Here is a 69,559-nt window from a genome sequence, read left to right as displayed (position 1 = left end):
CCTGGGGGTACTGGCAGAGTAGCTGAACATGAGCCAGCAGTGTGCCCAGGTGGCCACAGTCTCAAGTTGTGCTGGAGGAGGTCTAGGCTGGATGTTCTTGCCAGAGAGAGTGATTGGCATTGGAATGGGCTGCCCAGGGAGGTGCTGGAGTCGCTGTCCCTGGAGATGTTGAAGCCAAGCCTGGCTGGGGCACTTAGTGCCATGGTCTGGTTGCTTGGCCAGGGCTGGGTGGTAGGTTGGGCTACATGAGCTTGGAGCTCTCTTCCAGCCTGGTTAATTACAGTATCCCAGTATCATCAGGATTGGAAGAGACCTCGCAGATCATCAAGTCCAACCCTTTAGCACAGAGCTCAAGGCCAGACCATGGCACCAAGTGCCACGTCCAGTCCTGCCTTGAACAGCTCCAGGGACGGCGACTCCACCACCTCCCCGGGCAGCCCATTCCAGTGGCCAATGACTCTCTCAGGGAAGAACTTTCTCCTCACCTCCAGCCTAAATCTCCCCTGGCACAGCCTGAGGCTGTGTCCTCTTGTTCTGGTGCTGGCCACCTGAGAGAAGAGAGCAACCTCCCCCTGGCCACAACCTCCCCTCAGGTAGTTGTAGACAATTCTATGACTCCAAGCCATCCTGGTAGGATCTGATGTGAGATGCCTTTTGTGTTTTGCACAGGGACAGACTGATGCTGCACACTGCTCTCTGGCTGGGAAGGAGAGCAGCCTACATCTCCCTGACCTTACAGAAGGCCAAGATCACCACGACTTGGCACTTCTCTGAGCAGAGGCTGCAATCCATGCTTGTCACCTAAGAGGCTGTCAGCATAAAAAAACCTCACTGTCATTAAGAGACACTGAAATCACTCTCATTTTCCACCTGCAGCCCCAGCTGAAGGTACCTGCTCTCCAAAGACTTCTACTTCTTTGCTGATGTCACCTTTCTTCTCCACATTGCAAAGAGACTCTGAAGCAGTACAAGTTGATTTGTACTTAAGTCCCCTGGAACTGAAAGCTGCAATGTCTTCTTGCAGCACAGAAGGCAAACCACACCCTGGGCTGCATCCAGAGTTGTGTTGTCAGCAGATCCAGAGAGGAGATTCTGCCACTTTGCTCTGGTGAGACCTCACCTGCAGTGCTGCATCCAGCTCTGGAGCCCTTAGTACAGGAAGGACATGGAGCTGATGGAGCCTCAAAGCCTCATCCAGCCTGGTATTGATCACCTCCAGGGAGGGGACATTCATGATTTCCCTGGGCAACCTATGCAGTGTCTCACCAGCTTTACTCTCAAGAATTTCTTCCTGATATCCAGTTGAAATCTGCCCTTCTCAAGCTTCACTCCATTCCCCCTCATCCTGTCACTCCCAGCACTTGTCAAAAGTCCCTCCCCAGCTACCCTGCAGCCCCTTCAGGTAGTGGAAGGTTGCTCTAAGGTCTCCCTGGAGCCTTCTCTTCTCCATCCTGAACAATCCAAACTCTCCCAGAATGACTGCACAGAAAAGGGTCTCCAGCCCACTGATCATCTCCGTGGCCTCCTCTGGACCTCCTCTGTTCTTCTTGTGCTGAGGATCCCCTCTCCATCTCTGCCCACACTGCTTTGGATGCAGCCCAGGCTGCCCTTGGCCTTCTGTGCTGCCAGTGCCCATTGCTGGCTCCTGTGCAGTTACTCTTCCACTGAGACTAGAAAATTACCTGGCAAGGCAGAGGGGTCCAGGTGAAGCACTTGGGCAGGTTGGCTGTGTCACTCACTGGCCCTGCTAGCCACAGGCACCACACTCAGAGCCTGAGCTGCTGATGCTAAGCAAGCTCTTGGGCCACTCTCAGCACAGAGACCTCTGCTTGGTGCTCATGTGCTGGTTTTCCAGGGCACTCCATTTCACTGCCCTGTTAGCAAACAGGGAGGCAGTGCAGTTGTATCTCGTGCTCGGTTTATAGCACTGTTCCCAAGGTGTGGGCTGCCCCCGAGCTCCCAGAGTGCATTCAGCCTGCAGCCCTCCAGAGCTCTGCAGGGAGAAGGGCTTGGAGAGAACCTCTTCTTGCCCAGGTTCTTCTGGAGTGAGCAAAAGCTTCTCTTCCCCCCCTGAGAGCAGGCTGCCTGTTTGAAGCCACCTTCTTCCTGCTGCTACAGATGGCCCAACTGCACTGCCCTTTCCTTCTCAGGCTAGATTATACAGAGCCCACCTGTTCCCCTGGGGGGGCCCAGGCACTTCCAGTGCAGTCAGGGAATCATGGAAGGGGGTTGCTTGGAGAAGATCTCTGATATCATAGAGTGCAAGCTTCAACCTAAGAGCGGTGCAGAAAGACTTTGCTGCAGCATGCAAGCCAGGACGAGCTTTAAGCTGCACTCTCAGGAGGTTGGTGCCTGCAGTGCATTCACACCCAAACACTGCCTCACTGCATTCACACCCAAATGCTGCCTCACTGCATTCATATCCAAACACTGCCTCACTGCATTCACACCCAAACACTGCCTCACTGCATTCACATCCAAACACTGCCTCACTGCATTCACACCATAACACTGCCGCGCTGCATTCACACCATAACACTGCCGCGCTGCATTCACACCCAAATGCTGCCTTGCTGCATTCACACCCAAATGCTGCCTCACTGCATTCACATCCAGTCACTGCCTCACTGCATTCACACCATAACACTGCCGCGCTGCATTCACACCCAAATGCTGCCTCACTGCATTCACACCCAAATGCTGCCTTGCTGCATTCACACCCAAACACTGCCTCACTGCATTCACACCCAAACACTGCCTCGATGCATTCACATACAAACACTGCCGCGCTGCATTCACACCCAAACACTGCCTCACTGCATTCACACCCAAACACTGCCTCACTGCATTCACACCCAAACACTGCCTCGATGCATTCACATACAAACACTGCCTCGCTGCATTCACACCCAAACGCTGCCTCACTGCATTCACACCCAAACACTGCCTCACTGTATTCACATCCAAACACTGCCTCACTGCATTCATATCCAAACACTGCCTCACTGCATTCACACCCAAACACTGCCTCACTGCATTCACACCCAAACACTGCTGCGCTGCATTCACACCCAAACACTGCCTCGCTGCATTCACACCCAAATGCTGCCTTGCTGCATTCACACCCAAACACTGCCTCACTGCATTCACACCCAAACACTGCCTCGCTGCATTCACACCCAAACACTGCCTCACTGCATTCACATCCAAACACTGCCTCACTGCATTCACACCCAAACACTGCCTCACTGCATTCATACCCAAACACTGCCTCACTGCATTCACACCCGAATGCTGCCTCACTGCATTCACATCCAAACACTGCCTCACTGCATTCACACCATAACACTGCCTCACTGCATTCACACTTCCAAACACTGCCTCGCTGCATTCACATCCAGACACTGCCTCAGTGCATTCAAACCCAAATGATGCCTTGCTGCATTCACGCTCAAATGCTGCCTCAGTGCATTCACATCCAGATGCTGCTTTCTCATTTGGATAAAGAATGCAACCCCCTGTTCTGCACTCAAGGCAATTCCATCCCCACCTGCAATACTGTGCCTAGCTCTGGAACCTTCCATCCCCACCTGCAATACTGTGCCCAGCTCTGGAACCTTCCATCCCCACCTGCAATACTGTGCCCAGCTCTGGAACCCCCAGCACAAGAAGAATATGGAACTGCTGGTCCAGAGGAGGCCACAAAGTTGATCAGAGGGCTTCAGAACCACCTCTGTGGAGACAGGCTGAGAGAGTTGGGATGTTTGGCCTAGAGAAGAGAAGGCTCCAGGGAGCCCTCAGAGCAACCTTCCACTACCTGAAGGGGCTGCAGGAGAGCTCGGGTGGGACTTTTGTCAAGGGCTGTGAGTGACAGGACGAGGCACAATGGGTGTGAGCTGGGACAGGGGAGATGGAAGAAGAGATGAGAAAGAAATTCTTTAGAGTGAGGTTTGGGACACACTGGCACAGGTTGCCCAGAGAGGCTGTGGATGCTTCTGCCTGGAGGTGTTCAAGGCCAGGCTGGATGAGGCATTGGGCAGCCTGTGCTGGTGGGAGGGGGTTGGAACTGGATGGTCACAGGCTCTCAGAATGTTAGGGGCTGGAAGGGGACATCCAGAGATCATGGGGTCCAACCCCCTGCCAGAGCAGGACCATCCCATCTAGCTCAGGTCACACAGGAACACATCCAGGCAGGGCTGGAAAGGCTCCACAGAAGGAGACTCCACAGCCTCTCTGGGCAGCCTGTGCCAGGGCTCTGGGACCCTTACAGGAAAGAAGTTCTTGCTTCTGTTGAGGTAGACTCTCCTGTGCTGCAGCTTCCATCCATTGCTGCTTGTCCTGTCTCGGGGAGCAGTGAGCAGAGCCTGTGCCCCGCTCCTGACCCGCAGCCCTTTGGAGTCCCCCCCAGCCGAGCCGTTCCCCGCGCCCCTGGCCGCACCCCGGCAGCAGCGCTACCAGGCGCCGCCGCTAGGTGGCAGCAAGCAACAACACAACCGCCCCGGGACACCTGCGTGGGGCAGGCCAAGAGGCCGCCGCTGGCCGAGCCCGGGCGGGCAGGCAGCGGCTGGGCAGGGCCCGACTGCTGTGTGTGCACGCAGCCTCCGGCACGGAGCAGCGCCCTGGTGGGGGCACGCTTGTGGGCAGCGTCTTTGCAGCGGAGAGAGCTGAGCTGGCCGGGAAGGGATCCGAGAGCTCACCCGGTGCATGTGCCTGTGAGTCACAGGGGGCCTCTGCTGGGGTCTTGCCGGGCGGGGGCTGGCTGCAGGAGCAGGCTCTGAGCGGAGCCTCAACCTGTGCACCTCAGCACCACTGAGTATGAACTTCTGCACCCGGAGAAGAGCAGGACCTAATGTCCGTGAGCGCAGGCGGTGCGGTACAGGGGGTGCATGGAAAGGGTTACCTGGAGCGGGCGTGGGGGGGACTGCGAGTCCTGCGCAGCGCAGCCCGTGGGGGAAGGGGAATCTGCCTGGGACTGAGGATCCGAGCGAGCTGTGCCTGCCAGCCTGGGACACACCGCGGGGAGCCGGACCGTGGGCTCCTGGGGTCGAATGAAGTGCTGCAGGACTCCTCTGTCTCTGCCGGGAAGGAGCTTCTAGATCACACTCCTGAGTTCTTCAGCATGAGGGTGGGGAGAGCCTGCAGTGGGTGAGAGCCCAGGCAGGTGGTGGAAGCCTCATCCCTGGGGGCGTTTGAGGCCAGACTGGATCAGGCTCTGGACAGCCTGATCTAGTGTGAGGTGTCCCTGCCCACGGCAGGGGCCTTGGAACTGGATGATCATAGACTCATAGAATGGTTTGGGTTGGAAGGGACCTCCAAGATCATCCAGCTCCAGCCCCTCCTTGTGGTCCCTCCCAACTCTGACTGATGCCATGACTCTAATTTCCCTTCCATTGGGATGCTCCGTTGGCACTAGCAGCCCCCTCCCATCCTGCAGGCTCTGCTGGCAGCTGTTCCGTGTTCCGTGTTCCTCTCAGCTTGCTGCTGACAACCAGCTCGACCTCCCGAGGAGGGGTTTGCTGGAGGGCAAACCAGAGCAGGGGAAATCAGCGCACAGCAGATACAGGCTGGACATCAGGAGGAAGTTCTTAACAAGGAGGGTGGCAAAACAGTGGCACAGGTTGCCCAGAGATGTGTTTGAGGCCCTGTCCTAGGGCACTCCCAAACTCTTTCCCCCACCTCTGTCTGTGGAGGTTGAGTGAGGGATGACAAAGGTGTGACCCGGGGAAGGCCAAAGGGCTTTGGCTGCCGCCGGTAGCAGGAGCTGGTGGGAAAGCCTGCGCCGGGCTCTGGGCTTGTGCTGGGCTCTGGGCTTGTGCTGGGCTCTGGGCTTGTGCTGGGCTGGGCTCGTTGTGCCCGCTGCAGACAGTCGTAGAATGACAGAATGGTTTAGGTTGGAAGTGACCTCAAAGCTCATCCACTTCCAGCCCCCCACCATAGGCAGGGACACCTCACCTGCCTCTTTCCCAGCACCCTGCTAGAGCCTAGAAGCCTCTGAATGGCTGTCAAGACACAGAGCAGCTCCAGCACTGCCGCAAGGGCACCAGGGAGTGCCTCTGAATTGGACTCCGTGCCGTGAGCAGCACAGACTTTCCTTGGGGCTCCAGGCTGCCTCTCTGTAAGTGGGGCAGAGCCACTCTGTGGCTAAAGCTGTGATTCTCCTGAATGAATGAACTGCCCACAAGCATCCTGGTGAAGATTTTCCCGATGGAATCAGAGCCCAGATTCGAGTGGTTTGTATCGGGTGTGTGGGCAGGGGGTGGGGAAATAAATTCCCTATGGATTTTACATTCCCTGTCTCATTAATTGCCACCACTAGTTCGCCTTGCCAGCACCTTAGTCTAGTCGTTGCCAGAGAGTTCCTCTGGGCCATGAATCACCCTGGGAACCCACCCCCCCACACCCCCACAGTGTAAATATTATTGCCTGCTTGCTTAGGAGAGGCAGGGCAGAGCCATGTAAGGAGTAAACTCGCTGCTGGCTGTGTGTATGTGTGTGATTCACAGCCACTGCTAGCACAGAGAATGACAGCTCTGCACCTAGCATTTATCCAGGTTCTTTCATGTCCTGGTCTGTAATACCCTGTAAAGGTCAAGTGCCCTAGGAACTGATTTCCTGTGTGGTTACCTCCCCTTCCCTGGTGCAGCTTTCCTTCCCAGGCTGAAATGAAATATTGGGGTTGCCTTTCCTCCCGTAGGAGGCTTTTCTCGCTGGGCTTCTTCAGTCAGAACTTTTTACAAGGGCCTGTAGTGTTAGGACAAGAGAAAATGGCTTTAACATGAAAGAGGGCAGATTTGGGTTAGATATAAGGATGCTTTTTTTATCTATCAGGGTGATGAGACACTGGAACAGGTTGCCCAGGGAAGCTGTGGGTGCCCCCTCCCTGGAAGTGTTCAACCCTAGGCTGAATGGAGCTTTGAGCCACCTGGGCAGCCTGCTCCAGGCCTCCAGTACCCTCACACCAAAGAACTTTCTCCTCATGTTGCAGTGGAACTTCCTGGGCTCCAATTTGCATCCACTGCTCCTCACCCTAGTACAGGACACCAATGACAAACAATAACTGAGTGAAAGCAAATAAATTCTTGCCAGAGTCCCTCAGTGCCGCAGGATTCAGTGCAGTTTAACTGACAATAGCAATGGCAAACACTGTGTCAGAGAGACAATCGTGTCAGTGAAACACTGGTGTGAGATTATGGCTCCCAGGCACCTCTGTGGGCTCTCACTCTCTGGCTCCTAGGTACTATCAGGAACTCTGGGTTTTCAGCTTCACCACAGTAGGCTGTATCAGTGCCAGCAGCAAACATCAGCTAAGGGAAAAAGGTCTTCACAGTTCCAGAGGTGCATGGGTGTGGTGCTGAGGGAGGTGGTTTGATGGCAGTGGTGGGGCCGTGAGCTCTGGGGGAGTGCTGGACTGGATGAGCTGAGAGGTCTCTTCCAACCTCCTCAGTTGTATGGTTCTGGGATTCCACAAGCTTTTAAAAAAGGCTTAAGTTTAGCCTTCTTAGGCTAAGTTTTTAGGCCAAGTTTTTGGGTTAAGTTGGCTGGGTACTGCTGACACCACGAAAAGTAGCCCACACATTGTCAAAGTCACACTTGAGAAACAAAACCTAGCCAAAAATGTGCACTGGAACTCCCCACTCAGCAGAAGCAGAAGTGCTGCGAGAGACTCCTTTTGCACCTTCTGCAGCAGCAGCTTTACTTGCTCATACACAGCAGCTGAGGCAATCACTTTGCCAAGCACCACAGGACCAGCACAGACTGCATTTAATAATCAAAAGTAGTGAGACAGCAAAGAGGAGCCTCGTTAAAGCAACACATTCCTCTTTAAAGCAGAGAGCCAGGCAAGGCAAGGGGGGCTTGTGAGGGGCCTTGGCACTACTGCCCGCACAGGAGGACAGATTAAAGGTTGCAGACTTTCATTTGTTGTTCACCGAGCAGGAAACTTCATCTTCTGTACTTGGGCTGTGACTTTCTCCAGTGATTTGCTGCTTGTTTGCATTTCATTTATGCCTCATTTACGTGGGCAATCAGATGTGTGAACTGCCTTTGTGTGGGATTTCAATCAGTTTTCTCTCCTGGGGGGGGTTCGTGTCACTGTGTGATCATACAAAACCAGTCAGCAGACCACCAAGAAAAAGGCATTTGCTGCACAAAGTCCCTTCCTGGTTTTGTTAATGATGATGGAAACTCCTCCTAAAAATCCCACGGATTGCAAGATAAACTACAGGCTGCAGCCACTCTGCTGCTGTATCTCAAACCCATCATTATCCTCAGCAGCTATCAGCAGCACCAGGCTGTCACTGTCAGAAACTGAAGGTGGTGCCCCTTGTTCCTTGGCATTTGTTCAAACAAGAGAAGGAAAACAGGCACAGGCTTCTTTATAATGCCCACAGGAAGAGCCAGCACTCTGCAGCCAGAATTGCTATAGGAAACACAGAGGGGACATTTTTTGCCAGCCAAGTGACAGCCATGTAAAGGTTAATGCTAGCAGCAGCTCTCAGCAAATGCTACAGGGGATTATGGTGAACTTGCACTCATTAATTACACCTCACATCATTCTCTACAGAGCAGCCAATTAACACATTAAAAATTAAGAGCTCAACATCCTGACCCTGCTCATACCCTGAACTGTATCACAGTGGCACTGGTTCCAAGGTACCAGAAGCTTCAATATGAAAGGAATGGAAGGTGGCAGGTATGAGAATCATAGAGTTATAGCATGACAGGGGTTGGAAGGGACCTCCAGAGATCATTAAGTCCAACCCCCCTGCCAGAGCAGCACCCAGGGCAGGGCACACAGGAACACATCCAGATGGGGCTTGAAAGTCTCCAGAGGAGACTCTGCAGCCTTTCTGGACAGCCTGCTGCAGTCCTCCATCACCCTCACACCAACTGAGTTTCTCCTCATGTTGGAGAGGATACAACTGGGTCCTAGTTTGTGTCCACTGCTCCTTGTCCTACCCCAGGACAGCACTGCACAGAGCCTGGCCCCTGCTTCTTGCCCCCCAGCCCTCAGCTATTTGTAACCATTGCTCAGATCCCCTCTCAGCCTTCTCCTCTCCAGGCTACCCAGCCCCAGGGCTCTCAGCCTCTCCTCCTCACGCAGATGTGCCAGGCCCTGCAGCATCCTCCCCTGGGGAGCCTAGAATTGGACATAATCCTCCAGACGTGTTCTCAGCAGGGAGAACATGATCTGTCCAAGGGAGCAGAGCTGAAGAACCTGACTTGCATCCTTGCAAAGCTAGGTGAAACCATAGCAATTTAAAGAAGAGATTTCTCAGGGGCAGAGCAGGATACTGTAACAGCTCCAGGAGCTTAGTGCAGGTGTGTGTGCTGCAGCCTACGCTGCGAGTGCTTGTGAGGAGGAAGGCAACAGAGACATGATGACATTTTTTACTATGCAAAACTCAGCTTGGTGCTTCCTGCCTCAGAAAAGGCAGGCAGTGCTGAATGGCTGGGTACAGACACACAGACATAAAGCGATTCGGAGGAGGGGGAGAGGATGCATTCGTGGTGAGAGCCTTGGTCAGTTAGCATCAGCCAGCAGAGACCTTGTCGTCGTTGCAGAAGCTCCTGCAAAGAGCAGCTCATCACTCAGCTGTATCCAAGTGGACAAATGCAGTCTGTTTGCCAGGAACATGGGAAGGGCAGAAAGGGGCAGGATGGAAATCCTCACATCTTCAGTGCTGCTCACAATTCCAGTGGCTTCCAGTTCTGAAGTGGAGAGAAAACAGAGGAAAGTGTAATGGTGCTTAGATTAAGGGATTTCTTCTGTGGGTGCTCAGATGTTGTCTTTTCATTTTAGGAAGATTATCTGTGAGAAAGAATAAATTGATTAAAACAAGATTGATATGAAGAGTGTGAACAGGAACATGAATGTCCTCTGCCATGCTGTGAAGTTTAAAAGACTCAGTTAAGTAGTTTGGAGCTAAAAGGAGGTTGGAGTGAGGAGGGGTTGGGCTCTTCTCCCTAGTATCAGGTGACAGAAGGAGAAGCAATGCCCTGAAATTGTGCCAGGGGAGGGTTAGGTTGGAGATGAGGGAAAATTTGTTTGCTGCAAGAGAGGTGAGGGATGGGAACAGGCTGCCCAGGGAGGTGGTGGAGTCCCATCCCTGGAGGTGTGACCATGGCACTTGGGCACATGTCTTAATGGCCACAGTGGTGTTGGACATCATTTAGAGGTGTCTTCAACCTAACAGTTCTGTGATACCATAAAATGGAGAATGGGAAGAAATTCTTTACAGTGAGGGTGGGGAGACACTGGCACAGGCTGCCCAGGGAGGCTGTGGATGCCCCTCCCTGGAGGTGTTCAAGGCCAGGTTGGATGAGGCCTTGAACAGCCTGGGCTGGTGGGAGGTGTCCCTGCCCATGGCAGGGGGCTGGAACTGGATGAGCTTTAAGCTCCTTTCCAACCCACCCGAGGATGCTCTGAGTCTCTGATCTGAATGCTACCTCTCTCCCCATCGTGCACCACTGCACGCTTCTATCTCTGGAGAAAAGGCTCCATCTGCCCAGCCTGGAGGGATGGAGAAACAAGAACAAAACCCTCCAGAGCCACAACTTTATCTCAATCTGGCTTCAGAAAAAAAACAGCCTCATTTCTACTCCATTTTTCCCATCTCCTATTTCCCCTCACTCTTCTTACTTTAACACCTCCACTGGTGCCTAAAGAGTGCCTTTTCCCTGCCACAATTTGCATGTAGGTCCTAATGAATTCAAGGAGATTTTCATTGACATTATTAATTCCATAACTCAAGCAAATTGCCCTAAGCTGGAAATCTTGGTAACTTCAAAGCTTCTGTGTCCATGCAGGCAGACAGGTTTGATACCAAAGGATGTCACAGAATCATAGAATGGGCTGGGCTGGAAGGGACCTCCAAAGCTTACCCAGTGCAACCCCCTGCAGTCAGCAGGGACATCCTCCCCTAGCTCAGGTTGCCAGAGCCCTATCCACCCTCACCTGCAATATCTCACCTTCAGTATCTCCAGGGAAGGGACCTCAGCCACCTCCCTGGGCAATCTTCCAGTGTTCCACCACCCTCACAGTGCAGAACTTGCACCTCTCATCCAATCTAAATCTGCTCTTTTCTAACTTCAGAGTGCTGCTGTTTGTGTCCCCAGAGCTTCCTCTTCTCCAGGTGAACTGGATGCAGCACTGCAGGTGAGGTCTCACCAGAGCAAAGTGGCAGAATCACCTCTCCAGGCTGCAGTATCACACTGCCTGCTCCTGTCCAGCTCCTCACCCACCAGCACCCCTAAGTCCTTTCCTCAGGGCTGCTTTCCTTCACCTCCTCCCCCATCCTGTACTGAGTGAGGATTGTTCTGGCTCATGTGCAGAACCCTGCACTTGCTCTTGTTGAACCTCATGAGCTTCACCTGGGCACACCTCTGCAGCCTGCCCAGGTCCCTCTGGATGCCATCCTGTCCCTCTGCTGTATCAACAGCACCTCTCAGCTTGGTGTCCCTGCACACTTGCTGATGAAGGAGAGATTTTCCTTCCTGTCAGAATTCCTCCTCTTCTGCCTATTTAGAGTCTGCCATAGATGCAGTGAGCCACAAATAAATGTTGAGGTTGTGTTGCCAGAAGGAGACCAAAGAGAGAAGAAAATCCTGAATCCCATCACAGTCTGGGACCCTCTTGCAAAACAGAGGAAGGAGTTCAAAACTGGGATCCCATACCACCATTCCTTACAGGGTGTCCACAGAAAAAGATATCAAAGCCAAGGCACTTGCTCTGCTCACTTTGCAATGGTTTGGTGCAAACAGTGCAGATCTGTCTGTACAGACTGCTTGCAGTGCTTAGGATGACAGCAGGGAGCATTTGGGTCTCCACACTGTATTCCAACTCAAACTGCTTTCCTGCCTTGGATGTCAATGGTGTGAGTGGGAGGTCTGTGGAGCAGCACTCCGAGGCTGTTTAGGCCTGGCAGATACTCACTGTGCACTCAGAGACTCCTCACAGTGAAATGTTCTTGTTGCAGGGGATGGTATTTCCTTCTGCACCAGCTCAGAAACACAACACACCGAGAAACTGATCGCTACAGCTGCTTTGCCACTCCCTGTCTTCCAAAAGCATCTGCCAAGTGCTCCTCCCAGAGTTGACAGATGTCTTTGTTGCCCCTTTTTGTCTCCCGTTGGACACATCTCTTTATTGTGAACTCTGAGTGAGGGAACCAGCAGGAAAGAAAGTGGGGATCTGCTCCTGCTGATCAGCACATGGCTCTGCACCCCTAGCTGGAGGGAGGCTTCGCTGCCTCACGTTCACTCTGGCATGCTGCTTTTGCTGGGGCTATCCACCCTGGATCTCACTGTTGGAGGCAGGTATCTTGCCAGGAGGTGACACTGGCTGTGACATGGGCACACAGGGAGCCTCACTGCACAGCTGCCATTCTGCTCTCTAACCATTCAGCCACAACAGCAGAAGATGACTGCATGGGACTGACAAGCTGCTGTCCAAAACACTGTGGGGTTTCTTCCACTGCGTGCCACCAGTGGCTCTCTTGACTGTATGGGTACAAGATGGAGAAGTGAAGACTCTGGGGGACCTTAGAGCTACCTTCCAATAGCTGAAGGGATCCTACAGAAAGGCCGAAGAGGGAATTTTAAAGGGTTCTAGCAAGAGGCCAAGGGGGAAGGGTTTGGAGCTGAGGGAGAGCAGGGTTAGACTGGAGCTGAGGAAGAAGTTCTTCAGTAGCAGGGTGCTGAGACTCTGGGTCCCAGGTTGAGAACTGTAGGGTTAAAGCAATCTTCTGGGGTCTAGAATTGTTACTCAGCTCATAATTCTGCTCTCTCTCCATAAACTCAGGGCAAGGCCAGCTTGTGCTACTCTCCCCCTCCAGCCCTGTGTCTGGCAGGAGGCAGCAGACCTGGTTGGGGCCTCCAGAGCCTTGTGCTTAGGCCTAGGGGTGGTGGAGGCACTGGGGGAGGATTGGAGCACAGCGGATTATAGGTTCAGTTTTGGGCTGGGGGAGCACTCAAGGGGGGTGGCCATGGCTGTTGTGTCTGCTTCTGTAACTTCTGTGTCACTCCAAATACAATTCTGTGTTTTTTCTCCAGGGAGAGATCTTCATTTCTGTCTGCTCTCTTGAAAAGCCACAACACTCTGGGATAGTTTGTCCAGGGAGGCTGTGGCTGCTTCACAGAATCACAGAATCAACCAGGCTGGAAGAGAGCTCCAAGCTCAGCCAGGCCAACCTAGCACCCAGCCCTGCCCAACCAACCAGACCATGGCACTAAGTGCCCCAGCCAGGCTTGGCTTCAACACCTCCAGCCACAGCCACTCCACCACCTCCCTGGGCAGCCCATTCCAGTGCCAATCACTCTCTCTGACAACAACTTCCTCCTAACATCCAGCCTAGACCTGCCCTGGCACAGCTTGAGGCTGTGTCCCCTTCTTCTGTCCCTGGCTGCCTGGCAGCAGAGCCCAACCCCACCTGGCTACAGCCTCCCTGCAGGCAGCTGCAGACAGCAATGAGCTCTGCCCTGAGCCTCCTCTGCTGCAGGCTGCACACCCCCAGCTCACTCAGCCTCTCCTCACAGGGCTGTGCTCCAAGCACCTCCCCAGCCTTGCTGCCCTTCTCCAAACACCTTCCAGCACCTCAACATCTCTCTTGAATGGAGGAGTCCAGAGCTGGACACAGCACTCAAGGTGTGGCCTGAGCAGTGCTGAGCACAGGGGCAGAAGAACCTCCCTTGTCCTGCTGGCCACACTGCTCCTGAGCCAGCCCAGGATGCCATTGGCTCTGCTGCCCACCTGGGCACTGCTGCCTCCTCTTCAGCTCCTCTCTCCCAGCACCCCCAGGTTCCCCTCTGCCTGGCTGCTCTCAGCCTGTAGTGCTGCTTGGGGCTGTTGTGGCCAAGAATCTTGTCTCAGATAAAAGAAAACAAATGAAAATAAGATGCAAGGAACCCAGGAAAAATAAACTGAACAAGTGCATTACAACCAGCTGCAGGCTGTGAATCAGCCTGCAATCACTGAATGGTTGTGAGAGTTGGGAGGGACCTTTGGAGACCATTGAGTCCAACCCCCCTCTTGCCAAGTCAGGATGACCCAGGGCAGGTCACTCAGGAACGTGTCCACGTGGGTATCGAATATCTGCAGGGATGGAGACTCCACCACATCTGGGCAGCCTGCTCCAGGGCTCCAGCACCCTGAAATCAAAGAAGTTCTTCACGTTTAGATGCAGCTCCACGTGCTGAAGTTTGTGCCCTTCACCCCTTGTGCTGCTACTGGGCACCACTGAGCAAAGCCTGGGCCTGTCCTCCTGCCTCTCACCCTTTAAGTCCTGGTCGGCACTGATGGGCTCTGCCCGGGCTGCTCTTCTGCAGCCCCACTTCCCTCAGCCTTTCCTCACAGGAGAGATGTTCCAGGCCCCTGTGCTAGTTTGAAGCAGGGTAGAATGTTTTGGTGATAAAAACTAGACCATAGGCTGTGAAAGGAAAACAGTAGTGATGTCTACTCCCTCAGGGTCTTGCTGAAGAGGAAAGGAAAACATTAGCTAACACTCTGGCCATTTTGTGTCTCTCTGCCTTGAGCTTCTGACTGAGCTGCAGCTCCCTAACCTCACCCTCCACTCACCTTCACTTCTTAACCTCTTGGCTGAACCTCCATTCTTCCTTAGGACTGGGGTAAGGTTGAGAGGGGCAGGGGGAAGGTGTAGGGGTGGTTGAGAGCCCCTCCTGGGGACTCAGGTTTCTGGGAGGGGAGTTGTATTTCTGTATTACTTTTACCTTGTCTATTTCTGTCTATAACTGTATATACTGTAAATCTCTGCCTGTATATTGTGCTGCTGTAAATAAAAGCTTCATTTATATTCCCAGAGCCACCTGAGACTAGTCTGGGTGATTTCTAAAGTGTGGGGGTCGGGGAACACCCAAACCACAGCCCCTCAGCATCTTTAGCCCTGCAGATTTATGATAGTTCCTTCCCATTTACATCCTCTGCTTCCAAATCTCCTCGGATGCCATTTTCACAAATCAGTGCCCTGCTTAATTACTGCAATCACTTTGGGTGGCTTAGGGAACTGGCAACCTTGCAGCTGTTGCCTGTCTAAGTACTCAGAGGTACCCCATTACACCACTTCTGAACCACATTTTCTGTCTGTGGCTAGAGCTAATAATAACTCAAGAAGATCACAAGAAAATTCTCTTCTTAAAATAAACTCAATTTCCATGATAATCTTCTGGGCCTCTCTTCCATGCATAATTACTCTCTTCTTTCCCCCTTCACTTTCTGTGCATCAGTGAGTCTCACACTGTGGATGTGTCTATCTGGACTTCAGCAAGGCCTTTGACACTGTCCCCCACAGCAGACTGCTAGCTGAGCTGTCAGCCCATGGCTTGGATGGCAACACTCTGTGCTGGGTTAGGAACTGGCTGGAGGGCTGAGCCCAGAGAGTGGTGGTGAATGGTGCCACATCCAGCTGGCAGCTGTCACTAGTGGTGTCCCTCAGGGATCAGTGCTGGGCCCCATCCTCTTTAACATCTTCATAGATGATCTGGATGAGGGCATGGAGTCAGTCATCAGCAAGTGTGCAGATGACACCAAGCTGGGGGCAGATGTGGCTGGGTTGGAGGGCAGAAGGGCTCTGCAGCAGGACCTTGACCACCTGGACAGATGGGCAGAGTCCAAGGGGATGGCTTCAATAGCTCCAAGTGCAGGGTGCTGCACTTTGGCCACAGCAACCCCATGCAGAGATACAGGCTGGGGTCAGAGTGGCTGAGAGCAGCCAAACAGAGAGGGATCTGGGGGTGCTGATTGATACCTGCCTGAACATGAGCCAGCAGTGTGCCCAGGTGGCCAAGAGAGCCAGTGGCATCCTGGCCTGCATCAGGAATGGTGTGGCCAGCAGGAGCAGGGAGGTCATTCTGCCCCTGTACTCTGCACTGCTCAGACCACACCTTGAGTACTGTGTTCAGTTCTGGGCCCCCCAGTTTAGGAGGGACATTGAGATGCTTGAGCATGTCCAGAGAAGGGCAACGAGGCTGGGGAGAGGCCTTGAGCACAGCCCTACGAGGAGAGGCTGAGGGAGCTGGGATTGGTTAGCCTGGAGAAGAGGAGGCTCAGGGGAGACCTTATTGCTGTCTACAACTACCTGAGGGGAGGTTGTGGCCAGGAGGAGGTTGCTCTCTTCTCTCAGGTGGCCAGCACCAGAACGAGAGGACACAGCCTCAGGCTGTGCCAGGGGAGATTTAGGCTGGAGGTGAGGAGAAAGTTCTTCCCTGAGAGAGTCATTGGACACTGGAATGGGCTGCCCGGGGAGGTGGTGGAGTCGCCGTCCCTGGAGCTGTTCAAGGCAGGACTGGACGTGGCACTTGGTGCCATGGTCTGGCCTTGAGCTCTGTGCTAAAGGGTTGGACTGGATGATCTGTGAGGTCTCTTCCAACCCTGATGATACTGTGATACTGGGATACTGTGATCTCTACACTGCATTCAGCCAAGTGGCAGGCCAAGCTATGTTTGCTGGTTTTCCAAACAGCTCTTCTTAGGAAGATGTTTCCCATGCTGCTTGCAGCTCTTCTTAGGTTGACAGGCAAGAGCCACGAGTGGAAGCAACTAACATGGGGGAGAGGGAAGCTGAGAGCATTTGGATTTTAAAAGGCCACAGGAGCCACCCCCACTTCCACCTGTCGCCTGGGTGACAGTTGAGGTCTTCTTTGCCACCCACCTGGTCTACATCACGTAGGCATAGCTTACAAGGAGCCTGGCTGCTCTGGGAGGTTGCCTGATGACAAAGGAGACACTGATCCCCTAGGAAAGAGCAGAAGTATGGCATTGTCTGGCCAAGAAGGCTGCTGGTGTTCCATGACTTCTCTCTGCAGGGCAGTGCCATGCTCCACAGCCTGCTCAGCAATCACAGAATCATCGAGTGGTTTAGGTTGGAAGGGACCTCAAAGCTCAGCCAGTTCCAAGCCCCTGCCATAGGCAGGGACACCTCCCGCTAGAACAGGTTGCTCAAGGCCTCATCCAGCCTGGTCCTGAACACAGAACAACCTGGTCTTGAATCACAGAACCACACAACTGCTGAGGTTGGAAGAGACCTCTGAGCCCATCCAGTGCAGCCACTCCCCCAGAGCTCACAGCTCCACCACTGCTGCTAACCACTGCCACCAAACCACCTCCCTCAGCACCACATCCATGCAGCTCTGAAACCCCTCCAGGGATGGGGACTGCAGCAGCTCCCTGGGCAGCCTGTGCCAGTGCCTGAGAACCCTTGCTAGGGAGAAACTGTTCCTGACACCCAACCTGACCCTCCCCTGGCACAGCCTGAGGCTGTTTCCTCTTGTGCTGTCACTTGTTGCATGTGAGAAGAGCCCAACCCCACCTGGCTCCAGCCTCCTTTGAGGCAGATGTAGCGGGCAGTGAGGTCTGCCTTCTGCCTCCTCTTCTGAAGGCTGGACACCCCCAGCTCCCTCAGCCACTCCTCACAAGACTTGTGTTCAAGGCCCTGCAGCAGCCTGCTTGCTCTTCCCTGGACACACTTCAGGCTTTCCCCCTTGCCTGTTCTCCCTTGCCCCTGAGATAGAATCACAGGGTGGTTTAGGTTGGAAGGGACTTCAAAGCTCAGCCAGTTCTAACCCCTGCCATGGGCAGGGACACCTCCCACTAGAAGAGGTCACTCAAGGCTTCGTCCAGCCTGGTCCTGAACACCTTTGGATTTGTAGTTCAACTGTCACGAAGGGGAAGGCTGAGTGAAGAGGCATTAGTGGGTGCAAGGCCTCAAGCTGGATTTGTAAGGCCAGGGTGAGAATTCATGTCTGCAGTAGGAGAGCAGAGTGGGACAGAGCTCTGCGACCACCCAGGCACAGAACCACACAAGCACGGAGTGAAGCAGGCTGGGAAAGACCTCTGAGATCATCGAGTCCAACCTATCCCCCAACCCTTCTAATGAACTAACCCTGGCACTAAGTGCCTCATGCAGCCTCCTCTTAAACACTTGCAGGGATAGGGGCTGCACCACCCCCACCCCCCCGGGCAGTCCCACTGGGATTTCATCTCACCCTGTGGGAAATGGGTTAACAAGAAAGGACCAATCTGCCCTGGCTGCAGAACTCTGCTCACAAAGTCCTCAGGTAGCGCAGCTGTGGCTCAGCAGCAGCAGCTGGATCTAGGGACAGGCAATTGTCCCTCTGGCAGAAAGCCTCACCAAGAGCAGCCACAGAATGTGCCCTTCTGTCTCAGCCTGTGGAGCTGCTGCCCTGTTCACGGCAGGAATGGGGAGGGGAGAAGGGGCACCAAGAATCACAGTCACAGAGTGTCAGGGGCTGGAAGGGACCTCCAAAGCTCAGCCAGGCCAACCCCTGCCAGAGCAGCAGCAGCCAGAGCAGGTCACACAGGAACACATCCAGGCAGGTGTTGAAAATCCCCAGAGAGGGAGACTCCTCTCTGCACTGTCCTCTCTGCAGCCCTCCAGCTCCCTCCTGCCAGCTGCAGCCAGCTGCTGAGCTCCAACTGCCCAGACACATTCCTTGGAGTTCTTCGGGCACATACAGCTTCTTGGCCAGCTGCAGCCATCCTGCCTGCACTGCACACGACAGACCATGCTGCCCCCCTCTGCTGGCAGCTTAAACCCCGCGGGAAGTCAGGGCAAAGCTCGGTTTTGGGGAGGCATCTCCATGAAAGGGAATCCCACTGTAAGGTATCCTGCCTGTGCTCAAGGAAGCTGTGGAGATGGCACTCTGGGCCATGGTTAAGGCGCCGTGGTGGTGTGGGGTTGATGGTTGGACTGGATGACCTTAGAGGGCTCTTCCAACTCAAACCATTCTGAGGCTGTGCTCTTTCTTCTAATAGTCTTGATGTGAATTCCAATCACAGCCCCTCCCCACAGAAAGCAGCATTACAGCAGCCTGCCTCTGCTGCTGCTCATCTTTGAACAGCAGAGCCCCAGGGTGGTTTGCAAACAAGTAGCTGATTACTTCATCTGCAGAGTGAGGCCAATCCTGACAAAAAGCTGCTGCTGTGAGACTCAGCAAATCAGCTCCCCTGGAGCCCCTTTAGCTCCTGGCAGGCTGCTCTAAGGTCTCTCTGGAGCCTTCTCTTCTCCAGGCTGCACAGCCACAACTCTCTCAGCCTGTCCCCACAGGGAGGTTCTCCAGCCCTCTGATCATCTTTGTGGCCTCCTCTGTACCCTCTCCAGCAGCTACAGGTCCTCTTTGTGCTGGGTTCCCCAGAGCTGGAGGCAGTGCTGCAGGTGAGTGCTGAGCAGAGCAGAGGGGCAGAATCCCCTCCCTGTGCTGCTGCTCTCCCTGCTCTGGCTGCAGCCAGCACACAGCTGGCTCTGAGCTGCCACTGACCAGTGCTGGCTCCTGGGCACTTTGGCACCAACTGACATCTCCAAGGCCTTCTCCTCAAGGTTGCTCTCAGCCATTGTCCTTCCAGCCTGTTTGTGCTTGGGACTGCCCTGACCCAGCTGCAGGACCTTGCACTCGGCCCTGTTGAACTTCATGCTTGGACCCAGCTCTGCAGCTTGTCCAGGTCCCTCTGGATGGATCCCTTCCCTCCATTGCCAACTGGTGCACACAGCTTGGTGCCATCCACAGACCAGCTGAGGCTGCCTCCATTCCACTCTCCATACTGCTGCTGATGTTGGATAGTTAGTGGAAAGGAAAAGCTGTCTCTGACTGACACTTTATGTAACCACTATAGGCCATAGGAGAACTCCAAAGATTTGCCATCCACTCCCAGCAGAAATCTGTCACCAGGAGCTTGATGTGGTGAGAAATGAGGTTTTCAGGAAGTCAAAGTTTATGGGTTAAGGGAAAAGCTCAGTTGCTTGTCACCTGGGATGCTAAGTGCAGGGAGCAGCACATTTCCAGTGACAGCTTGTTAAGGCAGATCAGATGACCTGCTGAATGCCAGGGAGGTGATTCCAAATGCCAAAACAAAGCACAACTATTAAAACAAATCAGAGTGGAGAGGGCACAAATGAGATACCTGTGAGGGGTTATTTTTGTCTGCAGGTTTTTGGAGAGCAAGATCAAAACGGCAGCATGCAGCAGGCATGGAGCTCTGATCACACTGCCTTCTGCTTTTAACCCCTCTGGGAGCATGCTCACTAATGGTTGGCAAGGAACAAGTCTAATGAGGAGCAGCTGAAGGAGCTGGGGGGGTTTAGTCTGGAGGAGGCTGAAGGGAGACCTCACTGTGCTCTACAACTTCCCGAGAGGAGGCTGCAGTGAGGTGTGGCTTGGGCTCTGCTCCCTAGCATTAGGTGATAGAAGGAGAGGAAAGGGCCTGAGGTTGTGCCAGCAGAGGGGCAGGGTGGAGATGAAAAATATGTTTGCTGCAAGGTGGTCAGGGATTGGAACAAGGGGATGGTGGAGTCTCCCCTGGAGGCTTTGGAAACCCACCTGGATGTGTTCCTGTGTGCCCTGCCCTGGGTGACCCTGCTGTGGCAGGGGCTTGGACCGGATGATCTCTGGAGGTCCCTTCCAACCCCTACCGCTCTGAGGTTCCATGACAATATTACCTGTGCTGTTCTCCATGCTCTTACTCCAGCCTTACCTGGACCATACTTCTCCTCATCCAGTCCTTCTAGATGAAGAAGTTGATGAGACTGCAGAGCTGGGTCAAAACTTGGTGAAGCTGTGCAGGAGCAATGCACAGGGACAGTGCTCCATGGGGACTGGCAGCCTCTGGAGCTGTGCTGCAGCAGGGCCCCCCTGGCCAAGCACAGCTGTGCCTGTAGGGCTGAGGCCAAGGAGACCTGTACACAATGCACTCTGTGACTGCAGCCATTTGAGACATCCACCCAAGCAAAGATGTGCAAATGCTGTGCTTGCCTGCACACAGCTCTGCACTCATCAGCTCAGAACACCAACCAGCAGAGCAGTCCCTGGCGTGCAGGACTGAGAAGATATGAAACCATAGAATCCTGGAGTGGCTGGAGGTGGAAGGGACCTCCAAGATCATCATCCCACAGCCAGCCTGGGAGCACACTGCCCAGAGGGGCTGTGGAGCCTCCTCCTCTGGAGACATTCCAGACCCACCTGGATGCATTCCTGTGCGACCTGCCCTAGACAACCCTGCTTTGGCAGGGGGCTTGGACTCAATGATCTCCAGAGGTTCCTCCCAACCCCTACCACTCTGTTCTATGGTTCTCTGCCTTCCCTCTTCACACTGCTCTGCACAGCACTGATGCTGGCCTCTGAGCTGCACATGGGTGGTGCTAGAACTCCCTTTCCTCTGCCTGTGCTTCTCTCCCTCTTTCATTGTCAAATTGGCCTTTATTTCATCGTAGATAAGCACCAGAAGCCAAAGGTAATCCCCAGCCTGGACTCTCTTTAATGTCTTGAAGTGATTCACTCAGAGTAGAACACTGCCGACGTTTGCCTCCAGCAGCTTCTCCCAGCGTGTGGTGCCCATGATCTGCCTCCTCAGATCAGTCTCCCACTGGGAATGGGAGGACTCTTGAGTGTTTGCCAGGCAGGTCCTGTACTCAGCCTGAGAAAAGCAGGAGGCAGAAGACACCTGTAATGCTTGCAGAGATCACCAAAATACCTCTTTGCCAATGGGACTGGGCTCATTTAGTAGCAATTCATGGACCCCCAGAGTCAGAGGTTGGCAAAGCCTTCTAACTAACAGCAGCCAGCCCAGCCAGCAACCCAGCCCCACCATGGCCACAAACCATCTCCCCAAGTGCCATGGCCACACCTTTCTGGAACCCCTCCAGGGATGGGGACTCCACCACCTCCCTGGGCAGCCTCTGCCTGTCCCTGACCACTCTTGCAGCAAACAAATTTTCCCTAATCCCCAACCTAACCCTCCCCTGGCACCATTTCAGGCCATTTCCTCTCCTATCACCTGATAGGGAGCAGAGCCCAACCCCCACCTCACTGCAGCCTCCTCTCAGGGAGCTGTAGAGAGCAATGAGCTCTGCCCTCAGCCTCCTCTTCTCCAGTCTAACCACCCCCAGCTTCCTCAGCTGCTTCTCCCCAGCCCTGTTCTCCAGACCCTTCCCCACCTTTGTTGCCCTTCTCTAGACCTGCTCCAGCTCCTCAATGTCCTTCTTGGAGTGAAGACCCCAAAAGTGAACCCAGTGCTCAAGGTGTGGACTCACCAGTGCTAAGCACATGGCAGTCTTGTCCCTGCTCCTGCTGCCCACACCGCTGCTGGCCCAGATGCTGGGGACCTAACTCATCCTCCAAGCTGATGTGCATGGGATGTGTCCTGTGTTTCCAAGTGCTGCTTCTGGGATCACCTCATGGCGAAGCTCCTGGGAGATGCCTGATGATTGAACAGGAGCAGAGGTCTGCTCTTTTAGAAGGAACAAGCTGCTGGGAGGGGGAAGGTGCAGAGGGTCTGCAGCACCTGAGAAGCCATTAAAGCTCTTTGCCTCAGCTCCACTGCACTCTTCAGCAAGACTGAAAACAGGTTTGTGTATAAAAGAAGGAGGTGCTGGGTTTGTGTTTTGCATTTGCAGGCTTTTAGCCTGGATTCCCAAGCTGTTTCCTGAAGGATTTTGTATTCCATTAGTGGTAAGAGAAACTTTTTCAATCAGAAGAATGAGCCTCATCTGTTTCCTGACCCTGTCAGCTTCCTCTGGTGCTTGCCTCTCCCCTTCGTTGTGCAGACTGTGCTCATTCTTCCCTGACTGCCCTTCACTGCTTTCTCCCTGCCTCTTTGGGGTCCTGTTCCGTTTCCCCCTTCTTTCCTTTCTTTAGGGTCCCATTCTTTCACCCTTCCATCTCCTCTCTCTTTTCTTTCCTTTCAGTATAGAATTCTTTTCCTCTGCCTCTTTCATTAACTCTCCCTTTTTTTGTTGTTTCAGAAAGCTTAGCTTCAAGTTTTATGTGCTTTGTAGAAAACTCAGCTGCCAGTTGTAGTGGAAGTCTTTCTGTGGGCACTTTACATGCCAGCAGAGTTTTCCTTTCCTCTATTTCCTAAGCTGCAAAATTACTCAATGAAATGAAGCCTGTGAGACTTCAGATCCCTGAAGTAATGACTAAGGGAAGAAAAAAACCTGGCATTTTCATGAGGATTAGTTTAGACTATTGCAAAATACCTCAGTGAAGGAGGAATCCTCTACAGGAACTCTCCAGGTGCAGGTCCCGTTGCACTGAGCTCCCCAGCTGAGTCTGCTGCCTGGGATCAATTATTAGGCTGTGGCACAGTGGGAGAGCTGAATTACTACAGCCACAATGATACAACTTCAGGTGTAGTTTGGAGAAGGAAGCTCTGAACTGTGCTGAGTGCAATTATAAAATCTCCAGGAATAATGACTGCCAAAAGTAGGTTAGATGATCAATTGGCCAAGCTATTTAGGTCTGGCTGGGCTTGCTCTGAGGAAGAGAGATTGGAGAGCAGCATTGCAGAGGCACAGAAAACACCCAGTTAGAATAGGATAGAATAGGAAGAATAGAATCAGCCAGGTTGGAAGAGAGCTCCAAGCTCATCCAGCCCAACCTAGCACCCAGCCCTGGCCAACCAACCAGACCATGGCACTAAGTGCCCCAGCCAGGCTTGGCTTCCACACCTCCAGCCACAGCCACTCCACCACCTCCCTGGGCAGCCCATTCCAATGCCAATCCTTCTCTCAGGCAAGAACTGCCTCCTAACATCCAGTCTAGACCTGCCCTGGCACAGCCTGAGACTGTGTCCCCTTGTTCTGTCCCTGGTTGCCTGGGAGAAGAAACCAACCTTACCTGGCTACAGCCTCCCTTCAGCTAGTTGTAGGCAGCAATGAGGCCCCCCTAATGTGGCTGTTGTCATCTGGTTTTAAGGGAAAAGCCTTTAATTTCTACAGAAATAGCAAAGCAGGGCAAGCAATGGATTAAAATATTAGTCACCTGGGGGGATATGAGCTCATAGGGAGGGACGGAAGAAGCAGCAGGGACTTACAGAAATGAAGACAGCTTGAGCCCATTGGGATCTTCCTGTGTCTCACATCTATCTGCAGCAGACCAGAGGAAGCAAGCAGAAGAGCAGAGAGAGGTTTGCATGGTTACCAAGTCATTATTCTCCAGCAGCTTCCTGTCTTTTAAACAAGTACACATTTATGACTCCCTCCTGAGTCACCTAAACAACTACTTTTTAATGATCATTTGCAATCAGCACCATGAGAGCTTCATTTTTAGTGTCCTTTTTGGTTAACGTGGTTGGAGAAGCACTTTGAAGGCCTATCAAAGATCAGGAGGTTTTGGCACCAGAATCTCTCCTCCCAAGTTATGAAGAGTTTCTCTTTGCAGACAGTTCACACAGAACTGCTTGGGTTGGAAAAGCCCTCTAAGAGCATCCAGTCCAACCACCAGTCCAACACCACCACGGCCACTAAACCATGTCCCAGGGGCCACGGCCACAGATTTCCTAGAATCACAGAAGGGATGGAAGGGACCTCAAAGCTCATCCACTTCCAACCCCCTGCCATAGGCAGGGACACCTCCCACTAGCACAAGTCACTCAAGGACTCATCAGCCTGGCCTTGAACACCTCCAGGGAGGCTGTGGAGCACAGAAGCACCGAATGGGATCGCTGATGGAAGAGGGAGGGAAATAAAACAAGCCCTGCAGAGAAAATACCTGACCACCTCCTGTGGTGACTCCAGTCTCTGAGGGGGGCTTCAGGAAAGCTGAGCAGGGACTTCTCAGGCTGTCAGGTCCTGGGGGCATTGGATCCAAGCTAGAGGAGGGGACACTGAGATTAGACATTAGGAGGGAAAAGTTCCTAACTGTGAGGGTGGCGAGAGACTGGCACAGCTGGCCCAGAGGGGTGGTGGAAGCCTCCTACCTGGATGCGGCTCTGCTCAACCTGATCCAGTGGTTGATCTTCTTCCTGCAGTCTTCACTTCTGTTCCTCCTGCTCTTCTCCTCCTCTCTCCAGCTCCTCACACGGTCCAGGGTCCAATCTGCCTTCCTACATCCCCACCCCATCCCCACCATTCCCACCCCGCTCCCACCCCACCCCCACCCCCACCTCATCCCCACCATTCCCACCCTCCCACCCCCCCCCCCCACCGTTGCCACTCCATTCCCACCCCCCACCGTTCCCACCCCATTCCCACCCCCACCCCCAGCCCCTCCCCGCCCTCCCGCAGGGGCTCAGCCCCCGAAGGGCACGAAGCGGCTGCGCAGTTGGTAGCCCTGCCGCGGGGCACTGCTGCCGCTGCCAGCCCCTGCCGGCTGCTGCCCTTGAGGCTCCCGAGCCGCTCGGCTGCGCAGGTTGTAGCTGTGGCTCTGGGGCCGGCTGCGGGCCTGCTCCATAGCCAGCAGCCTGCGCTGGCGAGCGCTCAGGCCGCACAGGTACTCCTGGAAGGCACAGTCCTGTGCCCCCCAGTACAGCAGCCTCTCCATGTGCCCTCTGCAGACAGGGCAGGAGGCAGTGCTCCTCCTGTTGGCCCAGCGCCGGATGCAGGCAAAGCAGAACGAGTGCCTGCAGCCATCCACGTAGGCCGTTGGGTTGCCGAGAGGGCCGAGGCAGATGGCGCACAGGGGCTCTTCTGGCTCTGCTGCCTGCCCCATGCCGCCCTGGCTGCCACCAGAGCCGCTCTGCTCCCCGTCTCCAGCAGACATTGCTGCTGCCTCCAGAGCTCAGGCTCTCTGCTGCTCTCGCAGTGGGACCCTGAGGCTCTGTCTGAGCCCACCGCAGCCTGCCCGCACCTATATATGCAGCCAGGGGCTGCCTTTGTGACCTCACAAGGGCCACCCGCACCCATGGCAGCAGCTCCAGCCATGGCACCTGCCCTGCCCTGCCACGCACAGGCAGGTTGCCTGCAGCAGTGCACAGCTCTGCCATGGCGTCTCTGTGCTGGCCACAAGTGCAGCGGAGAAGGCAGCGCAGTGCTGAGGCTGTGCAAAGCACAGAGTGGGCTGGGCTGGAAGGCACCTGCAGAGCTCACCCACTCCAGCCCCTGCACTCAGCAGGGACAGCCGCAGCTGGGTCAGGCTGCCCAGAGCCTGTCCAGCCTCACCAGGAGTATCTCCAGGGAAGGGGCTCAGCCACCTCCCTGGGCAACCTGCTGCAGTGTTCCACCTGCCCCATGGGGCAGAACTTGTTCCCAACATCCAGTCTAAATCTGCTCTGCTCTAGTTTGAAGCCCTTGCCCTCGTCCTGTCACTGCAGATCTTTGGACTCAATCTCTCTCCACCCTTCCTGTAGGTCCCCTTCAGGTACTGGAAGGTTGCTCTCAGGTCTCCCTGGAGCCTCCTCTTCTCCAGGCTGAACACCCCCAGCTCCCTCAGCCTGTCCTCGTAGCAGAGATGCTGCCATCCCCTGGTCATTTTCATGGCCTCCATCAGGTCCATGCCTTTCCTGTACCGAGGGCTCCAGAAAGAAGCCCTGCAGTGAGCCCTCTGTGTCCCTGAGATCCTTGTCAACTCGAGTGGGACACAGCGAGGAGCTGGAGATCTGCCCCTGCAGGCTGCATTGGTTCCCCTGCTCTCAGCACTGCCCAGGGCCTTCTCAGAGGCAGCCTGGTCTGACCATCCCTCCCTTGAAGCGGTGCCCCTCGGGCACAGCCGCTCTGTGCACCCTGCAGTGGCAGCCACATCCCTTTGCCTCTCAGCCACCAGCCTCATTTGCAGCGCAGCAGAGGTGCCAGCAGCTTCTGCCTGGAAACCACTCAGCTGCATCTGGGGAGAACCCAAAGACAATTCCCCCCCGAGCTCTGTGGCAGGGAGGTTGGAGCTGGATGATCTCGAAGCTCCCTTCCAACCCAACCCTCTGTGGTTCCAGGAGTGGTTGCCAGGGCAGGCAGTGCAGAAAGTGTCTCTGGTCTGTGTCTCTGGATTTCAGCAGCCACTGGGGCCCAGAAGAGGCTCAGCTGTGCCCCCAGGACAGGTCCCACCGCTGCTGGCAGGTTCTGCCGGCTCAGTTTGTGCTCTTTGGAACAGAGGAGTTTGGTCTTGGGTGCACTGCAGCAGTGCTGCTTGGCCGCAGCCGTTCCTGTGCTGCTCCTCAGGGCACAGGAGCAGAGGTGGCTGTCAGGCAGCTCAGTCCCACAGCCTCCTCTGCCTGCCCTGCTCCTCCTGCCCCGCTCTGCCCAGGCTGCAGTGCCCGCCCAGCTCTTCAGGGGATGCTGCCTCTGATTGGCTGTGGCGGCTGTCACTGTGCCTCTGATTGGTTCTGGGGGCTGTCAGTCTGCTCCGGCTTGGGGCCCGCCCTTCTGTAGCGCCCAGGGCAGCTGTCAGGCAGCTCAGTCCCACAGCCTCTGCCTGCCCCAGAAGGGCGCTGGAAAGTCAGGCTGAGGGCGCAGCTGCCCTCCTGGTCACTTCTCCAGCTCTCAGACAATGAAACCTTCCACCACCCCTGTTACAGCTGCCAGAGGAACTCTCTGCTCTCAGAGAAATGCAGCCTGGGCTTGGTTTTCTCCTGCTGCTTCTGCCTTCTAATTGTGTCCTGCTGGCTGCAGAGCCAATTCACCACCTCCTTGCTGCTGGAGGCTCTCCCACAGTCTGCCCTGGGCTGAGCCTGTGCCAGGCTGTGTGACCCTTCCCCACACAAAAGCTGCTCCATGCCTTCAGGTACTCCTGGCACGTTCCTGGCCTGTGTTCTAATGTCCCTGCAGCCTGGAGAAAGGGACCCAGGGAGCCTTCAGCTGCTGGGGCAGGTGCTGGGGCAGCAGCGGCGCAGGCAGCAGAGCGAGGAGCTCCCTCCCCTCTTTGCTTCTCTCTGAGCAGTGCTGAACCTGCCATACACTTTTGGCACACTCAGTTTTCTGTGCCACAGGTTTTGGGCAGGATAGAAAAATGCCATTTGTGACTTCTCAGTGGTACCCAGCGAGAGGGCAAGGTGCAATGAGCAGAAACTTGAGCATAACAAGTTCCATCTGAACATGAGAAGAGACTTCTCTGCTGTGAGGGTGCAGAGCACTGCAACAGGATGCCAGGGGAGGTAGTGGAGTCTCCATCTCTGGAGACTTTCAAGGCCTGCCTGGAAGTGTGACTTTCTCTTGGCAGGGGAGGTGAACTCAAGGATGTTCTGAGGTCCCTTCCAACCCCTGCTGTTCTGTAGTCCCCTTTACTCTGCTTTCTTGAGACCCCACCTGGAGTCCTGTGTGTAGTTCTGGAGCCCCCAGCACAAGCAGGACATGGAAGTGTTGGAGCCAGTCCAGAGCAGGCCACCAAGATGCTGAGAGGGCTGCAGCAGCTCTGCTCTGAGCACAGGCTGAGAGAGTTGGGGCTGTGCAGCCTGGAGAAGAGAGGAGACCTTGGAGTGGCCTTGCAGGACCTGCAGGGGGCTGCAGGAGGGCTGGGGAGGGACTATTGACAAGGTCTGGGAATGCCAGGAGGAGGAGGAATGGGTTTGAAGTGGCAGAGGGGAGATGGAAACTGGGTGTTAGGAAGAAGTTCTTTGCAGTGAGGGTGGTGAGACACTGGCACAGGTTGCCCAGGCAGGTTGTGGAGCCCATTCTGTGCTTCTGTGCTCCACAACCTCCCTGGAGGTGTTCAGGACCAGGCTGGATGAGGCCTTGAGCAACCTGTTCTAGTGGGAGGTGTCCCTGCCTGTGGCAATGGGTTGGAACTGGCTGAGCTTTGAGGTCCCTTCCAATCTAAACCGTTCTAGGATTCCATGATTCTGTGCATGGTGCTAACAAGCTCAGAGCCCATCACACTGAATGCTGTCAGAACTGAGTCTTCTCCTTCTGCTGCCTTATTTTCCACCTGCCACTGTTGAATTTTATCTGCTGGTCTGTTGGTTGTTTTTTCCCTGTCACTCAGGTCCTTCTGCCGCTCTTCAGTCTATGTCTTCAAGTGCCTTCAGTAGCATCAGCAGATCTGCCCAGCCAGCCATGCTCCTCCTTCCACAGCCTTTGCAGTGCAACTGAGATGGATAAACTCAGCATTAATAATCTTTTCCACCTGAATCCCTGTACTTCTGTCTGGCCTCCTTTGCTGTCTCAAATGGTTATCCATGCTGGGACCTTCCTGCTTATCCCCTCAGATGATATTCACTGAGAGCCTTTGAAGGGTACACGATGAAATCTCCTCTGAAGTTACACTCTTCCAGCTGGGTTTCCTCTGTCCTCAGGCTTGAGGAATGCTTCAAAGACCTCAGGATTTCATGAAGGATTACTGCAGTTATTTCTTCCTTCTTGGGTCTGCCTCACAGTTCTTGCCCGTGTGGCCAGCAGGTTTCTTGGTTGGTATGATCCCTACTTCTCCCTGCCTCCAGTGCCCTGGTGCCACGTTCCATGAGCCAAGCTGTACCTCACAGTTCAAAAAGCACCTGGCTCCTGCTTGGACATGGCTGCAGAGTTTGCACAGACACCTGGGCCTGGGAGTGTGTCACAGCTCATTTCAGTGAGGTGGACATTATGGAAGTGGGTTCCAGGAACTGACTGTAGTAACTCCACCTATCTCCAGAAGTAACTGTACTGGCCCTACCCCTGCACTGAGTATGTATGAGTTTGCAGTATAAACGTTTCACCTGAACAAGGTGAGGGTGTGCAAGGGCTTGGGAGGATGACCTGCCCTTGGCACCCACTGCTGATTAAACATTCCTGATAACAATCTGCCTGTTGTGAGGGCTCATTTTCTGTCCATCACCTTGTCCATGGCAGGGGGCTGGAACTGCATGATCCTGACACTTCTGTGATTCTATGACCCAGCACTGAGCCCTGAGGGACACCAGCAGGCACTGGTGCCACTGAGCAGCACCCCCAAGGCCCTGCTCTTCAGCTGAGCTTGGGCTGCCAGCTGCAGAGAAGCAAACAGCCTGTCAGGGACACACTGAGGTTCCACACTGATTTTTAATGGCTCTTTTCCCTGCACTCTTCACTTCTGTTATTCCTGCTCTTCTCCTCCTCCCTTATCACCTGCCACTATCCAGGGTCCAACCTGCCTCCATCCCCAACCCACCCCCACGCTGCCCTCCCGCCGAGGTTCAGCCCCGGAAGGGCACGAAGCAGCTGTGCAGTTGGTAGCCCTGCCGCGGGGCTCTGCTGCCACTGCCAGCTCCTGAGGCCTTGAGGCCCTTGTCCTATCCCCACAGGCCCTTCTGAACAGTCCCTCCTGAGCCTGCCTATAGGTCCCCTTCAGGTACTGGAAGGCAGCTCTAGGATCTCCCTGGAGCCTTCTCTTCTCCAGGCTGAACAGCCCCAACTCGTTCAGCCTCAGTTCATTCCCCTTTCACTCTGACCTGGTGCCAGTGTGGCAGAAAGGCTTTGAGAGGTTCCCATGTGGAGCCTTCCCTTCCCCCTGTCCTTTAGCCACATCACCTCCTGCACAGAGCCTGTGCGCCAAGCTCCAACACTGCAACAGGCTGCAAGTGACAGCACAAGAGGAGGCAGCCTCAGGTTGTGGCAGGGGAGGCTCAGGCTGGGTCTCAGGACACCAGCAGGCGCTGGCCTCACACTCAGACCTGGTGCCACAGGGCCCTGCTCTTCAGCCCAGCTTGGGCTGCCAGCTGCAGAGCAGCAAACAGCCTGTCAGGGGCACACTGAGGGTGCTCACTGCTTTGTTTTGCTCTTTTTTCTGCACTCTTCCCTTCTGTGAGCAATGAACTCACTCCAAAGCGTAGGTCTAAGAGGTTTATTACAAAACAAAGGCAAACAGCACTGGGTGCACAGCAAAGAACAACCTTGCTAGAGGCACACACTGACAAGTGCCTGCTGCTCACATAGGCTAAGGAGAGGAGAACACTGCATTGGCTTTACTCATGCCTGTAACACTAAGCACTGCCCCTACCCCCTTAGCCCCCACCCCCGAGTCCATTTGGTCACAGCAACAGCTGCTCTTCTGTACAAGGTGAACTTCCCTCTTGTCCCTTCCTTGGATATCAGTCAGAGGGACCTCCTGGATCCTCTGGATGCTCACTGCAGCCGCCTTACCTTCAGTCAAGGGCACCCTGGCAACTCCTAACACCCATAGCTGCCTTCTGATGGTTCTGATTCTGTCTGATGAGTGCCTTATGGTGCCAAAGCCAAATCTCCAAATCTCCATACATTGCTCTTCTCTTCTTCCTGCTGTTCGTCCTGCTGCTCTTCTCCCTCTCCTCCTCCTCCTCCTCCTCCTCCTCCTCCTCCTCCTCCTCCTCCTCCTCTCTCCAGCTGCTCACACCGTCCAGGGTCCAATCTGCCTACATCCCCACCCCCAGCCCTGCCACTCTTGCTTCAGTAGATCTATCCAATGTTTATGAGAAACAACATCCACAAGAGATCGCAGAGCACAGTGCTGGGTGTGTGGACATGCTAATAGTGAAGCTCAGCAAACAAAAGCAGTGTCTTTTAACTGCAGGACACAGGTCACTTAGATGTGTAGAGATGACAAACAGAACCTCAGACAATTTTCATTCAATTAAACGGTGCAAGGAGAGCAGCAAAGCATGTAAATACATGACACAGTCTAACTAGGCTAAGCGTGGGGACAGCACAACCCCTGCTCCCCACAGCAGAGAAGACACAGCTTCCTTCTCATTAACAGTTAAGGAAAAAAGCAGGGTCAGTGGCAATCAGAATAAAGGCAAGAGGTGGGTGAGGATGACCTTTACTCTGTCTGACAGTGGTTCCTCCCCCACTGGTATCTGAGGGAGATGAATCCACACGGCAGGAGGGAGCAGCAGCAGCAGCAAAGCCTTGGCAGTGCTATCAAGGGACAGCCTTGGCAGCTGACCCAATTCACATTCAAAGCAAAAGCATCCGAGTTCGTTTGTGCAGACACTGCACTGCCAGAAACAGCAGCACATGGCTCTCTACCAGTGGTCTCTTTTTGCCCATCTAGGCAGGTGATGTCAGCCCTTACCTGTACATTCAAGCAGATCACAAGACTCATAGGGAAAAGGACCAAAGGGCTAAAGCAGCAAAGGGCAAAGAAGCAACATTCCAGGCACAAATTGTCCTTTGGTGTTAAGACTGCATCATTGTAGTTCTGAGAGACTACTGGAGAGAAGAAAATGCCAACACTTCCTAAGGAAACATATTTTAAGTGAACTTCATAGAATCATAGACTCACAGAACAGTAGAGTTTGGAAGGGGCCTCCAGAGATTCATTGAATCCAACCCCTCTGCCAAAGCAAAATCATTCAGGGCAGATCATACCAAACCCCATCCAGATGAGGCTTGAAAGGCTCCAGGGAAGGAGACTCCACAACCTCTCTGGGCAGCCTGCTCCAGGCTTCCAGCACCCTCACAGTAAAGTCTTTCCTCCCACTCAGACAGAACCCCCTGGGTTCCAGTTTGTGTCCATTGCCCCAGGGCACTTTGGAGTCTTGTAGAACCTTGCAAGCACTTCAGTTGAAGTCTTGCATGGCACTTCTGTCATGTCACTGCTTAAGGAAGGAGCAAACAAATGTAGGTGAATTTCAGGAGCTTTTTTTCCGGCATTCTCAAGGCTGCCCTTGAGATTTTTGGTGGATCTGGAAAGTTTTTGCTCCAAGCACCAATGCACAGTCAGTCACTGAGTCCTGGCATTGAAACTTACTTTGAGCACAGCAGGTAACTACACCAACCAAAGCATATGGAGAACTATTTCTGCTGAAATAAAACTATTTTAGAATGGATGTAATTTGCCTGTGGCTCCATGTGAATGCAGGTGACATTTGTTTCAGAGGGGGAATTTTAGAAGATACAATATGTTGTCACTTTGATGTCCATAAGAGATAATCCCTGCCCCAAACTATTTAAAATCCAGAGAGAAACCAAAGGTCTGATGGAAACATAAGTATCAGTTGAGGAAAAGTAAAGAAATAATCACAGAATCACAGAATGCTGTGGATTGGAAGGGATCTTAAAGACCATCGAGTTCTAACCTCCTGCCATGGGCAGGGACACCTCCCACCAGCACAGGTTGCTCAAAGCCTCATCGAGCCTGGCCTGGAACACCTCCAGGCAGGGCCATCCACAGCCTCCCTGGGCAACCTGTATCTCACCACCCTCACTCTCAAGAATTTCTTCCTCATCTCCATTCTCGATCTCCCCTCCCCCAGCTCACAGCCATTGTCCCTTGCCCTGTCACTCCCAGCCCTTGTCAGAAGTCCCTCCCCAGCTCTCTTGTAACTCTTTCAGGTACTGGAAGGCTGCTCTGAGGTCTCCCTGGAGCCTTCTCTTCTCCAGGCTGAACAGCCTCAACTTTCTCAGCCTGTCCCTCTCTAGCCCTCTGATCAGAGCCCCTCTGGCTTGCTCCAAACTCCCCAAAGGCAAACACAAGGACTCAAGCAAACTCTGCGCAAACATCCTCCCAAAAAGCACCACCACACTCTTTGGCTCCAGGAGCAGCAGGAAAGTGCAATGGAAAGAGAGCTTCTGAGGAAAGCCTGAGCCAGGCAGCCAAGTGCATACATGAGGAAAGCCACATGCAGAGCACCACCCCTTGCCTCCCTGCCTTAGTTTCCACCTCATTTACTTTTTCCCAGGCCTAAAGCAGTCAGCCAGGAATGAGACTTTCTGCTGCACAGGACAGGGACTGCTGCAGGGGAGCAGACCCCATTCTGTAGGCTGCAGACCCCATTCTGCAGGCCACACCAAACCTTAAAAGTAAAGGCAGTTATAAAAATCCTTATTAATAAACCTTAGAAGCGAAGCATGTCAGAGATGGTGGTCAGCATCCAGCATGACCTGGGCACATCTTCCATCCAAATACTGAGTCCCATGAATTGTGCACATGACTTGAGACTGCACACACACAAGTGTGGATGTCTGGCTGAGAGTACACAGTGCTTTCTTTTCTCTCTTTTAAAGGAATTAGGGAGTGTGTCTTGTCAGGAAGGAATCCAAACACTTCAGCAATCATCTCCCAAAAGCCTCAGATGCTAATCTTGTTTTCATTAGCAGGATGCCAACGATACAGAGGATTCAATCAAAATGAGTGGGATGAGTTCATGTGAATGGGTGAGACATTAATCAAAGAGAAGAGAAATGTATGCTAAATTATTGTGATGTATGTATAACTGGAAGGGAGTGTTGAAAGGGAATGACAGATAAAACCTACTATGCCCCCTGCCTGGAGATGTTCAAGGCCAGGCTGGATGAGGCCTTGAACAACCTGGGCTAGTGAGAGGTGTCCCTGCCCACGGCAGTGAATTTGGAACCAAATGATCTTGAAGGTTCCTTCCAACCCAGCCCATTCTGTGAAGATGCTCTGAATTACTGCTTTTATTTCCTTTCTCTGTATTTTTCTTCGGTCTCTGGGACATAAGAAATTGCCTGGAATCTGTAGTTTGAGCATCCCACAGAAAGTTCATCAGTTAGGGTGGCCTTGGTAGCTGCTAGGGCAAGAATTCTCTTTCAGTTTAAAAGAAGTAGCTATAAGTCCTCTTTAACAAGGCCCCAGACTTGCAAATGTAGCTGTGACAGACAGTAACACTGAAACCTGACTTCAAGTTCAGGTGATACAGAAAAGGTTCTTAGGAGCTGTGCATAACGAAATCAGCAATGCAAAGGAGTCATTTTGGACATATTGTGTCAGTGCCTTCAGCAGTTTCTGTACTGGGAGAGCTCTGACTTGAATAATTACCCTGTGGATCCAAGTTCTTTTAGGAATGGAGATGAGTGGCAGGCATGGCCCCGTGTCCCACCAGTCCCTGAGGAGCAGCTCAGGCTACTGAGGGCTGTGGAAAACCTCCAAAGCAAAGCAGAACAGCTTGAAACTTCTCTTCTGTGTATAATGAAGATTGCCTTTGGATCACAGAGCTGTAAAAATAGTTTCAACCTACTTCTGCCTTTCTTAGCTCTCTGGTCTTATGACACAGCCTACTTGGGACCACAGTTAAGTCACTCTGGAAAGGAAAAGCTCTTGCCTGAAAACTCCCTGTAGGCTTGAAATACACTGGGCCTCAGGCAGAGAGGAACCTTTTGGATGTGAAGCCAAAACTCTTATGAGAATCACAGAATTGTTCTGTCTGGAAAAGACTTTTAAGATCATCAAGTCCAACCATTCTGTAACTGCCAAGCCTGATGCTAAGCCGTGTCCCTCAGCACCATGTCTCTGCCTCTTTGAAACACTTCCAGGGATGGGGATTTACCACCTCCCTGGGCAGCCTGTGCTAATGGCTCAGAACTCTTTTAGTAAAGGTGTTTCTTCTAATCTCCAACTTAAACCTGCCTTGGTGCAACCTGAGGCCATTTCCTCTCACCCTATCACTTGTTACCATGGAGCAGAGACCAACCCCCACACTCTTTTGCAGCCAGCCTGTGGTCCACAGCACCTTGAGCCATCTTCCTTTTCCAAACTAACCTTTTCCATGCAAAGCCACAATCCAGCTCAAGGGTTTTTGTAGCTGTCCTTCACAAAACACTTTGTTACCTGAGCAGAAAGCAACTGTTCACCTGTGTGTCCCTGTGTGGTGACTGGCTAACACTGAAGCCTTCTTAGCAAACTGATGGGAAGTGGAAAACCGAGGCCTTATTCCCACTTTTGAGGAATACCTTAAAGCCAAGCTGCAGTGTCATAGAATAGAATCATAGAGTCAAGCAGGTTGGAAGAGACCTCCAAGATCATCCAGTCCAACCTATCCCCCAGCCCTATCCAGTCAACCAGACCATGGCACTAAGTGCCCCAGCCAGTCTTTTCTTGAACACCTCCAGGGACGGTGCCTCCACCATCTCCCTGGGCAGCCCATTCCAATGCCAATCACTCTCTCTGATAAGAACTTCCTCCTAACATCCAGCCTAGACTTCCCCTGGCACAACTTGAGACCATGTCCCCTTGTTCTGTTGCTGGTTGCCTGGGAGAAGAGGCCAACCCCATCTGGCTACAACGTCCCTTCAGGTAGTTGTAGACAGCAATGAGGTTGCCCCTGAGCCTCCTCCTCTCCAGGCTGCACACCCCCAGCTCCCTCAGCCTCTCCACATAGGGTTTGTGTTCCAGGCCCTTCATCATCTTTGTTGCCCTTCTCTGGACACCTTCCAGCACCTCAACATCTCTCTTGAATTGAGAGGCCCAGAACTGAACACAGTACTCAAGGTGTGTCTCTGCTGAGCACGTGGGGTGCTTTTCAATGTTTGCTAAATTCAGGAATCCACTTCAGGCAAATTCATGGTTGCTCTTCTGTTTACCAGGCTTGAAAGAACTGAGAGCCTGCAGTGACACACTGGATTATATCAAGCTCATTAGCATCTCATTAGTCCTCTACTTCTCCTCATTAAAATCTCATGTAATTTCTCTGCCTCTCCCCACAGCTAAGCAAGAAGCTCAGACGAAGAGAGTTAATGGAGTGAGGTTTTTTGCCCTGTTTCTGAGGCACACTTGTGACAGGCACTTGCTGAGCCCTGTCAGGTTGATATTTTTAATGAAACACTGTGTTCTTATTAGTCCTCATGGCTGTGAATCACATCGAGCTGAAGGAATTTTCCAGCACTCATGGGCTCTGTGCACAGCTTGGTAGAAGCTTGGTGCATATGCCTAGCAACAGGGATCCAAGGTGACAAAGGCATGCCTCAAATCACAGGCTCACAGGACATGAGGGGTTGGAAGGTGTTGCAGAGGGGGGGTCTCAGTACCTATGCCTATTTGGCAGAGGGCAGAAATTAATTGGGGTGAGATAATTTTATATAAAAATATAGATTTATTAATCTCAATATTCTGAATTCTGCTACCCCCAACCACTGTATATTAATATTAAAGGTCTGTACACAGTTATGAAAACAATCTAGGATAAAATATCTACAGGGAATTTGTTCATTAACCAGCAAACAGTCAAACTATAAACAGAGAAGGAGTTTTCCCCATGGCTTAATGCCGTTTGGGGTCTCTATGCTGTTTGCCCAGCAGAGCAGGCTGGAGCTGATTCCGCTCTACAGCAGAGGCAACAGATATTACAGAGGCATGAAAGCTTTTACTCACAACTCTTATTGATTACTAATCACCCTCTGGGGCTGCGTCACAGCCTGTGTCTAATGTCCAGACTTCTGGGGATCTCTGCCTGTGGACGTTGAGGCTGGAATCCTCCCAGCTTGAGGGGACAGGATGAATCTTCCCAGCTTCTGGGGAAATATTTTTGACCTTTTCTCCTGGCGAAGAGGCAATCTCTGCCTTTGTGCTGCTGGCTTCTTCTGGATGCTGTGTCCAAGGATTCTGAGCTGGCAGGATCTGAGGAGCAGGAGGAGAATATCATGCTGCCTCTGGCACGGTTGTCGCAGCTTCAGGCCATGTGTGTGTGCAGACAATCCAGAGTCTGCTTCCTGGTTGTCTCAGCGGCAGCGGCGCTTACCAGGCAGTGATAGGCAGCAGGCATGCAGGATGTGTGCGGCTGCTGGGAGTCTGAGCTCTGTAGGTAAAGGCAATGCAGGATCTGGGCCTGATAGCAATAGCGTGCAGATGTGCACAGCTGGCTTAGGAGTCTATAGGCTCCTCATATATATATATGTGCAGGCTTAAATGAGCTCTGCAAGAAAGGTACACACACAGGCAGATGAGCTGCAAGTGAGTCAGAGCATGAGGTCTGGGCCTCTGAGCATCTGAGTGGCTGAGCTATGCAGGGTCTGTGCCTGAGGGTCTGAGCTGAGCACTTTGCTTACCTGTGCACCCCTATTTATTGACTGTGGGCTGAGATTAATGGCCTCTTTGGCCACTAGAATGACCAATCAGGTTGGCAGTCAGCCAAACCTTACCATAATAGGCAGAAACTCTTGCCTGGACTTTCTCAAATATGGGGATCACATGGGCTTACCCCAGGGAGACACGAGCTGGGTGTGTGTTGGCTTACACAACCTGTTTACAACCAGGGGTCTTGGCAGAAAAACATGTCCAGGCATGCAAGGCATAAGCAAGCCTGCTTTTTGGGCCTACAGGCCCTCCACAACAGAAGGGACCCAAGGAGATCATCGAGTTCAACCCCCCTGCCAGAGCAGGACAATCCTATCTAACACAGGGCACACAGGAACACATCCAGACAGGCCTTGAGAGGCTTCAGAGAAGGAGACTCCAGAACCTCTCTGGGCAGCCTGTGCCAGGGCTCTGGGACCCTTACAGGAAAGAAGTTCCCCCTTGTGTTGAGGTAGAACCTCTTTTGCTGCAACTTACACCCATTGCTCCTTGTCCTATCCCAGGGAGCAGTGAGCAGAGCCTGTCCCCTGCTCCTGGCAGCCCTCAGATACTTATAAACATTTATCAAATCCCCTCTCAGTCTTCTCCAGACTAAGCAGCCCCAGGGCCCTCAGCCTCTCCTCACCAGGCAGTGCCCTCCTGTCCACTCATCATCCTCCCAGCCCTCCACTGGACCCTCTCCAGCAGATCCCTGTCCCTCTTCAAGTGGGGAGCCCAAAATTGAACACAGTATTCAAGATGAGGTCTCAGCAGGGCAGAGTAGAGGGGGAGGAGAACATCCCTTGATCTGCTGGACACACTCCTAAAACACCCCAGGACCCCATTGGCCTTCTTGGCCACAAGGGCACACTGCTGTGCCGTGGGCAACTTGTTAGCCACCAGCACCCCCAGGTCCCTCTCCTTGGGGCTGCTCTCCAGCAGTCACCTCTCAGCCTGTACTGCTGCAGTTTGTTATCCCTCCCCAGATGCAGGACTCTGCACTTGTCCTTGTTGAACCTCCTCTGGTTCCTCTGTGCCCAGCTCTGTCTGCCCAGGGCTCTCTGGATGGCAGCACAGCCTGCAGCTGTCTCAGCCAAGCCTCCCAGCTTGGTGTCAGCAGCAAACTTGCTGAGCAGACTCTGTCTGGCTGTGCCCTCACCAATGGCATTGAAGAAGATGTTGAGCAGGACTGGCCCCAGCACTGATCCTTGGGGGACTCCACTGGTCACAGCTCTCCAGCTGGACCTGGCACCATTGATCACCATCCTCTGAACTCTCTCTTGCAACCAGTTCCTAACTCACCTCACTGCCTGCTCTTCCATCCCACACTGCCTCAGCTTGCTCACCAAGATGTCATGGCAGATGGTGTCAAAGGCCTTGCTAAGGGCAAGGCAGACTACAGCCACTGCTCTCCCTGCATCTACCCATTCAGTTATGGCATCACAGAATGCTCTCAGGTTAGTCAAGCAGGACTGCCCCTTGGTAAATCCATGCTGGCTACTCCTGTGCCAAACTAGCTGAGGCTGCACACAAACTGAATGTCTGTGTCACTGACGAAGATACTGAACAGCACTGGTCTAGTATGGAGCCCTGAGGGGCACTGCTTGTCACCCAGCTCCATCTGGACACTGAGATGCTGAGACAGGTGACAGAATCACAGAACTGTCAGGGTGGGAAGGGACCTCAAGGATCACTAGCTCCAACCCCATGCCATGGGCAGAGACACTTCCCACTAGATCTGGTTGCCCAGTCACATCCAGTCTGGGGATTCAACTACGTCTCTGAGCAACCTGTTCCAGTGTCTCACCACTTTCATGTTCTGGTGCGCAACTTTAACCTGCCAGACATCTGCTGGGACTTAAACACTGCAGAGAAGAAGCAGTCTAGAAGGTTCCTAGAGTGTGTGGAAGACAACTTCTTATCCCAGCTGTTACGTGAGCCTACCAGGGGGGCAGCCCTGCTTGACCTGCTGCTCACAAACAGAGAGGGGCTGGCAGGGGATGTGGTGGTTGGAGGCTGCCTGGGGTCCAGTGACCACGAGATTATAGAGTGTTCAATACATGAGAAACCAGGAGGGGATCAACAGAACCTCCACACTGGACTGCCCAAGGGCAGACTGCAGCCTATTTAAGGAGCTAACTCAGAAAGTTCCTTGGGAAAGAGCCCTTGAAAACAAAGGGGTCCAGGAAGGTTGGAGCTGCTTCAAGAGAGAACTCCTGCAGGCACAGGAGCAGCTGTGCCATTGAGCCTGCAGAGGAGCCGAGGAGGGAGGCAGCCAGGCTGGATGGGCAGGGAGCTGCTGAAGGCATTAAAGATCAAAAAGAGAGTAGATCACCTTTGGAAAAGAGGGGAGGTGTCCCAGGAGAAGTTCAAGGAAGTTGCTAGGTCTTGTAGAGGAAACATTAGAGAGGCAAAAGCCCACTTGGAGCTTAGGCTGCCACTGCTGGTAAGGAGAACAAAAAAGGTTTCTTTAAATACATGAATGGCAGAGAAGGGCCAAGGGCAACCTCCAGTCCTTGTTAGATAGAGAGGGGAACAGAGTGACAAAGGGTGAGGAAAAGGCAGAGGTTGGATTGTCTGAGAGCTGGAGAAGTGACCGGGAGGGCAGCTGCGCCCTCAGCCTGACTTTCCAGCGCCCTTCTGGGGCAGGCAGAGGCTGTGGGACTGAGCTGCCTGACAGCTGCCCTGGGCGCTACAGAAGGGCGGGCCCCAAGCCGGAGCAGACTGACAGCCCCCAGAACCAATCAGAGGCACAGTGACAGCCGCCATAGCCAATCAGAGGCAGCATCCCCTGAAGAGCTGGGCGGGCACTGCAGCCTGGGCAGAGCGGGCAGGAGGAGCAGGGCAGGCAGAGGAGGCTGTGGGACTGAGCTGCCTGACAGCCACCTCTGCTCCTGTGCCCTCAGGAGCAGCACAGGAACGGCTGCGGCCAAGCAGGGCTGCTGCAGTGCACCCAAGACCAAACTCCTCTGTTCCAAAGAGCACAAACTGAGCCGGCAGAACCTGCCAGCACCGGTGGGACCTGTCCTGGGGGCACAGCTGAGCCTCTTCTGGGCCCCAGTGGCTGCTGAAATCCAGAGACACAGACCAGAGACACTTTCTGCACTGCCTGCCCTGGCAACCACTCCTGGAACCACAGAAGGGTTGGGTTGGAAGGGAGCTTCGAGATCTTCCAGCTCCAACCTCCCTGCCACAGAGCTCGGGGGGGGTTTGTCTGTGGGTTCTCCCCAGATGCAGTTGAGTGGTTTCCAGGCAGAAGCTGCTGGCACCTCTGCTGCGCTGCAAATGAGGCTGGTGGCTGAGAGGCAAAGGGATGTGGCTGCCACTGCAGGGTGCACAGAGCGGCTGTGCCCGAGGGGCACCGCTTTAAGGGAGGGATGGTCAGACCAGGCTGCCTCTGAGAAGGCCCTGGGCAGTGCTGAGAGCAGGGGAACCAATGCAGCCTGCAGGGGCAGATCTCCAGCTCCTCGCTGTGTCCCACTCGAGTTGACAAGGATCTCAGGGACACAGAGGGCTCACTGCAGGGCTTCTTTCTGGAGCCCTCGGTACAGGAGAGGCATGGACCTGATGGAGGCCATGAAAATGATGAGGGGATGGCAGCATCTCTGCTACGAGGACAGGCTGAGGGAGCTGGGGGTGTTCAGCCTGGAGAAGAGGAGGCTCCAGGGAGACCTGAGAGCAACCTTCCAGTACCTGAAGGGGACCTACAGGAAGGGTGGAGAGAGATAGAGTCCAAAGGCCTGCAGTGACAGGACGAGGGCAAGGGCTTCAAACTAGAGCAGAGCAGATTTAGACTGAATGTTGGGAACAAGTTCTGCACCATGAGGCAGGTGGAACACTGCAGCAGGTTGCCCAGGGAGGTGGCTGAGCCCCTTCCCTGGAGATACTCCTGGTGAGGCTGGACAGGCTCTGGGCAGCCTGACCCAGCTGCGGCTGTCCCTGCTGAGTGCAGGGGCTGGAGTGGGTGAGCTCTGCAGGTGCCTTCCAGCCCAGCCCACTCTGTGCTTTGCACAGCCTCAGCACTGCGCTGCCTTCTCCCCTGCACTTGTGGCCAGCACAGAGACGCCATGGCAGAGCTGTGCACTGCTGCAGGCAACCTGCCTGTGCGTGGCAGGGCAGGGCAGGTGCCATGGCTGGGGCTGCTGCCATGGGTGCGGGTGGCCCTTGTGAGGTCACAAAGGCAGCCCCTGGCTGCATATATAGGTGCGGGCAGGCTGCGGTGGGCTCAGACAGAGCCTCAGGGTCCCACTGCGAGAGCAGCAGAGAGCCTGAGCTCTGGAGGCAGCAGCAATGTCTGCTGGAGACGGGGAGCAGAGCGGCTCTGGTGCCAGCCAGGGCGGCATGGGGCAGGCAGCAGAGCCAGAAGAGCCCCTGTGCGCCATCTGCCTCGGCCCTCTCGGCAACCCAACGGCCTACGTGGATGGCTGCAGGCACTCGTTCTGCTTTGCCTGCATCCGGCGCTGGGCCAACAGGAGGAGCACTGCCTCCTGCCCTGTCTGCAGAGGGCACATGGAGAGGCTGCTGTACTGGGGGGCACAGGACTGTGCCTTCCAGGAGTACCTGTGCGGCCTGAGCGCTCGCCAGCGCAGGCTGCTGGCTATGGAGCAGGCCCGCAGCCGGCCCCAGAGCCACAGCTACAACCTGCGCAGCCGAGCGGCTCGGGAGCCTCAAGGGCAGCAGCCGGCAGGGGCTGGCAGCGGCAGCAGTGCCCCGCGGCAGGGCTACCAACTGCGCAGCCGCTTCGTGCCCTTCGGGGGATGAGCCCCTGCGGGAGGGCGGGGAGGGGCTGGGGGTGGGGGTGGGAATGGGGTGGGAACGGTGGGGGGTGGGGGTGGGAATGGAGTGGCAACGGTGGGGGGGTGGGGGTGGGGGGTGGGGGGGGGGTGGGAGGGTGGGAATGGTGGGGATGAGGTGGGAAGGGGATGGGGTGGGGGTGGGGTGGGAGCGGGGTGGGAATGGTGGGGATGGGGTGGGGATGTAGGAAGGCAGATTGGACCCTGGACCGTGTGAGGACCTGGAGAGAGGAGGAGAAGAGCAGGAGGAACAGAAGTGAAGACTGCAGGAAGAAGATCAACCACTGGATCAGGTTGAGCAGAGCCGCATCCAGGTAGGAGGCTTCCACCACCTCTCTGGGCCAGCTGTGCCAGTCTCTCGCCACCCTCACAGTTAGGAACTTTTCCCTCCTAATGTCTAATCTCAGTGTCCCCTCCTCTAGCTTGGATCCAATGCCCCCAGGACCTGACAGCCTGAGAAGTTCCTGCTCAGCTTTCCTGTAGCCCCCCTCAGAGACTGGAGTCACCACAGGAGGTGGTCAGGTATTTTCTCTGCAGGGCTTGTTTTATTTCCCTCCCTCTTCCATCAGCGATCCCATTCGGTGCTTCTGTGCTCCACAGCCTCCCTGGAGGTGTTCAAGGCCAGGCTGATGAGTCCTTGAGTGACTTGTGCTAGTGGGAGGTGTCCCTGCCTATGGCAGGGTGTTGGAAGTGGATGAGCTTTGAGGTCCCTTCCATCCCTTCTGTGATTCTAGGAAATCTGTGGCCGTGGCCCCTGGGACATGGTTTAGTGGCCGTGGTGGTGTTGGACTGGTGGTTGGACTGGATGCTCTTAGAGGGCTTTTCCAACCCAAGCAGTTCTGTGTGAACTGTCTGCAAAGAGAAACTCTTCATAACTTGGGAGGAGAGATTCTGGTGCCAAAACCTCCTGATCTTTGATAGGCCTTCAAAGTGCTTCTCCAACCACGTTAACCAAAGAGGACACTAAAAGTGAAGCTCTCATGGTGCTGATTGCAAACGATCATTAAAAAGTAGTTGTTTAGGTGACTCAGGAGGGAGTCATAAATGTGTACTTGTTTAAAAGACAGGAAGCTGCTGGAGAATAATGACTTGGTAACCATGCAAACCTCTCTCTGCTCTTCTGCTTGCTTCCTCTGGTCTGCTGCAGATAGATGTGAGACACAGGAAGATCCCAATGGGCTCAAGCTGTCTTCATTTCTGTAAGTCCCTGCTGCTTCTTCCGTCCCTCTCTATGAGCTCATATCCCCCCAGGTGACTAATATTTTAATCCATTGCTTGCCCTGCTTTGCTATTTCTGTAGAAATTAAAGGCTTTTCCCTTAAAACCAGATGACAACAGCCACATTAGGGGGGCCTCATTGCTGCCTACAACTAGCTGAAGGGAGGCTGTAGCCAGGTAAGGTTGGTTTCTTCTCCCAGGCAACCAGGGAGAGTACAAGGGGACACAGTCTCAGGCTGTGGCAGGGCAGGTCTAGGCTGGATGTTAGGAGGCAGTTCTTGCCTGAGAGAAGGATTGGCATTGGAATGGGCTGCCCAGGGAGGTGGTGGAGTGGCTGTGGCTGGAGGTGTTGAAGCCAAGCCTGGCTGGGGCACTTAGTGCCATGGTCTGGTTGCTTGGCCAGGGCTGGGTGCTAGGTTGGGCTGGATGAGCTTGGAGCTCTCTTCCAACCTGGCTGATTCTATTCTTCCCATTCTATCCTATTCTAACTGGGTGTTTTCTGTGCCTCTGCAATGCTGCTCTCTAATCTCTCTTCCTCAGAGCAAGCCCAGCCAGACCTAAAGAGCTTGGCCAATTGATCATCTAACCTACTTTTGGCAGTCATTATTCCTGGAGATTTTATAATTGCACTCAGCACAGTTCAGAGCTTCCTTCTCCAGACTACACCTGAAGTTGTATCATTGTGGCTGTAGTAATTCAGCTCTCCCACTGTGCCACAGCAAGTTACCTAATAATTGATCCCAGGCAGCAGACTCAGCTGGGGAGCTCAGTGCAACGGGACCTGCACCTGGAGAGTTCCTGTAGAGGATTCCTCCTTCACTGAGGTGTTTTGCAATAGTCTAAACTAATCCTCATGAAAATGCCAGGTTTTTTTCTTCCCTTAGTCATTACTTCAGGGATCTGAAGTCTCACAGGCTTCATTTCATTGAGTAATTTTGCAGCTTAGGAAATAGAGGAAAGGAAAACTCTGCTGGCATGTAAAGTGCCCACAGAAAGACTTCCACTACAACTGGCAGCTGAGTTTTCTACAAAGCACATAAAACTTGAAGCTAAGCTTTCTGAAACAACAAAAAAAGGGAGAGTTAATGAAAGAGACAGAGGCAAAGAATTCTATACTGAAAGGAAAGAGAGAGGAGATGGAAGGGTGAAAGAATGGGACCCTAAAGAAAGGAAAGAAGGGGGAAATGGAACAGGACCCCAAAGAGGCAGGGAGAAAGCAGTGAAGGGCAGTCAGGGAAGAATGAGCACAGTCTGCACAACGAAGGGGAGAGGCAAGCACCAGAGGAAGCTGACAGGGTCAGGAAACAGATGAGGCTCATTCTTCTGATTGAAAAAGTTTCTCTTACCACTAATGGAATACAAAATCCTTCAGGAAACAGCTTGGGAATCCAGGCTAAAAGCCTGCAAATGCAAAACACAAACCCAGCACCTCCTTCTTTTACACACAAACCTGTTTTCAGTCTTGCTGAAGAGTGCAGTGGAGCTGAGGCAAAGAGCTTTAATGGCTTCTCAGGTGCTGCAGACCCTCTGCACCTTCCCCCTCCCAGCAGCTTGTTCCTTCTAAAAGAGCAGACCTCTGCTCCTGTTCAATCATCAGGCATCTCCCAGGAGCTTCGCCATGAGGTGCTCCCAGAAGCAGCACTTGGAAACACAGGACACATCCCATGCACATCAGCTTGGAGGATGAGTTAGGTCCCCAGCATCTGGGCCAGCAGCGGTGTGGGCAGCAGGAGCAGGGACAAGACTGCCATGTGCTTAGCATTGGTGAGTCCACACCTTGAGCACTGGGTTCAGTTTTGGGGTCTTCACTCCAAGGACATTGAGGAGCTGGAGCAGGTCTAGAGAAGGGCAACAAAGGTGGGGAAGGGTCTGGAGAACAGGGCTGGGGAGAAGCAGCTGAGGAAGCTGGGGGTGGTTAGACTGGCGAAGAGGAGGCTGAGGGCAGAGCTCATTGCTCTCTACAGCTCCCTGAGAGGAGGCTGCAGTGAGGTGGGGGTTGGGCTCTGCTCCCTATCAGGTGATAGGAGAGGAAATGGCCTGAAATGGTGCCAGGGGAGGGTTAGGTTGGGGATTAGGGAAAATTTGTTTGCTGCAAGAGTGGTCAGGGACAGGCAGAGGCTGCCCAGGGAGGTGGTGGAGTCCCCATCCCTGGAGGGGTTCCAGAAAGGTGTGGCCATGGCACTTGGGGAGATGGTTTGTGGCCATGGTGGGGCTGGGTTGCTGGCTGGGCTGGCTGCTGTTAGTTAGAAGGCTTTGCCAACCTCTGACTCTGGGGGTCCATGAATTGCTACTAAATGAGCCCAGTCCCATTGGCAAAGAGGTATTTTGGTGATCTCTGCAAGCATTACAGGTGTCTTCTGCCTCCTGCTTTTCTCAGGCTGAGTACAGGACCTGCCTGGCAAACACTCAAGAGTCCTCCCATTCCCAGTGGGAGACTGCTCTGAGGAGGCAGATCATGGGCACCACACGCTGGGAGAAGCTGCTGGAGGCAAACGTCGGCAGTGTTCTACTCTGAGTGAATCACTTCAAGACATTAAAGAGAGTCCAGGCTGGGGATTACCTTTGGCTTCTGGTGCTTATCTACGATGAAATAAAGGCCAATTTGACAATGAAAGAGGGAGAGAAGCACAGGCAGGAGAAAGGGAGTTTTAGCACCACCCATGTGCAGCTCAGAGGCCAGCATCAGGGCTGTGCAGAGCAGTGTGAAGAGGGAAGGCAGAGAACCATAGAACAGAGTGGTAGGGGTTGGGAGGAACCTCTGGAGATCATTGAGTCCAAGCCCCCTGCCAAAGCAGGGTTGTCTAGGGCAGGTCGCACAGGAATGCATCCAGGTGGGTCTGGAATGTCTCCAGAGGAGGATGCTCCACAGCCCCTCTGGGCAGTGTGCTCTCAGGCTGGCTGTGGGATGATGATCTTGGAGGTCCCTTCCACCTCCAGCCACTCCAGGATTCTATGGTTTCATATCTTCTCAGTCCTGCACGCCAGGGACTGCTCTGCTGGTTGGTGTTCTGAGCTGATGAGTGCAGAGCTGTGTGCAGGCAAGCACAGCATTTGCACATCTTTGCTTGGGTGGATGTCTCAAATGGCTGCAGTCACAGAGTGCATTGTGTACAGGTCTCCTTGGCCTCAGCCCTACAGGCACAGCTGTGCTTGGCCGGGGGGGCCCTGCTGCAGCACAGCTCCAGAGGCTGCCAGTCCCCGTGGAGCACTGTCCCTGTGCATTGCTCCTGCACAGCTTCACCAAGTGTTGACCCAGCTCTGCAGTCTCATCAACTTCATCATCTAGAAGGACTGGATGAGGAGAAGTATGGTCCAGGTAAGGCTGGAGTAAGAGCATGGAGAACAGCACAGGTAATATTGTCATGGAACCTCAGAGCGGTAGGGGTTGGAAGGGACCTCCAGAGATCATCCGGTCCAAGCCCCTGCCACAGCAGGGTCACCCAGGGCAGGGCACACAGGAACACATCCAGGTGGGTCTCCAAAGCCTCCAGGGGAGACTCCACCATCCCCTTGTTCCAATCCCTGACCACCTTGCAGCAAACATATTTTTCATCTCCACCCTGCCCCTCTGCTGGCACAACCTCAGGCCCTTTCCTCTCCTTCTATCACCTAATGCTAGGGAGCAGAGCCCAAGCCACACCTCACTGCAGCCTCCTCTCGGGAAGTTGTAGAGCACAGTGAGGTCTCCCTTCAGCCTCCTCCAGACTAACCCCCCCCAGCTCCTTCAGCTGCTCCTCATTAGACTTGTTCCTTGCCAACCATTAGTGAGCATGCTCCCAGAGGGGTTAAAAGCAGAAGGCAGTGTGATCAGAGCTCCATGCCTGCTGCAATGCTGCCGTTTTGATCTTGCTCTCCAAAAACCTGCAGACAAAAATAACCCCTCACAGGTATCTCATTTGTGCCCTCTCCACTCTGATTTGTTTTAATAGTTGTGCTTTGTTTTGGCATTTGGAATCACCTCCCTGGCATTCAGCAGGTCATCTGATCTGCCTTAACAAGCTGTCACTGGAAATGTGCTGCACCCTGCACTTAGCATCCCAGGTGACAAGCAACTGAGCTTTTTCCTTAACCCATAAACTTTGACTTCCTGAAAACCTCATTTCTCACCACATCAAGCTCCTGGTGACAGATTTCTGCTGTGAGTGGATGGCAAATCTTTGGAGTTCTCCTATGGCCTATTGTGGTTACATAAACTGTAGGACATTAAAGAGAGTCCAGGCTGGGGATTACCTTTGGCTTCTGATGCTTATCTATGATGAAATAATTTTGGTGCCAAAAACTCCTGATCTTTGATAGGCCTTCAAAGTGCTTCTCCAACCATGTTAACCTAAAAGGAAACTAAAAATGAAGCTCTCCTGTTTTGCAGTGAGGGAGGTGAGACACTGGCACAGGCTGCCCTGGGAGGCTGTGGGCATCCCCTCCTCGTAGGTGTTCAAGGCCATGGCAGGGGTGTTGGTCTAGGAAGGGCAGGTCCTGCCTGATCAACCTGATCTCCTTTTGTGAACAGGTTCCTACCTGGTGCATGTGGGGCAGGCTGTGGATGGAGTCTGCCTGGCCTTCAGCAAGGCCTTTGATGCTGTCTGCCACAACAAGCTCCTGGCACAGCTGGCAGCTCTGGACACTCTGAAATGAGTCAAGAACTGGTTGGAGGGCCAGGCCCAGAGAGTGGTTGTGAATGGTGCCACATCCAGTTCGTGGCTGGCACCAGTGCTGTGCCCCAGGGATCAGTGCTGGGCACAGTCCTGTTCAAAATCTTTGCTGATGATCTGGCCTGGGGGATTGAATCCAGCAGCAGTAAGTTTGCAGATGACACCAAGCTAGGAGTAGGTGTGAAGCTGTTGGAGGGTAGGAGAGCTCATCCAGCCCAACCTAGCACCCAGCCCTGGCCAAACAACCAGACCATGGCACTAAGTGCCCCAGCCAGCCTTGGCTTCGACACCTCCAGACACTGCCACTCCACCACCTCCCTGGGCAGCCCATTCCAATGCCAATCACTCTCTCTGCCAAAACCTTCCTGCTAACATCCAGCCTGAACCTGCCCTGGCACAGCTTGAGGCTGTGTCCCCTTGTTCTGTTGCCGGTTGCCTGGCAGCAGAGCCCAGCCCTAGCTGGCTACAGCCTCCTTTCATGGAGCTGTAGACAGCAATGAGCTCTGCCCTGAGCCTCCTCTTCCACAGGCTGCATCCCCCCAGCTCCCTCAGCCTCTCCTCACAGGGCTGTGCTTCAGGCCCCTTCACAGCCTTTCTGCCCTGCTCTGGACACATCCCACAGCCTCCCTGGGCAACCTGTGCCAGTGTCTCAGCACCCTCACTCTAAAGAGTTTCTTCCTCATATCCAGTGTCCAAAGTATCACCATTTTATCATCTTTCTCTTTGTCTCCCTCCATCTGTGGATCAAGGAGGATGTACTCATTTGTTTTATTCTTACAGTGCTAATGATGCAGGCTTCTGCTTAACAGGACTTCTCAGCCTGCTTTTGCAACGAGTTTTCATGCAGGGCACACCAGGACTGAGCTACTAATGAGCTGGGGAGGAACCAGATGTGATTAAAATAAAAGGAAAGAAAAGCAAGGCCAAGAGTGAGGGCTTTGCTTATTGCAAAAAGTCAGCATCCCAACAATCTGCTTGCAAAATAATCTCCACAAGGTTATCTTTTGTTCTGTTTCTAATTTCCAGTCCTGCACACAAAAAGTGAAGCTTGTCACCAAAACTGTGGTATTCTGCTTTTGGCAGGGGCTTGGACTTGAGGATCTCTGGAAGTCCCCTCCAACCTCCAGCGTTCTGTGAGTCTGTGCATCAGACCTCATGCAGACAAAAGGTGTGGGCAGTAAGGAAAGGGAGCCTGCAGAGCACATTGCCTGGCTTGTGAAATGAGAGGAGGTCCAACCATTGGAGAGGAAACTCGGAGCTCTCACTCCAGGAGCTCCTACAGCCCTTACTTCCTCTTCATCCCCTTCCCCCTGGGAGTGTTCTGTTATATGAATAAATGGCATCATCTGAGAAAGGAAACTTGGTCTGACCAGTGCAGATTGCCCTGAGAATTCCAGCTGGCAGTTTGTTGGTTGTCTGAGGTCAGCAGCACTCTTTGAAGTCCCCTCAGCAGAGGTGTCACATCTCCAGTGTACTCTCTCAACTCATCCTTGCCAGGCTCTCAGCAACCAGGCTTCTTTAGCATTGTCTTGCAACTTCCTCACCTTCACAGAATCACAGACTGCTTTGGCTTGGAAGAGACCCTCAAAGGTCATTCTGTCCAACTCCTTTGCAGCCAACAGGGACATCCCCAACTAGAGCAGGCTGTTCAGGGTCCCATCAAGTTCCACCTTGAATGTCTCCAGGGATGAGGCCTTAACCACATCTCTGGGCAGCCTTGTCCTGGAAGATTCACCCTCCAGCAGAGCCCCTCCACAGCCCATGCTGGTGCCCTGGAGGCAGCTGCTTCTCTCTGGGTTTAAGACACTGAATCTAACCTGCAGACACCAAATGCCTGAATATCTTCTCTGTCCTAGAGCAGAGACTCTCAAGCAGCAGCACTGCTTTTGTCCACAGTGTAACATGCTGGAGTGGCACAGCTTTGCTGGGAATTCCTGGAAGCTTCTTGAGGACTAACTACATAAGACAGACCTGGCTCTGTCCTGTGGTCACAGCACTCTTCAAGTCCTTCAGCCTTCTGGTGAGAGCCCAAAGCACAGCAGATGCCTGCGGGGTGACAGCAGCCCTGTGCCTTTACCCAGGATGGCTTTGGTGGTAGGGAGGCAGAGTGTGGCAGGTGCAGATTTGGCAGGTTCCAGGTGTGCTAGTTTGAAGCCAGCTGGAATGTTTTGGTGAGAAGAACTAGATTACAGGCAGTGAGAAGAAAACAGTGGTGATGTCTGCTTCACTCATAGGCTTGCTGAGATGTATAAGAACAAGAACACAAACATAGATATGGGAGTTGCTCTGTCCAGGCTGTGGGCTGCATTTCTCTCTCTAACCTAACCTGATTAATCCACCTGCTTCCTAACCCCCCTGGCTGACCCTCCATTCCTCCCTGGGCACAAGGCAACATATGGGGTAAGGGAGAGGGGTAGGAGGAAAGGTGGAAGGGGCAGTTGGGAGCCCCTCCTGGGCACTCAGGTTTGTGGGAGGGCTGCTGTGTCTCTGCATTGCCTTTCACCTTGTCTATTTCTGCACAGAGCTGTGTATTACTGTCAGTACCTGCGTGCATGTTGTGCTAAGCTGTCACTATAAAGCTGCATTCCATTTCCAGAGCTGCTGAGCCTGGTCTGGGTGATTTCCAAGGTGGGTGGGGGGACAGGTAACACCCAAACCATCACACCAGGTGTCTGCTGCTCTCACCAAAAGAGGGGAAAGAAGCTACTCTGACTTCAATGTCGAGCCCTTCCTTGGACAGCAGCCAAGCAGTGAGGGTGGCAAGACAGAAGTGGCAACATCCCTTTGTGGTTCAGATCTGATGGAAATGGCCAGTGCTGGGTGGTGTGCACGTTTACATTGGTTTCTTCCTTGAAATTCTTTCTCCTTGTAGGTGCAAGTAAGCAGTTTGGAACCAAACAGCTGTGCTAATTCCCTGCACTGCTCAAAGCAAAGCTTGGACCTGCTCCTAAGTACACGCAGGGACTGCATGTACTGGCAGATACAAACGAGTACAAATCTTCCAGTCACAACATCCAGAGCAAGCAGTAGATCCCCAGCAGGTGGGATGGTTTCTGGCCACTGGGCCCTCCTGTGTCTGTGTACAGAGGAGGCTCAGGCTGTGCCTGAGCTCAGCACGGGAAGGGGCCCACGGGCAGCGATCCCCAGGGCAGGAGGGCACAGGTACCTTCCCCAGCCTGATGCTACTGTGCTCAGTCCTTGTAGCAGCTCCAAGCAAACCATGAACATCTCCCATTTCTTGAGCTGCCCCTGGGGCTGCTGAGGGGATTCAGGCCATGCCCATTCAGGGCTCTGTCTCTCAAGGCAGCTGTTTCCAGCCTCCCACACCGTGGGGCTTGTGGGATCTGCCCCTCTTCATTGTTTTGTTCTTGTTCTGTCATGTCTCCTTGGCATGGCAGTGAGTGTTTTCTTGGCCAGAGCCATGCTCTGGGACAGGACATGAATAACTCAGAACAGGGGTTGGTTATGATAAGCCATTATGAGTTGTTGTGATAACCTGTAACAGAAGATAAAATGGACACTTGACAGCCTGGGAGCACCCAGATGCTCCCCAGCTGAGACCAGGGCAACCTAAGGGATTCAGGAAAATGGCCTAACCCCAGAGAGCAGGTAGAGCTGGCTTTGGATTCAGAGCATCCTGGTAGCCAAGGTCCCCCTGCTGTGGATGCAGCAGTGCTGCCTTTTCCTGACCTCAGGCACAAGCTCAAAGACATTTTCCCATACATTCTTTTTCCTGCTTGGAAGGCATTTCAAGGACCCAAGCATGTTTAATAAATGAGAAGCCTGAGAAGTGGGAAGGAATTATCCCCTGGTGAGCTGGTCTGGAAAAATAGGCATAGGAAATAAGGCTGAGGAGGAAGCCAAAGGAGGCTGCGGTCAAGACCCAGCAATATTTCTCAGTTTGACTTTTGCTGTACTTTTGGAGTTTATTCTCCTTTGCAGTTCTCATATCTGAGATTGAGCCTCTGAAACTTGCCTGAATTTCTGCATCATGCTTCACTGAACATTTCCACAAGGAGCCAAGGAAGAAAATGGCAATTGCAGAGCTGTTTATCTAATGGCATGTGAGAGAGCTGCTCCTATTTACCTCTGCCACATGTCCTGACTGCTCCTGGCCTTCAGACAGAAGTCCAGCTCACCTCCCTGGCCGGTAAACAGCTCCAGGTTTCCCCTCTGTCTGCTCCTAGGTTAACAATTCAGCTGTTCCAAAAGCAGACTAGGCTACAGTAGAAAGCTGGGTGCTGTGTTCTGCTACTTCTGTCCTGCTTTTAAAGGTGGATGAGTTCCTGTGCTGACCCAACCCAACAGTGCTGTGGTGCATGAAGAAGGTTCTCCTCCCATGCTGCTGTGCACTAGTGGGAACACATCTGGAAGATAGTGTCCAGTTCTGGGCTCCCCAGTTCAAGAGGGACAGGGAACTAATGGAGAGACTCCAGTGGAGGCTATGAGGCTGCTGAAGGGCCTGGAGCATCTGCGTGAGGAGGAGAGGCTGAGAGCCCTGGGGCTGGGTAGCCTGGAGAGGAGAAGGCTGAGAGAGGATCTGAGCAATGGTTACAAATAGCTGAGGGCTGGGGGGCAAGAAGCAGGGGCCAGGCTCTGTGCAGTGCTGTCCTGGGGTAGGACAAGGAACAATGGACACAAACTGGAATCCAGGGAGTTCCACTCCAACATGAAGAGAAACTTTGTCGGTGTGAGTGTGCTGGAGGCCTGGAGCAGGCTGCCCAGGGAGGCTGTGGAGTCTCCTTCTGTGGGGACTTTTCAGGCCCCACCTGGATGTGTTCCTGTGTGACTTGCTCTGAGTGACCCTGCTCTGGCAGGTTGGACTGGGTGATTTGTGGAGGTCCCTTCCAAGCCCTACCACTCTGTGGTTCTGTGATTCTATTTTAGATAGAAAGGCAGCTAAAAAAAAGGGAGAGAGAAAGGCAGGAGGCAGCAGGTGGCTTGTTCCAGCCCTGCCAAGAACATTTTTGAGCCCTGAGGACATCCACTCCCCTGCCTGGCTGAGCACTGTTCCTGTCTCATCCACTGAGTGATTTCTCGTCTTTCCCACTGCTTCCTTCATCTCCCTGCTCCTTTTATCTGCCTTACCCTTTGATTCTCCACCTTTCCTCTTCTTGGTGTCACATATTCCTGATCCCTTTTTGTGCTGTTGCCTTCTCCATCCTACCTACTCAGCCCCTAACGCTTTTGGAGCACTTCACTGTGTGCTCGAGGGGCTGCAGTTCTGTGTGAGCTATGGAGAGTGTTGGTAACATTCTAAGGACAACCACCAGTGAAGGGCTGGGCTTGCTCAGCTCATCAGGCTTCCTTCTTTGTCACTGCAAACCAGTACAGCACTCACAGGAAGAGAAAAGTCTTTTCTTTCTTCTTTACCAACAAGTCCCTTGGGCTGCAGTTAGTCCTCTGGCTTTAATGAAGGCATGGAACTGGTCCCCATTCCTCAGCCAGCCTTTAGAAGTGTAGCTCATTCCAACTAGGAGTACTGGAGTGGGTTGCAGCACTGACAGATTTATTGCCACACACAAGCACAGAATGGTAGAAGTGGGAAGGGACTTCTGGAAATCATCAAGTCTGGCCCTCCCAGCCTGCCAAAGCAGGGTCACCCAGGGCAGGTCACAGATGGACACATCCAGATGGATCTTGAAGGTCTCCAGAGAAGGAAATTCCACAGCCTCTCTGGGCAGCCTGCTCCAGGCCTCCAGCACCCTTAAAGGAATTCCTCCTCATAGTTAGATGGAACTTCCTGGGTTCCAGTTTATGCTCCCTCCCCCTTGTCCTGGCACTGGGCACAACTGAGCAAAGTCTGGTCCCAGTCAGGCTGCTCTTCTCCAGGCTAGACAGCCCCAGGGCTCTCAGCCCTTCCCCATCAGAGATGTTTCAGTCCCCTCAGCATCTTTGCTGTGCCCTCTCCAGCAAGTCTCTGTCCTTGAACTGGGGAGCCCAGAACTGGACACAGTATTCCAAATGTATCCTCACCAGAGCAGAGTAGAAGAGCAGGAGAACCTCCCTTGACCTGCTGGCCACACTCTTCTTTGTGCACCCCAGATTGCCCTTGGCCTCCTTGGCCACCAGGACACATTGCTGGCTCCTGGCCATCCTCCTGTCCACCAGCACTGCCAGGTCCTTTTCCCCAGAGCTGTTCTCCAGTAGCTTAGTCCCCAACATGTACTGGTCCATGAGGTTGTTCTTTCCTAGGTGCAGGACTCTGCACTTGTCCTGGTTGGATTCCACTGGATTTCTCCCTGCCCAGCTCTCCAGCCTGGCCAGGTCACACTGGGTGGCAGCACAGCCTGAGGGGTGTCAGCCTCTGCTCCCAGTTTGGTGCCATCAGCAAACTGGTTGAGGGTCCACTCTGTCCTTTGATGCAGATCAGTGATCAATATATTGCATAGGGTTGGACCAAATATGGACCCCTGGAGGACAGCACTAGCTACAGGCCTCCAGCTTGACTGCCACACTGCCCACTGCCCTGTGGACCACTTCTGGTTTTCCTTGCTCAGTACAGGACCACATATTCCCTGGAATCATAGAATCCTTAAGATTGGAAAAGCCCTTTAACATGGAGACCAACCATAACTCAGCTACCAGGACCAGCAAGCTGTATCCTGGAGCTCCACACCTACAGCTTCTTGAACACCTCCAGGCATGGGGACTCCACCACCTCCCTGGGCAGCCTGTGCCAATCTGACCATTCTTGCAGGCATTTTCCCCTCATCTCCAACCTAAACCTCCCAAGCCCATTTCCTTTCATCCTATTGCTGGTTACTTGGGAGAAGAGACCAACACCAGCCTCACTAAAACCTCCTTTCAGGGAGGTGTAGAGAAATGCTTCTGTGTCCCAAAATAGCTTCCACAAGACCTCTCTCAGGCTGCTCTAACACAGGAGCTGAGCTGCCCTAGCTCTTGGTAGTGCTGAAGCACCGATGAGCACAGACAGCAGTGTGCAGCAGGTGCAGTGCATGCAGGACACAGGGAACACCACAGCATTGGTGCTGCTGCACGTCCTGCAGGTTGGGAGTTCAGAGGGCTGCAGCCTGCCCAGAGCTGCTCCTGCATCTGGGCTGCTGGGCAAAGAAAAACGAGCAGCCAGAGTGTGCTTCTGATATGGACACCATTGCTGCAGGGAGAGAAAACCAGAGACAGACTCGTGGGTGAGTGACAGGATGGATGGGTAGGTGGGTGGATGGATGGGTGGGTGGGTGGAGAGATGGGAACACATCCAGAAATGATAGGCAATGTGAGGATGCTTCCATTGTAATAAACCAGAGTGCATTTCAAAATAAGATATCTCCTGCTGAAGCACACCAGCAGTAAGTGAGGAGTTTCTGTTTCATAGACCTGCTGAGGGTGGAAGCCACTGTTGAGCCCATCCAGTGCAGCCACTCCCCCAGAGCTCACAGCCCCACCACTGCTGCTAACCACTGCCACTCAACCACCTCCCTCAGCACATCCATGCAGCTCTGAAACCCCTCCAGGGATGGGGACTGCAGCAGCTCCCTGGGCAGCCTGTGCCTGAGAACCCTTTCAGTGAAATGTTTTTTCCCTACTATCCAGCCCAAACCTCCCCTGGTGCAGCCTGAAGCCTTCCCCTGGCATTCTATCACTTGTTACCTGGCAGCAGAGCCCAACCCCCACCTCACTGCAGCCTCCTCTGGGGGATCTGCAGAGAGCACTGAGCTCTGCCCTGAGCCTCCTCTGCTCCACACTGCTCACCCCCAGCTCCCTCAGCTGCTCCTCCCCAGCCCTGCCCTCCAGACCCTTCTCTGGACCTGCTGCAGCCCCTCTATGTCCTCTTGGAGTGAGGGGCCCAGTATTGTGCACTGCTGGATGAAACTGCAATCCAAACCCAAAGTAGGCCCACAGCAGCCCTAGAGTTTTTTTTTCTAGAGATCCTGAACAGATGAACAGAATTTAAATCTTGCCAAGGAGTGGTGAAAGGGAAGATTGATGCTCAGAACATTTGAGGTGACTGATTACCCATGGACACTTTCCTACTAGTGTGGGGTGAACCTAAGTTACGACCAGTGGATGGCATTTCTGTGCTCAGGATGATGAATTGGGTGGTGAGAACTTGTAGAGAAATTGATTTCTAAATCTTTTATGGACCCATAGGGAAAACATTTGCATCGTGGAATCATCAGTGGAATAGCAGAAGGCCAGCTGAGATCCTTGCCCAGATCATTTGCAGTTCATTTGGTGCACTTGACCTGCAAATTCAGGGTTAATAAGGGATGTGAGAACAAACAAGCAGTTAGGAAAAGCCAGTACAGAACTGTAGGCAATGCATGTGCCCAGCACGTTTCAGGTGTTTGCTGAGCAGCAACACTCCTGTAAGGAGAAAGGTTGCCATTGCCTTCTGCACTTAGCATGCAGTCAGAGTGCATGGGGCCAGCAGGACAGGGCAGTCCTTCTGCCTCTGTGCTCAGCACTGCTCAGGCCACACCTGGAGTGCTGTGTCCAGTTCTGGGCTCCTGAATTGCAGAGAGATGCTGAGGTGCTGGAAGGTGTTTGGAGCAGGGCAGCAAGGCTGGGGAGGGGCCTGGAGCACAGCCCTGTGAGGAGAGGCTGAGGGAGCTGGGGGGGTGCAGCCTGCAGCAGAGGAGGCTCAGGGCAGAGCTCATTGCTGCCTGCAACTGCCTGCAGGGAGGCTGTAGCCAGGTGGGGTTGGGCTCTGCTGCCAGGCAGCCAGGGACAGAAGAAGAGGACACAGCCTGAAGCTGTGCCAGGGGAGGTTCAGGCTGGATGTTGTTAGGAAGTTGTTGTCAGAGAGAGTGATTGGCACTGGAATGGGCTGCCCAGGGAGGTGGTGGAGTGGCTGTGGCTGGAGGTGTTGAAGCCAAGCCTGGCTGGGGCACTTAGTGCCATGGTCTGGTTGGTTGGGAAGGGCTGAGTGCTAGGTTGGGCTGGCTGAGCTTGGAGCTCTCTGCCAACCTGGCTGATTCTGTGATTCCCAGAGGCAGAATTTCTTTCAATGACATGAAAGCATTCTGAGCAATGCCAGGTAGCAGCAGCAGACCAAGAGGATTAACTGTGGCTGTATTGTGAAAGAATAATTGCAGCAAAGCTTCTGCAGCCTAGGGAAAATGGGAGAATCACAGAATCAGCCAGGCTGGAAGAGACCTCCAAGCCCAGCCCAGTACAATCTACAAGACCATGGCACTAAGTGCCCCAGCCAGGCTTGGCTTCAACACCTCCAGGGACAGCAAAAATTTACTTTAGGACCTTCCATCTCACTCCAGCCTCCTTTCAGGGAGTTGTAGAGGGCAATGAGGTCTCCCCTCAGCCTCTTTTTCTTCTGACCAAGCACCCTCAGCTCCCTCTGCTGCTCCTCCCAGGACTTGTTCAGCAGCTTTGTTGCTCTTCTCTGCACATGCAAGGCTTGGTCTCTTCTCCCTAGTCTCAAGTGATAGAATTGAGAGGAAATGGCCTGAAATTGTGCCAGGGGAGGGTTACTTTGGAGAGGAGGAAAAATTTGGTTGCTGCCAGAGTGGTCAGGGATTGGCACAGGCTGCCCAGAGAGGTGCTGGAGTCCCCATCCCTGGAGGGGTTCCAGAAAGGTGTGGCCATGGCACTTGGGGAGATGGCTTGATGGCCACGGTGGTGCTGGGTTGCTGCTCAGACTGGGAGACCTTAGAGGGCTTTACCAACCCAAACAATTCTTTGTTTCTCCTAAACTGTGACTGGATGAGAGCAAGTCTGAGAACTGGAATGAGTTCCTTAATTGTATGTGAGTGAACACCAGACAAAGAGGCTGGGGGTGGCTGTAGCACACAGTGAGTTGCTTTCTGCAGTGAAAGTGATGTGGCCTGGCCTTTAGTGAGGTCCTGCTGAAGTTGAAGTCCAATCATTAAGGTTTCTGTAGTCTCAAGATGGGAAGTGACTGAGAGGCAAGTTAATAACTGTATGAAATATGTAATGGAGTTGTCCAGCTGATGGCTGGGTGAAACAATAGATTCCAAGGCAGGTTTGAAATGGATTTCAGATGGGTTGAAACAATGTACAAAAAGGGTGAAAAATGGATCTGTGTTATCCAGGCCTCCCTGGGATCTGTAATTTAATGTGTCATAGCTGCTCTAACCCAGACGCTGCCCTGCCACAGCCTGACTCATTGCTCCAGACAGATGAATGCCTCAGAAATGCTAAGTGCTACACGAAATCAGGCAGCATTTGCCTTTTGAGTGGCATCATCCTCAGCAAGGAGAAGTTTCTTTCCAGGTCTTTGCTAAATCACACACCTGGCTGTGTTAGGAGAGGGGAAATAGGAACTGTGCCCTGCATAATGCTGGTGAAAAAAGCTGAGCCTCTCTGTGGCAGCTTCCTCCCTGGAGACTTCTCTTCTCCAGGCTGTACAGCCCCAACTCTCTCAGCCTGTCCCCATAGTGGAGGTTCTCCAGCCCTCTAATTCATCTTTCTGGCCTACTCTGGAGCCTCTGCAGTAGCTCCAGGTCCTGCTTTTGCTGGAGGGTGCTGCAGGTGAGGTCTGAGCAGAGCATAGGAGCAGAATCCCTTCCCTGTGCTGCTGCTCTCGCTGCCCCGGCTGCAGCCAGCACACAGTCTCGGGCTGGTGGGAAGTGTCCCTGCCCTTGGCAGGAGAGTTGGAACTAGATGATCTTATCATAGAATGGGTTAGGTTGGAAAGAACCTCAAAGCTCAGCCAGTTCCAACCCCGTGGGCTATAGGCAGGGACACCTCCCACTAGAACAGGTCGCTCAGGGCCTCATACAGCCTGGTCCTGAACACCTGCAGGGAGGTTGTGGAGCACAGAAGCACAGAATGGGATCAAAGATCACATTGGGTGCTTCTGTGCTCCACAACCTCCCTGGGCAACCTGTGCCAGTGTCTCACCACCCTCAACCTGTGCCAGTGTCTCCCCACCCTAAGTCCTAAAGGACTTCTTCCTAACACCCAGTTTCCATCTCCCCTCTGCCACTTCAAACCCATTCCTCCTCCTCCTGGCATTCCCAGACCTTGTCAGTAGTCCCTCCCCAGCCCTCCTGCAGCCCCCTGCAGATCCTACAAGGCCACTCCAAGCTCTCCTGGAAGTCAAGTCTTCTCCATGCTGCAGAGCCCCAACTCTCTCAGCCTGTGCTCAGAGCAGAGCTGCTGCAGCCCTCTCAGCATCTTGGTGGCCTCCTCTGCACTGGCTCCAACACTTCCATGTGCTGCTTGTGCTGGGGGCTCCAGAACTGCCCCCAGGACTGCAGGTGGGGTGTGAGGAGAGCAGAGCCAAGAGGCAGAATCCCGTCCCTTGCCCTGCTGCCCACACTGCTCTTGCAGCAGCCCAGCACACTTTAGGGATGCTGTGAGTTCCAGCCCAAAGAGAAGTTAATTAGCACAACTCTTGTTAATCACTTCTGGTGGTTCATTTGTCTTCTGACATTTCCTAAGACAAGAGCACAGCTGTTGCAGTGGCACTGGCAGCTGGAAGGCAGTGGGCATGTGCTAGCTGCAGGTGTACAGAGGTTGCTTACACCACATTCAGTTCCAGCAGTGAGATGGTTTGGGTCTGACCAGAGTCTTGGACTGGCGTTTTAAGCAGCTGGAGGATCCCTGTGTGCTGAGCTGCTCAGGCTGTATGCAGAGCAGCCAGGCAGGACCATGCCAGAGTTGCTGTTTGCCACATTTCAGGCAGCTGCAATTCCTGACTCTTTAATTGCCTGTGGTCAGACCCTGCTGTGTCCTGGGGATCTCTCAGAGCTTTAACTGAGGGCTGCAAAACCTCATCATAAATATTACAGAGTGACATTTACCTGTTAAACATTTCCATAGCTCCCAGGAGGGCTGTTAGGAAGGGCTTGCAGCTCAAGTGGAGTTGGGAAGTGCTGTCCAGAGGGTGAGTCAGCAGCACAGACACTGACAGAGAGTTATGGGATGGACACAGCTCTGTCACTTGGTCATGCATCACCACAGCACTTCAAACATTTATGTTGCCTCATCAGGTGGAGCTCAAGATGAAGGCAAATGCCTCACATTCTGACCAGATCCATTAGCAGAACTGTTTAGGAGACTGTGGAAAAGGCTTTAGAAAATGTCTTGCAGGCATTTAAATATTTACTGAGGTGTTACCTGGCCTGAGTCACAGAATCACAGAGTGACAGTGCCAGGGGCTGGAGGGACCTCCAGAGCTCAGCCAGGCCAAGCCCTGCCAGAGCAGCAGCACCCAGAGCAGATCACACAGAACACATCCAGGCAGCTCTGCAATGTCTCCAGAGAGGGAGACTCCACAGCCCCCCTGGGCAGCCTGTGCCAGGCTCTGGCACCCTCACAGGGGAAAATTCATTCTCCTGTTTCCATGGCACTTCCTCTGCCTCAGCTTCCACCATGGCCCTTGTGCTGTCCCTGGCATTACCCAGCAGAGCTGGCTCCAGCCTCTGGCTCTCACCTGCACATCTTTATCAACATGACTGAGGGCAGCTCTCAGGCTCCTCCTCTCCCAGCTCCCAGCCCCAGCTCCCTCAGGCTCTCCTTATGAGGAGGATCTTCCGTTCCTTTCAGCATCTTTGTGGCTCTGTGCTGGACTCTCTCAAGCAGTTCCCTGATGTCCTTCTTGAAATGGGGTGGGGGCAGAACTGGACACAGTACTCCAGATGTGGCCTCAGCAGGGCAGAGCAGAGGGGCAGGAGAACCTCTCTCGACCTACTCACCACAGTCCTTCTGCTACACCCCAGAGTGGCATTGCCCCTCCTGGCCACAAGGGCACATTTCAGGCCACTTCTTGCTTAGTCAAAGTAAAGGAGGACAGCAGATCCCAGAAACCCAGGGAGGTGGTGATAGGGTCAGAAATGTCTCCACGGAGTCTGCAGCACAGCCAAAGCTTGTTTGTGGAGGTGCAGGTTTGTGTTCAGTTGTGGTGCAACCAGAAGGTGACAAAGCTCATAGCAGGGGAAGAGATATGATGTGTAAAGTGTAGGGAAGTGGTTTAGGGAAAGGAGAGGCAGGAGTGGATTTTGACAGGGTAAGGGAAAGGAAGGTGAAGAAGACTGCAGTGGTTGTAGTGACAAGCCTGGAGGGAGAAAAAGGACACAAAGGTAAAGTGCTGAGAAAGAATGAAAGAGCCCAAGTTTGGAGACAGGCACTTGGCTACCTTGGCTGCAGTGCAGAATGGACAGAGTGTTGTTGTCTCCTCTTCTTTCACACTGATGGAGTCTGTCTCCATGGCCTCAATCAGTGTAATCCATAGCTCAAGTTTTCACACATTCACAGGTTGCATTGGGCTGAAGGGGACCTCAAAGGTCATCTGCAGCTTTTGGGCTCCCCAGTTGAAGAGGCACAGGGATCTGCTGGAGAGTCCAAGGGTGGGCTGTGAGGATGATGAGGGGCCTGGAGCACTGCCTGGTGAGGAGAGGCTGAGGGACCTGGGGCTGCTTGGTCTGGAGAAGAGAAGACTGAGAGGGGATTTGATCAATGTTCATAACTAGCTGAGGGCTGGGGGTCAGGAGGGGGGGACAGGCTCTGCTTACTGCTCCCTGGCATAGGACAAGCATCAGTGGATGGAAGCTGCAGCACAGGAGGTTCCAGCTCAGTACAAGGGGGAACTTCTTTCCTGTAAGGGTCCCAGAGCCCTGGCACAGGCTGCCCAGAGAGGTTGTGGAGTCTCCTTCTCTGGAGTCTTTCCAGGCCTGTCTGGATGTGTTCCAGTGTGCCCTGCAGAGGGTTTGGGTCCTTCCCAACCTCTGACATCCTGTGATCTGTGATCCTGTGATTTTGTCCAGCCCAGCTGCAGTCAGCAGGGACACCTCCAACTAGAGCAGGCTGCCCAGGGACACATCAGGTCTGATCTCGGATGTCTCTAGGGCTGGAGCCTCAACCACATCCCTGAGAAGCCTGTTCCAGCATTTCACCACTCTCATTGTGCAGAACTGCCTCCTGATGTCCAACCTTTCCAAAAGGCTCTTTGCTGTTGAACTCCACCTGAGATCACAGAATCTGACACAGCAAGGGCAAAGTCCACAGGTTTTGGTGGGCTCTTAGGGAGCCCAGACTCTGTGGTGCCTTCATGGCTAAGGTGGACACATCTGAAGGGGGCTACAAAAAAGCTGGGGAGGGACTTTTGAGGCTGTCAGGTAGTGACTGGACTAGGGGGAATGGAGCAAAGCTGGAGGTGGGTAGGTTCAGACTGGATGTGACGAGGAAGTTCTTCAGCAGGAGAGTGGTGAGAGGCTGGAATGGGTTGCCCAGGGAGGTGGTTGAGGCCCCATGGCTGGAGGTTGTTTCAGGCCAGGCTGGCTGAGGCTGTGTGCAGCCTGCTCTAGGGTAGGGTGTGCCTGGGCATGGCAGGGGGGTTGGGACTGGCTGCTCCTTGTGGTCTCTTCCAACTCTGACTGATTCTGTGATTCTATGATGTAACCAAGGGAAGGCACTGAAAAAAGGCACAGAAGGACTAAAGCAAAGCAGCTGAGCAGATAGATTAGTCTTGAGGAGGCTGCACATGGCAACAGCAGTTGGTGTGCTTTTGCTACCTGAAGGTGATTCCTGGACCTTATCAGGGTAAAGAAGATTAACAAAGCTGCTAGACAGGCTGCTGATATAGCTGCTGCTCAGCAAGCAAATCCCTCATCAGACCCTAACATTTAGAAAGGCTCCTAGGATTGATCCTGTGTCTGTAACATTTGCACACTGAATAAACAGGATCATCAGGCAGGATCATCACTGTCCAGTTATACAGAGCAGTGTTTTCAAATCTTAAATCTCTTCAGTTCACAACAGATGGACTCCTACCTGCAGCACTGTGTCCAGTTCTGGTGCCCCCAGCACAAGAAGGATGTGGAACTGTGGGAGAGGGTCCAGAGGAGGTCACAAAGATGATCAAAGGGCTGGAGAACTTCTGTGATGGGGTCAGGCTGAGAGAGTTGGGGATGAAGGAGGAGAAGAGGAGGAGAAGGCTCCAGGGAGACCTCAGAGCAGCCTTTCAGTACCTGAAGGGACTGCAGGAGAGCTGGGGAGGGACTTCTGACAAGGGCTGGGAGTGCCAGGATGAGGCACAATGGCTGTGAGCTGGGAGAGGGGAGAGTGAGAGTGGAGATGAGGAAGAAATTCTTGAGAGTGAGGGTGGTGAGACACTGGCACAGGCTGCCCAGGGAGGTTGTGGATGCCCCTGCCTGGAGGTGTTCAAGGCCAGGTTGAACAGCTACATCTAACGAGCAGCAGAACAAGGGGACACAGCCTCAAGCTGTGCCAGGGCAGGTCTAGGCTGGATGTTAGGAGGAAGTTGTTGTCAGAGAGAGTGATTGGCATTGGAATGGGCTGCCCAGGGAGGTGCTGGAGTGGCTGTGCCTGGAGGTGTTGAAGCCAAGCCTGGCTGGGGCACTTAGTGCCATGGTCTGGATGATTGGCCAGGGCTGGGTGCTAGGTTGGGCTGGCTGAGCTTGGAGCTCTCTTCCAGCCTGGCTGCTTCTGTGATTCTATGATCAGTAATGTATCAACTGGAACTGAAATTTAATGTTTGACTTAAGAGTTTGAAATTCAAAAAGACAAAAACCCTCACAAGTGTTTTGCTCCACTGCTACTGATGGTTAGGAAGTTCCTCTGCATGTGAACAGGCATGCACTGAGTTCTGCTGGCTGGGTGTGAGTCACTGCCCTCACTGCTGTGTGAGGAAGGGCTGCTAGACAGCAGCACTTAGCCTGGGAGAAAGCAGCAGTACAAAGTAGGGCTTGACCTGCTGGAAAGCAGCTCTGTGAAGGACCTTGGAGTCCTGGTGGACACCAGTGTGAACTTGTGGCCGAGAGGGCCAATGGCATCCTGGGTGTGGGAACACAGTGTGAGAAGCAAGCAAACGAGTGCTGGCCTTGATTGCCCACAGCTGCTGGCTGCCTTGTCTGAGAGGCTGGACTGCATGAGCCTGGAGGTCTCTTCCAACCTGCCTGCTTCTGTGCTAAATTCTCTGATCAGGATAGGTGGTGGACATCTTGCTAAGGAGAAAAAGAAGGCCTGGTTTATGCAGAGGGCTGGGTTGTTCCTGCTAATTGTGCTAATGTGTAGGTGTGTGCTCTGTGCTCTGAGACTGTATAATGAGAGCCCAACTGGTCACTACACGTCTCTGGCACAGTTGACATTGGTCTGGAGTCCCTGTGGCATTGCTTCTGAGCACACTGACCTGTGTGGGCTTTGGCCACGTCTCCTGCAGCAGCAGCCAGGTGGCTGCAACACTGGGGTACCTGAAGAGCACAGGCAGGAGGCCAAGGGAGGCTGTACTGCCCCTCTGCTCTGCCCTGCTGAGGCCACTTCTGGAGTGTTGTGTCCAGTTCTGGGCTCTCCCAGTTCAAGAGGGACAGGGAACTAATGGAGAGACTCCAGTGGAGGCTACGAGGCTGCTGAAGGACCTGGCACAGCTGTGTGAGGAGGAGAGGCTGAGAGCCCTGGGGCTGGGCAGCCTGGAGAGGAGAAGGCTGAGAGGGGATCTGAGCAATGGTTACAAATAGCTGAGGGCTGGGGGGCAAGAAGCAGGGGCCAGGCTCTGTGCAGTGCTGTCCTGGGGTAGGACAAGGAGCAGTGGACACAAACTGGGAGCCAGGGAGTTGCACCTGAAGATGAGGAGAAACTTGTTTGGTGTGAGGGTGCTGGAGCCTGGAGCAGGCTGCCCAGAGAGGCTGTGGAGTCTCCTTGTAAAGGGTTAACCCTCTGGGGTGAGGGTGGTGGATCTGAACCTGACCCCAGGTCCGCCTGACTCCTCCCTGGGGTGGTCTGAACCTGACCCCAGGTACAGTGGTTAGCCCACTCCCACTCCCTCCCTAGGGCCCTATAAAACAGAGGAACTTCTGCCTGCTAGCACCACTGCTGTTCCTGCTTCTCCTGGTTTCACCACGTGGTGGACACATCCTGATTCTACCTCCATCCATTGCCATCAAGCTGGTTGTATGTATATATAGAGAGAGGGAGAGCAGGCTGTGAAAGGGAAACAGTGGTGATGTCTGCTGCACTCATAGGCTTGCTGAGAGGTAGAAGAGCAAGAACCCAAACATAGATAAGGCAGATGCTCTCTGTCCAGGCTGTGGGCTGCATTTCTCTCTCTAACCTAACCTGATTAATCCACCTGCTTCCTAACCCCCCTGGCTGACCCCCATTCTTCCCTGGGCACAAGGCAACGCCTGGGGTAAGGGAGAGAGGGGTGGGAGAAGGTGGAAGGGTGGTTGGGAGCCCCTCCTGGGCACTCAGGTTTGTGGGAGGGCTGCTGTGTCTCTGCATTGCCTTTCACCTTGTCTATTCCTGTATCTGACTGTATCTATTGTCACTAACTGCTTGTGCACTGTGCTGAGCTGTCACTATAAAGCTGCATTCCATTTCCAGAGCTGCTGAGCCTAGCCTGGGTGATTTCCAAGGTGGGTGTGGGGGCAGAGAACACCCAAACCATCACACTCACCACCCTCACTGCAAAGGACTTCTTCCTCACATCCAATTTCAATCTCCCCTCTGCCAGTTCAAACCCATTCCTCCTCAGCCTGTCATGACAAGACCTTGTCACTGGTCCCTCCCCAGCCCTCCTGCAGCCCCCTGCAGATCCTGGAAGATCCTCACTGCTCTGTTTGAGTATAATTGGAGGAGCTCTCATTTATGACTTAGGGGGGGAAAAAAGAGGATCAGCCAAGATTATCCTGCACAAGACTAAATTGCACTCAGGCTGCTGTAACTCCACTCTAATTCCATTAGTCAGTGAAGTTTTTCCAGATTAATGCTGAAGTGACTGAAATTCAGATGCTTCTGAACATGTCTGTTGTCACCTTGAAGCAAAAGGCAAAGTCTCTGTGGTCTTTTTCTTCCTTGGGCAAGGGTTTAAAGAAGCACTGAGGGAATGGTGAGCAAAGATACAGCAGAGCTCGAGAGGGACTTTTATGATATGAAGGTGGAAGTTTTGAAGCCCTACAGAGGAATGAAGAAGTCCTGAATTTTGTCCCCTTTTTTCTTGTCAGGGAATAGGCAAGAATCATCCTCCTGCTCTGCAAGAGGGACCTGAGGAGGGGATGGCAGATACAGAATCAGAATGGTTTAGTTTGGAAGGGACCTCAGGGCTCATCCAGTTCCAACACCCTGCTATAGGCAGGGGCACCTCCCATTAAAGGAGGCTGCTCAAGGTCTCATCCAGCCTGATGCTCCACAACCTTCCTGGGCAACCTGTGCCAGTCTCTCACCACCCTCACTGCAAAGAACCCTTTCCTAACATCCAGTTTCAATCTCCCCTCTGCCACTTCAAACCCATTCCTCCTCCTCCTGTCATTACAGGACCTTGTCAGTAGTCCCTCCCCAGCCCTCCTGTAGGTCCCCTTCAGGTACTGGATGGCCACTCCAAGATCTCCTGGAAGCCTTCTCTTCTCCAGGCTCATCAGCCTGGGAATGCTCCCAGCTGGCACAGAGCAGACCTTTCCCATGTGTAAATCCATGTGCTGGGCCCTTTTCCAGGTGTAATTGCACAGTAGGGCTCCTGCTGCTTCCTGCCAGTGCCTAGGGCTGAGCAGGCTCCTAAGGCTGATCATTCCAGGCTGTTTTCCAGGTCCCCATCCATTAATTGGACGTTTGCCACACTTTTCTAAAGCACTTACCCAGGAGCTATCCAATTATCTAAGTCTGCTACAAGTAATAAAAGACATGGGGAGGCTGTGGCCATGTCCCATGGCTGCTGAGGGCTTCCTTCAGCATCACAGGACATGGAGCCCTGAAAATCTGCAAGGGGCTGTTCTGCACAGACCTGCAGCACTGCCTTAGAGTCAGCCAGGTTGGGGGAGACCTCCAAGCTAGCCCAACCCTATCCAATCACCCAGACCATGGCACTAAGTGCCCCAGCCAGGCTTGGCTTCAACACCTCCAGCCAGGGCAACTCCATCACCTCCCTGGGCAGCCCATTCCAATGCCAGTCACTCTCTCTGCCAACAACTTCCTCCTCACATGCAGCCTGAACCTGCCTTGGCACAGCCTGAGGCTGTGTCCCCTTGTTCTACTGCTGGGTGCCTGGCAGCAAAGCCCAAACCCACCTGGCTACAGCCTCCCTCCAGGTAGTTGTAGACAGCCTTCAGTGGCAGAAAGTGAGAGACATCATCACAGAGACATTAGGGGCTGGGAGGCACCTCCAGAGCTCAGCCAGGCCAAGCCCTGCCAGAGCAGCAGCACCCAGAGCAGATCACACAGAACACATCCAGGCAGCTCTGCAATGTCTCCAGAGAGGGAGACTCCACAGCCCCCCTGGGCAGCCTGTGCCAGGCTCTGGCACCCTCACAGGGACAAAATTCCTCCTCATGATTCCATGGAACTTCCTCTGCCTCAGCTTCCACCACTGCCCCTTGTGCTGTCCCTGGCATCACCCATCAGAGCTGGCTCCAGCCTCTGGCACTCACCTGCACATATAACCATTCATGAAGGCAGCCCTCAGGCTCCTTCTCTCCCAGCTCCCAGCCCCAGCTCCCTCAGGCTTTCTTGGTAAGGAAGATCTTCCACTGCCTTCATCATCTTTGTGTCTGTGCTGGACTCTCTCAAGTGGTTCTTGAGGTCCTTCTTGACCTGAGGGACTCAGAACTGGACACAGTACTCCGGATGTGGCCTCAGCAGGGCAGAGTAGAGGGACAGGAGAACCTCCCTCAACCTACTAACCACAGCCCTTCTGCTACACCTCAGGATAGCATTGCCCCTCCTGGCAGGTACCAGTGGGGTGGAGGGAAGTGGACACTGGAGAAATGCAACCTTTTGTTATTTCATCCCATAATGCCTGCACCCCCTGTTCAACCTGACTGCCCCCTCCTCACCCCAGCCTCAGGTAGTTATAGACATTGATTAGATCCCCTCTCAGTCTCCTCTTCTGCAGACTAAGCAGCCCCAGGTCCCTCAGCCTCTCCTCACCAGGCAGTGCTGCAGTTCCCTCATCATCCTCGTAGGCCTCCCTTGGACTCTCTCCAGCAGATCCCTGTCCCTCTTCAGCTCTTACCTCTTTACCTCAATCCTGAGTGGTTTGTGTGTTGCTTTTCCCCTCACTTTTGTGCTGGGGAGCAGGGAGTTCAGCCCTTGTGCTAAACCAGGAGACAGATCTCAGGTCAGAATCACAGCATCACACAACTTTAGAGGCTGGAAGAGACCTCCAGAGACCATCCAGTCCAACCTCCCTGCCAAGGCAGCATCACCCAGGGCAATTCACACAGGAAGGCATCCAGGTGGGTTTGGAAAGTCTCCAGAGAAGGAGACTCCACAACCTCTCTGGGCAGCCTGCTCCAGGGCTCCAGCACCCTCACTGTAAAGAAGTTTCTCCCCATGTTGAGATGAATCCTTCTCTGTTCCAGTTTGTAGCTGTTGCTCCTTGGCTTATTGCTGCTGAGCACCCAAAAGAGCTTGGCCCCAGGCACTGACCCCCACCCCTCAGAGATTTGTACACAATGATCAGATTCCCTCTCAGCCTTCTCCAGAACCTCCAGCACCTCCTCTGCTCTTTGCATTAATGCTCCCTCCATGGAGAGGAGGAATGGCAGAGGCAACAGGAATGGGTAGGTGCTTCGGGGTGCTCACTTATTCAGGTTTCCAGAGTGCTTTTTAAAGCACTCTTCAGCTTCACCTTGAGAGAGCTGACATTTGTGAAGGCTTCTTCCCTCCTGGCTGACTGGAGGTGATTTCTATTTCTGGCTGTGCTGATACATTGAGGAAAGCATCCTGAGGACAAAACTCAAACTGCAGCTAGGGATGCCAGTAGAGATACACAAAACCCACACCACTTCAGTTCCACCCTTTCTGCTCAGACCTAAGTTCTGCACCTTTCCGTCTGGTACTTTGGGGCTTTGTTTGCTTGTGTGAAAGCTGCTGCTTGTGTTGTGTGTGGAGAAGGATCATGGAATCATGGAATCAGCCAGGTTGGAAGAGACCTCCAAGCTCATCCAGCCCAACCTAACACCCAGCCCTGGCCAAGCAACCAGACCATGGCACTAAGTGCCCCAGCCAGGCTTGGCAAGAACACCTCCAGCCACAGCCACTCCACCACCTCCCTGGGCAGCCCATTCCAATGCCAATCACTCTCTCTGCCAACAACTTCCTAACAACATCCAGCCTAGACCTGCCCTGGCACAGCTTGAGGCTGTGTGCCCTTCTTCTGTTGCTGCTTGCCTGGCAGCAGAGCCCAACCCCACCTGGCTACAGCCTCCCTGCAGGCAGCTGCAGGCAGCAATGAGCTCTGTCCTGAGCCTCCTCTGCTGCAGGCTGCACCCCCCCAGCTCCCTCAGCCTCTCCTCACAGGGCTGTGCTCCAGGCCCCTCCCCAGCCTTGCTGCCCTTCTCTGGACACCTTCCAGCACCTCAGCATCTCTCTGCAATGCAGGAGCCCAGAACTGGACACAGCACTCACAGAGTGCTGAGCTGTGTGGAAGCCTGTGCTGGGATCAGGCTGGTGCTTGGCTGGGACCTTGGCACCCAGTGTCAGTGGACACTTTGTCTGGAGCAGCACCGGGAGAGCAAGGGAGAAAGCGCAGGGTGCCTGCCTGACAGAGCTCCTGCAGCTGAGCCGCAGAGGGATCCAGCAAGGAATCATCTCCAGCTTCCTATCTCACCTCTG

The 69,559-nt window shown here is 53.6% G+C and overlaps 3 long non-coding RNA genes across 11 annotated transcripts; 2 read left to right on the top strand and 1 right to left on the bottom strand.

Annotated features, from left to right (window-relative positions):
* Positions 1 to 21,202: 21,202 nt before the first annotated feature.
* On the bottom strand, positions 21,203 to 24,842 carry LOC135189737 (uncharacterized). 4 transcript variants are annotated; one of them, XR_010308250.1, is made up of 7 exons: positions 24,722 to 24,842; positions 24,514 to 24,613; positions 23,837 to 23,888; positions 23,641 to 23,735; positions 23,001 to 23,098; positions 22,056 to 22,222; positions 21,203 to 21,439 (listed from the first exon to the last, which is right to left on the bottom strand). It is a non-coding gene; the product is annotated as an uncharacterized LOC135189737 (long non-coding RNA). The 4 variants fall into 4 exon arrangements; XR_010308251.1 differs by having other exon boundaries at positions 23,001 to 23,080; XR_010308248.1 differs by lacking the exons at positions 23,001 to 23,098; positions 23,641 to 23,735.
* On the top strand, positions 22,419 to 29,442 carry LOC135189739 (uncharacterized). Its single transcript, XR_010308256.1, has 2 exons — positions 22,419 to 22,473; positions 28,651 to 29,442. It is a non-coding gene; the product is annotated as an uncharacterized LOC135189739 (long non-coding RNA).
* Positions 29,443 to 42,365: 12,923 nt separating this feature from the next.
* Positions 42,366 to 46,014, top strand: LOC135189563 (uncharacterized). Of its 6 annotated transcripts, none has more exons than XR_010308149.1 (6): positions 42,366 to 42,496; positions 42,605 to 42,704; positions 43,334 to 43,381; positions 43,483 to 43,577; positions 44,998 to 45,164; positions 45,778 to 46,014. It is a non-coding gene; the product is annotated as an uncharacterized LOC135189563 (long non-coding RNA). The 6 variants fall into 6 exon arrangements; XR_010308148.1 differs by having other exon boundaries at positions 43,330 to 43,381; XR_010308150.1 differs by lacking the exon at positions 43,483 to 43,577 and having other exon boundaries at positions 43,334 to 43,385; positions 45,009 to 45,164.
* The last annotated feature ends 23,545 nt before the right edge of the window (positions 46,015 to 69,559 follow it).

This window comes from Pogoniulus pusillus, chromosome 33, assembly GCF_015220805.1.
Source record: "Pogoniulus pusillus isolate bPogPus1 chromosome 33, bPogPus1.pri, whole genome shotgun sequence".
Taxonomy (NCBI): Eukaryota; Metazoa; Chordata; class Aves; order Piciformes; family Lybiidae; genus Pogoniulus; species Pogoniulus pusillus.
The sequence above is the reverse complement of the archived record's forward strand: the minus strand, read 5'-3'. Positions and strand labels throughout refer to the sequence as shown.